This window comes from Protopterus annectens, chromosome 6.part0 (genome assembly GCF_019279795.1).
Source record: "Protopterus annectens isolate FY-2018-M chromosome 6.part0, PAN1.0, whole genome shotgun sequence".
NCBI lineage: Eukaryota > Metazoa > Chordata > Ceratodontiformes > Protopteridae > Protopterus > Protopterus annectens.
In genome coordinates this window covers 174,635,904-174,707,992 of record NC_056737.1, presented here as the reverse complement: position 1 = coordinate 174,707,992, position 72,089 = coordinate 174,635,904, and the positions used below count along the sequence as shown (strand labels likewise).

The window sequence follows — 72,089 nt, the reverse complement described above, 5'->3', positions numbered from 1 at the left end:
TACAGTATCTGTGAGAGTCTCACTTTCCCTGAACAGGGTTCAAACTTTGAGATTCCAAGTTGCAAAAATTATTCACAACACCAAAATTTCAGTTCGACTAATTCTTCAAGCCTCGGGGTCAATGTCAGCAGCCATAATTTTTCCCGTGGCAAGATATCATATGAGAATTTTTCAGTGGATGTTAGCATCCCTCTAGTCAAATCTATCATATCAGAATAAGTCCAACATGATAGCAGACAAATTGAGCAGATCCTACCCATGTACTGTTTAAGCATCTGGCATCAGGCATGAGATACTATAGCATCCGCTGCAGGACTACAAGATTCAGTAACAGTTTCTACCCTACAGTGATTAGACTTCTGAACTTAGGCACTAGTTCCAGGAGTCTGGACACATAATAAGTCAATTTTTATTTATTTTTGCAATATATACTTACATATATTCCAATTAAGTGCAATATGTATTTATTATATCCATAGTCAGTATTATTTAACCCACTCAAGTGCAATATTAGACAGATAGCTTAGGCATTTTTCAAACTGTAGTGTGTTTTATATTACTTTAAATGGGGTAGTTAATTTAGCTCATGGGGATGGCATTCGTTTTGTATATGAGTGCTGGTAAATGTCTCTGCTCTTTCTTGTGTGTATTGGGAGTGGTGTTGTATTTGCTAGTTATGTTTATTTCTCTACTTGTATGTGTTGTTTCACTTTCCTTTGTAACCTCAAGAATTGAGCTGTTGCAGGAAATTTAATTTAGGCTACATGAGTCTAGTTCTAAATGGCAATAAAGTTTACTTTGACTTTGACTTTCTACTTCATGAGTGGTCTCTCTACAAAAAAGTGACGGAGGCGATTTTCTGTCAATGGGGCCAGCCTTGCTGTGACCTTTTTGCATCTACCCTGAACAACAAGTGCATCAGCTTCTTTTCCCTAATCCCCTCAATGAGGGAGTCATCGAGGGATACTCTGCTCCATGACTGGCCCTCTGGTCTTCTCTGTGCTTATCCACCAACACCATTGATTCCCAAATTCCTATAGAAAGCTGCAAGTTTGCAGAGCAAAGTCATCCTCATTGCACCTTACTGGCTTCAACAGGTTTGGTTCCCCTTCCTTTGGCCTCATCTAATATACCCACCTTGGATTCTGGATCCAATTCCAGACCTCCAGTCTCACCCAACAGATATGGTTCATCTGGATATATCAAACCAAAGCTGACAGTGTGGTTTCTCCACTTCCATTAATAGCCCCACAAACTATGCTCTTGTCCCCTATCAGTCATATACTTTTGTCTTCCCATAAAGTTTCCACTAGGAAAATCTACAAGAGTAAGTTGGAAGAGGTTTGTTTGCTTTCATACAGGCACTGACAATTCTTCTCTAGCTTCTACTAAGATATACAAGGCCTTTCTAAGAGGTATCATTTTACTTTGGCCACCTTATAAAGATCCTAATCCTCCATGGGATTTGAACCTTGTTCTACAAGCCTTAATCCATTCCCCATTTGAACCAGCTAGGAAATGTGTTAATTTTTTGACCAGGAAGAACTTATTTCTAGTGGCTATTACCTCTGCCAGGAGAGTTTCAGAACTCCAAATGTTATCTTCTAAATCTCCTTACTTGGTTTTCCATAAGGATGCATGACATTAAGAACTTTTGTTGTATCTTTCGGCTTTTCCTGGTTAGGGGTCGCCACAGCGGAACTCTGGTACGCTAATGATTGGCAGTAGATTTTTACGTACTGAGTTGCCAGCCCTAACATACAAGCTTCAATGAAGGTACGCCCATTCATGCATGTCTCCACACAGAAGACGCTTTAGCTGAGAATCGAACAGGACAACATCTTACTGTGAGGCGCAGCACTACATTAAGAACAAATGTCACAATTCAGTATCAATCATTCTATTAACTTGCCTGTTTTCTTCTCCAAATTTGAAAATAAGGTGCATACATGTTGCATTTACTAGATGTTCATAGGCAGCTGCATTTCTACTTACACATAATGAAAGACATTAGAAAATCTGATTAATTATTCATATCTTTTGCAGATAACAAAGTGGGCAAGTCTGTTACAAAAGTGACAGTGGCAAGATGGATTATGAACTGCATAGCCTTTGTCTATAATAAATCAGGCATTCCATTACCAAAAACATTGAAAGCTCACTCTACAAGATATATGGCTACCTTGTCAGTATTTTTATCCAACCATTCCATGGATGACATATGTGCAGCTGCTACTTGGACTAATCCTCATACTTTTATTACTCATTACAAATTGCATCTGGTCTCCAGGGGAAGAGCAGCCTTTGGCTCAACTGTGTTCAGAAATATTCTTCTTTAGAGTCCACCGAGGATATAAGGTAGCTGGAGACTCTTTCCCAGTGGTTGAGGAATAAATGAAAATTGACAACATCAGACAAAGAAGTTATGTACTTACCATAATGTTTCATCTGTGTTGTACATTTTCATTCTTCCTCAACTTCCCACCCACCATCCCCGACCTTTGTCATCCTAGACTTCTGAAAGAATGAGATGCTATCAAAACACCACTGTGCCTTCTCTGGAGCTCCAGATGCTGGTTTTCTTTATTAGGAACATTATTCAGATAGTTACTTTTTTATGTCTCTTAGCAAACAAGATCTGAGGTATGTTAGGGATTGGTGCATTATGGGTAGAGAGGAGGTCAAGAGTTCAGTTGACCACAAGCTATAGTATCGGCCGAGTTGGATCTGATCCTCAGATTTGAGCCCAGTGGTTGAGGAAGAATGAAAATGGAGAACAATGATGGAATGTTATGTAAGTACATAACTTCTTTTTCCCTGTGTGGCCTCCTCATAGCCTATGGCTGTGCCTAGGTAAGTTGATAGCCATTATAATCATATGTGACAGATGTGTGTGGCTGTGCCCTGCAATCCTAATATTTAGGTGCCATTGGACTTTCTTCATACATGAGCATGTACCTTTGGTCTTTGTCCAGACACAAGGGGTCACCCATACCCTACACCAGTGCATCAACCAAGCAGTAGCTTTTCTGTAATGTCTAGTGGAGATACTCTCCAGTGATGGCAGAGTCCACAAATACATGCCCAATGATGGCACCATGGATACAGCCCATGAAGTACCTGCAGCCTTTGCTGAGCATATAGATATAGGCTTGTGGTCCAAGGATGTAGTTCAGTGTTTTCATCTAAATCTAAAAAAGGGTTTTAGAAGTTTGGGATAGGCTGGCTGATATCATGTGGTTTTAAGATGCTCCTATTTAAGTTGTATGGATTGTCTGTTAGTTTATAGCACCGAGGAAGGGTGTTTAACCGGAAAGCTTTGCAGCAATAAATTTGGATTCTTTTTTACATGGTTTTGTTGTTTGATGATACTTCAAACAAATGAACACATCTTTAAAAATATTGTCCCCTTGCAGTAGTACTCAATATTTTTATCTCTAAAACTATTAAGAATATTGTTTTTAGATTTGCACTTCTCTCTGTAAGCAAATTATGAACTTGTTGTTGTTTGAGGCATTAATTTACATAGTTGAAAAATAATCTAGCCTGTAAAAAGTTTAAATGGTTTTGAGTGATGCAAAGAAAAATGTACACTGTAGAATACAAAGTGTATGCCTGGCTACACCCTTGACTCCACTGGTATCAGATCTTTTAGAGATGTAACCACTCACCTGAATTTTCTGGGTTATATTTGTGAGTCAATTTACTATTTATCACATTACTTAGATTCATAGGTTATTACTAGGTCAGTGACCACTAGGGCCTTTAGAAGCCTAGCCACTCACCCCTAACCATTTGGGTCCTGAGTATCATGGGTGTCCATTTGGAGGGCATGTCAGTAGGGAGGTAAATAAGGATTGTTGGGAAGATGTTAGCATAATACTTTTCATATTCAAAATGTCTGTCCATAAGGGACATGGGGGCTAGACCGGTGGGTAATTTTATGCTTTCCCATCCAATTGTCAAATTTTCATTTAGAAAGGGTCAGTTTTACATGGATGGGGAGCCTATTCTATAGCATGAGTATCCCTTGGGGCACATATGTCTCTCCAACATGTTCTATTTATGCCCAAGTGAAGTTCAGATGCCTGGATCTAGTGTTTTGGTGCTGTTTGTTTTGCACATGTGCAGCAGATCCATCAGGGCTGGGTCTGAGGAAACCCTGTAAGCCAGGCAAAGATTCCCTTCTCAGCAGTCTGTAGGAGACTGAATATAGTGACAGAGCCTTTAAGGGGATGAGCGTAGGACAGGGTATTCATGCTCTGAATTCTCCTGGTGAGAAACTTTTTGTGGATATTCCAGCTGTTGCAAGTCTCTACTCAGATACATGCCAAAGGGAGCATTGTACTCAATGATAGGCACAATAGGGCCAAGTAGAGTGGAGCTATAACTTCCATGAACATGGATGGCATGACCTTGCCTATAAATTAGGTGGCATAGAATGATTTTTCTTATTATTTTATCTATGTGTTGTTGAAAGGCCAGATTGCTGTGTTTTACTGATGGAATAATTAACTTGGGCTGACAGATTCCAAAAGGGCATTATGATGCATTTTTTGGCATGAGTTCTAGGCCATGACTTTGTTACCAATCATCTGTCAGTGTTAAACCCACTTGACAGATGTTGGTGTTTTGGGGGAAATCAGTAATCGCTCCCAATTTGCAATCATCTGCAAAGTTGGTGAGGAAGAGGCTATAAATGTTAGCCTTATGAGTCAATTGTGCCATGTAAACCTGGATGGGTAGAAGAATCAGCATGGAGAACTGCACTGCAACTGAAGAAGTAAACAAACTTTTGGAAGTAATTAAAAGATGCATATTGAAGGGAATGGAATGGAGATAAAAGTCCAAAAGAATGTATAGATGTTCTTTAAGGATGGCAGGTAAAGGTAATAGGGAAGATGATGGATGTGCAAACTGGAGGAGTACTATGGCAAAGCGCAGAAAAAGGAGCTAAGGAAATTACACGGCCTAGTGCTGAGACAGAAAAATATGTGATCAAATGAATAAAAGAGAGGAAGAAGAATTGGAATGCAGATGTCCATTAAGTTATCAAAAGAAAGGAGTCCATGAAAAAGTAGGAAACAGAAAACATGGACTATGCTAAGAATGAATACTGTCTAGTTAACAGGCTAAGAAAGCAGTCACAGAAGCAAATAACAAGGCATCAGAGGCACTCTACCAGCTTTTGGAAAGTAACTCAGCAGATGGCACAAAGTAACTCTATCGGGATGCAAGGCAAAGATAGAAAGCTAAAGAAGATAGTTATCAGACACTCTTTATAAGGAATGCCAGCAACAATCTACTCACCACTCCACAGAACATCAAAGGCAGATGGAAGGAGTACTTTCAGCAGCATCTGAATGAAGAAAACCTTAGAGAAGCTGTACTGTCCCAGACACAGAGGAACCCACCCAAAAGGAAGTAAGAACAGCACTAAAGGAAAAGGAAATCAGGAAAAGCAGAGAGCTCAGATGAAGTCACGAGAGATCTGATCAGGATGTTGGGTTAGTTAGGTGAGAAATGGCTGGTGAGGGTACTCATAGAAGTATGGAGAAAAAGAGCGAGAGAGAGAGAGAGGCGTATCCCAGATGACTGGCTTACAAGGAATCCCTAAACCTCACACTTATGAATCTCCCAAATATTTGTAAATCAAAGAATATCAGAAAAACAAGGTCTAGAGACCTGAATTTTGTCTGTGACATAAACAGAACATGCTGAAGAGACAGATATGTGTCCCAGAGACTGCCCCTCCTATGGAATAGGCTTCCCATGCATGTGAAGCTGAGTTTGTCTATTACCCAGTTTAAGCGCAACCTAGACCAATGGTGGGGAATAGGAAATTTACACCAGACCTGGCTGGCACCCATGTCCCTTATGGACAGACATAGCTGATAAATGCCTGGTCCTCAATGTCCTATTTGGATTCAGGACGTTATTCTTTCAGGAAAACTTGGCTAAGCTTAGAAAGACCTCCTGAGTCATTAGCTTAGTAACAATTTATGAATCTATAAGCACTTTAATACCAATGTGCAAGAATAAAGGATATATTCACAACTCTGGGCAGTATAAAAGTATCAAATGTCTGTCACGTACATATAAGAGATGGACAGAGAGTGACTGATAAATATGCAGCATAGAAGAAAGTAAGAGGGAGAGGAGCAGTCTGGAGTCGCATCAGGATGCTGCACAACCAGTCCAATGTTTGCAGTGAAGCAGAGAGTCTAGAGATGAGAAATGAGTCCAACTGAACATTTTTACACTTGAAGAAAAGTTATAATAAGGTCCCAAGAAAAACTGATTTGGGCAGTCCTTCGATGGTTCGAAGTCCCAGAAACATTGGTGCGGTTAGTGCAGGCTATGTGCAAGAACCCAATGACACAAGTATGAACACTGTTCAGACTCACACTGGTGTTTTCAGTGGAAATGGGTGTGCATTAGTGTTCAGCTGTGAGCCTACTGCTGTTCATACTTATGACTGACTACATTAGCAAACAGGTCAAAGGAGACAAATCAACAAAGCTGCTGTATGCAGACAATGTGGCACCTCAGGCAAACTCTGAACATGAACTTCTGCAAATGGTAAGGGAATGGAATGCAAAACTGAAGGCACATGGGATGAAATGGTACAGGCAAGACAGTTTTCATAGCAGTGAGTGGTGGGCATCAGCAGAAGCTGAAAAGGGAGAGAGAAGGGAAATAGTGAAACAAGTTAACAGCTTCAGGTATGTGGGAGGAGTGGTTGAGGAGAAGGAATGCCTAAAAGAGGAGACCAAAGCTAGAATTAGAGAAGCTGCAGCCAACTGGCACAGAGTGTCAGGGACTGTGTCTGACAGAAGAATGCTAAAGAAGCTAAAAGTAAGATGTATGAAACAGTAGTATGACTAGTATTACTGCATGGTGCAAAAACCTGGGTAGTGAAGGCGGAACAGTTGTGATGTAGATGAAGTGCCTGAGACGTGTGGTAGGATACAAACTGTGGAACAGATAAAGAAGTGAGGAGATCAGAGCAGAAGCCAGTGTAGCTTCAAATGCAGAAAAGGTTAAAAAGAATAAATTATGGTGGTTCAGGCACATGTGCAGGAAAGCAAAATACCATCAGGTGAAGATGATGAGGGAGAGTCAAGAAGAAGAAAAGAGGAAATGAGGGTAGCCAGCAAAGAGATGAATGGATTGTATGAGAGAAGACCTGCAACAGTGAGGCATGACAGTCAATGAAGGTAGGACAGTAGCATTGAATTGAGAGAGATGGAGACAGTTGTCATGACACCCTACATCCATGTAGAAAATGGGAAAAATGGGGTTGCTGATGATGATGAGGGAAAGAGCAGTTTATTGATGTGATGGAAAGAAGGCGGAGACAGAAATAAATGTGATAGCTGAACCTGAGTCCTACCCTCTGTAATTATTGTGCAGAAGATCTTTTATAATGTTGATTGTAAATACTCTGAGATTTAACCTTGTATTAGATATGAACTTTAATCACTTTTATTGTGTATCTCAGCTTTTGTCAGTGTTCATGTTGTACTTTTCTCATTGTACATGTTCATACTTATTTTGAAGTTCAGCATTGTAAGATTTCAGTATAATGAGACTTAGTCAAATGAGTTTTCAGTATTTTGAAAATTAGGTATTGTGCTCTCAGACAAATGAAATTCAGCATTTTTGAGTTTTCAGTCACGTGAAATAGACCCAACTTGGCGTATGGCATACAGAACAGGATAACTATCTTCACAGACAGTGTCAAGATAAGGGTGAATACTGGGTGAGAACGGAGTCATCTTAATAAGTGATTGGCAAAATCTGACAGATGTGGCCCTATGGACTAAAAGGGAGCAGATGAAATTCAATGGTGAGAATGTAAGTTCTTGCAAAAACAGTCTGGCTTAGAGAAGTACTAATTTTCAAACATTCAGTGGACAGATGAAAAAGGAAGATTGAGACAGATGGGGCAGACTTCACAGATAGAGTGGTGGACACGTTGAACAAGCCTCTTTAATTCAGGATAAAATAACTCAGTGGAGTCATTGAATATGATACAGAATAGATGGGAAAACAGGCAAAGAGATAGGGAGGGTCAGTTATAGGGTACAGGCTACCAGCAGCAGGACAGTCTAGGTAGACCAATATTGTTTCTCTACCACTTTATGTGTATATGATATCTACAGTATCTTGAATTAGTGATCCTTAAGCACCACTAAGACATACATTGCAATGTTTGCTCATCAGCCCCCATTAAAAGTCGCTACTATAAAAAGACACATTAACCATCCCCACAGACACTAGTGTACAATGTAGCACTGACTGCCACTTGGCTGTAGACAGTAACAGTTGCCATACTATTGACTGGTATCACAGCTCCATTTCTAGAAACTTCAGTGGATGAAATTTTGTCAACAATCCCTATATTTGTTTTTTGCGTCACAAACATGTGCCATAATGGCAGTTATAGAGTGCCATTTAAAATCTGATGCTGCCATTTCCACATCTGTGTCCTATAATTGCAGCGGTATCACTCTGCCTAGATCCAGAACTGCATTACCTTTACAACCTCTAGGTATAGATCATTCCAAATTCTGGTTGAAGTACTTGACAGTTTCCTAACACCCAGATGGCATAATGATCTGACAAATGACATATACACTTATATGGTAGTAATGTCATCTCAGGATGCAGTGGTCTGACATCATGTACATATATGTTGTTTATTAATAGTATTATGGGGTGTAACAATCTACCATGATGTCCACGCTTATCAAAGGGTACTTCTGTCATATCAGGGTGTACTGTTTTGACATGGTATACATTTATGTGTTATTGCTGACATGTCAGAGTGTAACAATCTGACATGATGTAAACAAATCATGTTACTACTGTCATGCCAGTATGTAATGATGTGATATGATGTACACACATCACATGTTACTTCTATCATGTCAAGGTGTAATGATCTGATATGATTTGCACACATCATGTCAAGATGTAATGATATAACACATTCCTGCTGTTCCTGCTGTCATGTTACGTCTACATCCCATAAGCTATAAGTAACCCTGTAAATGTTCCTTAAATTTGTAAAAGTACACAGATGCAGAATCATTTCTGAAAAGCATCATTTTTATCCTAGTCATCCCATCTGTGTGATACGACTGAATCTTTGGGATGCTTGTTGGTCCAGCCTTGAGCTCTTTAATGTTTTTCCTCCCATAATGTATTTGTATATGAAGTTATCTCAGGTCTTATTTGCCACCAAGGAGTTCAGATGCTGGTATTGCTTTGGAAAGCTAAGTGCTCATCTTCTTACTGTTAGACCATATATTTGTTCTAATTTCCGTTTTGGTGTAGACTAGGCCTTTGGCCAGCTAAAGCATTTTTCTGACTTGCTCCTGTTTAAAAAAAAGCAGTATAGCTGTTCTGTCTAGCGGTATTTAGTAAAGTGTGGTTAGACTTTTTAGGTCTTGTTACTTTATATATAATTTGTATGTACTTTCTCAAAATCTAAAGGCAAAGAAAAGGAAAAAAGCTTTTGAAAGTGAGGGTATGCAAGTCCCACAAACATCCATAAGTTGTGTGTTGTGTGCTTGCTGGTGGCTCACCTGTCAGCTGACTCTTCAGTCTGCAAAGCCTTTGATCCTTGTGCCTTGTCAGACTAAAGGAACAAACTCAGGATCCAGAGGCAACAATCCTTGATAATAAGTCTGACAAACACAAAAAGATAAGGACAGGGAAAAAAAAAAATAGAAAAAAAATTATTTGAAGAAGAAAACGCCTGATGATGTGGCTGCCTCATCTGATCCCAAGGTTGCAAGAATTGAAGGGCACCAACTGTGCACCGATAAAATCTTCTTAGGCTCTCTCCACCTCCAAGTCATTAGTTATACTAGATAGGTCTCCATAAAGGTTAAGCTGAATTTTTTTCTGAATGGGAACAGTCTCATTTCCTATCACAACCTCCTTCAACATCTTCACTATACTCTTTCAGGTCCTTTAGGAGCTCTTCCTAGTTTGATTGGGATTGCATGATGAGGGCTTTCCTAAAGGCTCAGATTGAGATTGGTGTCCTTCCCTCCCCCTCAGTCTTGGGGGCATATTGGGCAGGCCCTTGATCTCTCATTTTTGCTCCTTCTCAGGTCCATGTCTCAGCACTAGTTGATTTGGAGCTGACACCTTCTCTGGAGTTTGTTCCTTCAGGGCTAACTGGACCTTTCGTTTTGGCTCCTGGGATTTAAAATCAGGCATACTCTCTTCTGAGATATTCACAGCTGAGTGGATCTTGGGATCAAAATCTCAGTGCTGGATCTGTGACACCATCCTCTGATCCATCTCATATGGCTCCCTTTATGCTGTTGGAAACTTCATCTTTTGAGGCTTCAACACTGATTCCTTCCTCAACATCCCCCATGCTGTCAGCTTTGGGGATGCCTTTGTCAGTGCCTACTACTGCTACTTCTTCTTTGGGGAGAATGGTGTAGGCAACCAATGGAGATTCATCAGATCCGGCTGATATAGGATCAGCCTTTAAGTTGATTGTAAGGATTATAGCTCATCCTCTTCTGAGAATTGAATTTCAGATTTCATCAATGCTGATTCCATCCCGGGATGCTCACCCTTCTCTGTCTCAGTTCATTCATGCTTTATGGAGTCAGAGCCAAGGGAATTGCCTTAAAAGAATCTGCCCAGGGGCAGTCAGAGTCCTCTGAGAAGTTAGATTCCCCCCTTCCTCTCACAGCATGCTAAGTAAGAGAACACAGAAGAGGAGGCACATTGACTGTCTTATGCAGTCTCACTTCAGGCATTGACTTGGATGATTGAGAGAACTCCTCTCATCCCCTCCAGAAAATGTCAACTTTAGTGCAATCCTTGAATTGGTGCAAGCCAACAAACCTGCCTTCTAAGGATGAGGATGTCCTTTTTGAAATCTATTGTCTGGCCTTTTTACTACTTGAGTGTTACCTCCTGTGGACTGCTTCAATGACTTGGCCACTAGGTTACATCTGAGTCTGTTACCAGAAAACCTTGAACTAAACCACCCACATTAATCATATCCAAAGAGAACTAACATAGGAAGCATTCGCTTCTTTGAAGAAGCCACCCACCCCAGGCTGTAGAAAGCAGGTGAAAAATACTTTGATCGCTACGTTCAACATAAGGAATTTTTTCATATGGCTAATGCATAATGCAGCTGATGAAGTTGCACAAACAGCAGGTATGGACATTATGATGATGTGTCATGCCTTGCTTTGCCTTTATGACTTTATGGATAACTTTAAGGTGTCCTTTATGACTTTCCAGAATGACGGATCATGCTTGTTCAGCTCTTATGTCAAAGAGACGATACAGAAGTACAAGCAGGATAGAAGAACATCAAGTTTGATACCCCACAATGATCCTACAATAGAAACCATAAGGGACCCAAATCCCTATGGTTTAACAAAACCCATTGTCAACCGTTTGACTCCACTTCTGAAAAGAGTGGCCTTGGAGAAGCGAACCCCTTCATTGGATGCAGACCTAGAGGTTGAAGGGGTCCAGAAAATCAGGGATATTGTAAACATTTCTCAGACAGACAACCCAACCATCCCTGAAGGACTGCCTAACTACTTCCGCCCTTCCCTGAGGCAGTTGTGAGTTGCCTATTCCTCCTGCAGCAAGCTAGCCACTTCCAGCTGTACCTCACCCCAAACAAAAATTAGCCAAAAAAAGATATTTCTCTTCTAAAAAAAGAGCCATTCAAGAAATCCTCCCAGATCAGACAGGGTTAGGATATTATTCAAGATTCATAGGTTCATAGGTAGGTACTAGGCTATTAGCCCTAGGGCCTATATAAGTCTAGCCAAAAAGGTACCCTGGCTTTCGCCACCCAAGAAAATTATTTTCCTGTGCCCCTGTCGAGAAGAGCCACAGAAGTGATCCCTGGGGTGAATTTCCTATTTCCCATCCTATCATCAAGATTTTTCTTGAAGAGTGCTAATGAGGAGCTCTGTTTGCCATAGATAAGTAGTCTGTTCCAGAGTATGGGAAGTCTCTGGGACAGGAATCTATCCCTCCAGCATGTTCTGTTTATTGTGGTGACAAGGTTTAGGTCCCTAGAGCATGTAGTTTGGAGGGATTGGGATTTCTTTAAGTGGAGCATGTCCAACAGCTCTGGGTTTGACATAGCTTTGTATGTTAGGCAGAGATCGCCTCGGAGTAAAGCTGGAGTTTTTTGAGACGGTCTGCGTAGGGCATCTGTTTGAGCCTTGTAATCCTCTTTGTGAGGTATTTCTGTGGCCTTTCCAGTTGTTGTATATTCTTGTTGTAGATAAGGAGCTGAACCAACACAAAAGAATCTTCTGAGAACTCAGCTCAGTAAGTAGAACTGTGTATTGGATGGGGAACCTTTTTAACTTTTATAAATTACAAGTTACTTTATCAGGGTATTTATAGAAATCTTGGAAAAATATTGCACTGACATCACAGTGAGCTATTTCAATTGTACTTTTGATATGGTAGTTATTAAATGCTTACTGCATTACTTATGTGAAATCAGGCTGATGCAGGAATAATTTATGATTTTTCTTTATACCTGTTTAATATAGGAATAATAATGTTCGTTATGGCAAGAATTACTCTCAAATGACAATGTCTGATCCTGTGAGTGAATTAACCACAGGGAGTTGAATACTTACAAAGAACCTGGCTCAAAAGTTCATGTGATAGCTGAAGCTAGGGGATTATACTTAGTGTGTGTAGCTGAGACACATGAATCCCATCATTTTGTTTGTATTGGTTCAGCTCCTTATCACTGCTCATCAAGTCACCTGACAGACTGCAACCATGGCAGCTGTCCCCTTCATCCCACTGTAGTTACGGTACTACTCCAAATACAGTATTAGATGTAGAAACATGATTATTTGTGTTCCATTACAGACCCATGCCTTATTGTACAACTGGATAGCCACCAGCAAAGTTACTCCTAAATAGACACATCAGAAAAAGACTTGACCTGATCAAACTGAATCTAGGTATTGCTATGAAACTGAAATGGCACCTGCAGAAATTTCAGCGTGAAAAGAGTGTAAAAGAAAAGTCATTCTAAGACACAGATTCATTGCACCTTTGACATGAAGTGAGCAGAGGTTGCATCTGGATCTTAGGTGTAATAGGTTCATTCTCATTTTATGTTGAAGGAGCAAAAACTAGAATCATTTACACAAGGTGTACTGATAAGTAGAGTTGCCAATAATCTGTTCTTTTAAAAACTTTCCGGAAAACAGGATGGTGATCCTGTAGTCCAAAAGTGACTTTATAAACTCAGTTTCTGTTTGTCGCAGCAAAGAGTGTACAAAACTTTGTAAATTCCTACCACATATGCCAGTTTCTCTAAAGAATTCCTTCAGTGAGATTTGTTAGGAAAATAGACATTCCATTTCCCAAAATGATGAGCTGACATGACCGCTGTCATAATAAAGTGGGTATAGTGAGTTGTGCAGCAAGGGCTGGAGTAAGTGGGAAAATGAGAGGTATAGCCTTGGGTCCCATTTTTTTGCTTCTTCCAAAGCCAGCAACTCTAGTGATAAGATGAGTCCCAATGGGAATGACAGTAGTTACCATCCAAATGAAGCGAGTCCAACCAAAGAAAGAAAAGACTGTGATGTTGAACCTTAGTAGAGTGATGGAAATGAATATGCTATTTCACACGAGTCCATGAATGCCAAGTTATAAGTCTGAAGTTCCAGAGACTATTAAGCCAATGGCACAGAGCCGAGATGTTTGCAGAATGTCAACAAAGCATAACAATGTCTAATTTGTTTTTTTTTTTTTTTAAGTGAAACTTTCAGCTTTTTGCCTCAAGGTTGTGCATAATGTCATTTATCTGCCTCAAATAAAGGGGCTCCGAAATGCAGTTTCACTCTCAATAATATGTAGATGTTCTTTGTGTTTCACTGTTGCAGTCATCACACTTGGGCCATCTGCCTACAAGTAGCCCTCCGTCAGCCCGAACACCAGAGCCCTGGGACCTCCCAGTCAGACACTGCCACCTCCCCCATGATGTCAGGTCGTTAGGGGTACAAAACATGCAGCTGACGCCATTACATCAGCCTTTCTTGGTGCATGGGATCCTGAAGCAGAAGCAGTTTGCAAGTATCGGTCGGCCACTACCTGAAATTTTCGTTTTTCGAGTTTCAAATCTGAAGTCTTCTAAAGCTAAGTACCCAGTTGGGGATTCTTTTTTCTTGCTCTAACCGATGTCAGAAAAAGTTAACAATTGTCTTGCCTGTGGAAAGCAAATACCTCACAGAGATTTTCATTTTTACTGCGTCATTTGTTTAGACCCAGACCACGGCGGCCCTCACTGTCAGTTTTGTGCCTTGTTTAATGCCCGAACTATTTGTCGTCAGGCTATCTTTGTTGCTAAAAAATTTCGTTCTCATTCTCTGTATTCTGAAATGGCTTCGGTAAGCCATCTGACTACCGATCTTCCAGAAAAAATGTAAGGATAAAGACAGAGACAGACTGCATATGTCCAAAACTGCCAGCAATGCTTCCGTTAAGCTAGTCACCAGTTCTGTCTTGTTCTGGAAAAAAAAAAGAATTTGGCATTTGGCTGTGATGTTAAACTGAAGTCCATTCTACTTGATTTTGTTGTTGGATATAAAAAATATCACACCACCTATTGAAAAGAATAAGGGAAGTTCCCTGATGCCTTGCCCACATTTCCTGTAGTAGTATAAATACTACATCAGGTTTCCCCTGAAAATGGGCTACAAGCCTAGTGGGACTAACCCATCGAACAAAAGATAAAAAAAAAAGAAAAAAGGGTACCAGGCCAATTCTGGACCTTAGCCATCTAAACTGCTACATAAGAAAGACTGTTCAGAACAGTCACAGTGCAAACAGTTTTGGCTTTTCTACTGGCAAACAATGTACTCTGTAGATCTCCAGGAGTCTTATCTTCATGTCAAAATAGCTAAAGTCTCCAGGAGATATTTATGCTTCCTTCTGGGAGCCACTCAGTTTTAGTTCAGATCCCAGCCCTTCGTTCTCATCATTCCCAAGAATGTTCACCAAGTGCACAGCAATGATTGCAGCTCATTTCCCTCTACAAGGGATTCACATGTTTCCATACCCAGACAACGGGCTCTTTGCTGCCACAACAATAAAGTCCTTGATTGACACCAGAGATTACTTGCTTCAACTTTGTCTGCCCTTGTGCATTTCAGTAAACTACAAAATAGTTTTTTTATTTTTTTCATTTTTTTTTCCCCTTGGAGCCATCTTTACTCTCTCTCTCCCCTCTCAACGAGCAGTCCTGAGGTGTATCTGAGCCTTCCACAGGTAAGCCTTACTGTTGTTTAATTCTGCTCCCTCCTGCGAAACTAAGGAAGGGTAACTAAACAGCCTGTGTGAGGAATAACAGAAACAATCACTATTTTTGTGATAAAAGGTTTGTGCTGGTCAGAACTAGGGCAGTGTAGCCTTTATACGTTGTTTTTTGTATTTGTTCTGTTATCCTATATTACTGCTGCCTCTAATAGATCTGACGAAGGGCAACTAAACAGCCTGTGAGCAGAATTGAAGTAAAATGCTATTACACGTTAAAAGGTATTCACTATACAATCTCAAAATACTGAAATGTCGAATTTCAGTATTTCGAGACTGAATAGTCTAAAAACCACATACACGAAAACCCACAATCATGAATACTACAATTGCGACCATTCACACAAACACACACACACACACACACACAAACCAGGATATAATCACACACACACATACACCTAGTTAACTAAACAAACATAACAACACACACAAACAAGCCCCCCTGAGCCCCCACCCCCCTCACCCCCCCACTTATATATTCTAACTCCAAGGTCGCACTAAACACACAAACATACAAAAAACAGCACCACATACACTCACACACACTAAAATCCCTACCCATTATCCTCAAACACACAACCCTTACCTGAAACCCCAGATAAATCCACAAACCACACCACACTTCACGAACGCGACACCACGATAGCAGCGGATTCGAAATTTACGGATGCAGCATAGTGTAGTTTTGAATAACTGCACTTTCCACTATTCATTCTCGACATACTGAATTTCAACATTTCAGTACGTCGAGATTGTTTAGTGTATCCGTTAAAAGAGGTTCTCGCTTATCTGAACTTGGACAGAGTAGCCTGTCTAGGTCGCTTTTGTGTCTGCTCTTTTCTGCAATCAACTGAAGGTCTTGCTACAAAATTAATAACTAGAGGGATCAACTGTTTACTATAATCTGGCCGTTTTATTTGTTTTAGCTCTGCTTTCATACTTATGTGCTTGGTTGTACTAGAACTATACAAGCTAAAAGGGCATGCTGTTTTACAGGTTTAGTTGTTGTGTGTGTTTGCTCTGATTTCTGTGCTTAATTACTGTTATCGCTGCATTTTAAACACTAGAAGTGTAGACTATTACACCATAGCTAGTCTATAACAGTAGAACAGTACAAGCTAAAGGGAAGGCTGATATACAGGTTCAGCCGTTTTCTGTGTCTGCCCTGATTCTGTGCTTAATTACTGATTTACTACACTTGTAAATGCTAGAAGGGTAAACTATTATACATTTGATGCTGGATACTAACACAATAAATTTGGCCTTTCACGTTAGTTCCCTTCTTTTTCTGCTACACTGACTGAAACATACCAAATGGGTTTCCCGCTTTCTTGCTCTCAGGTTTAGGTTGCAACTAGTGTTTAACAGCCATTTCTTTTCCTTGGATACTGCTCTTCTGTACGCATGTAGACTTGGGAGCCAGTTAGTCACTTGGTAATATTCTCTAAGCAGTACTGCTTTGAGTTGACGTAACCACAAATTGTGCTGAAGCTTATAAGTATTACCGACTGCCATACACAGTCTAGTAGCTATCAGATATTACTGTGCTATATTGATTGTTGCTCTGCTGAAACGACCTGTACTGACTGGTCATTTGAATCCTGTTGTAACAGCTAATGTCTGTAAGCCTGTTTTAGTATTTTTGCACTCTGTTTTAATTTGAATTGCTAATTCTGTTCATTGCATATGTAGCATCTCTGTTTTTATCATATCCTGTTTGCCAACACATTTATGAAATTGCATAACTCCACTGTATTGTGTAACTGTTTTTTTTCTACACTGCTGTATTTTTTATCACTACTCCTCTACCCCCACTCATATCTCATTCACCCTATTTATCCTGCACTCAATTCCTAATCACCCTATTTAACCTGCACTCAGTTTAAACCCTCACTCACCCCTCATTTCTTAATTAAGAGATCTCCTCACTTTTTCTACTGTATTATCCTAAACATCCACACATTTCACCCCCCACTTTTTACACACACTTTACTGACTCTAACCCTCTTTACATCTCCCCTCTACCACTTATAACTCTCTCTGTATTTGTTTTATTTTACAGACAAATAAAGCTACCTGACCAGCCCTGATGCCCTCTGGCCCACTCTAGCTGGATATTCACCTACAGTCAAGTACCTCCAGTGTGCATCCCTCTCCAGTGAAAACCATCCAAGTATGTTCACCTCATCTGTTAAGGATACCTGCTACCATTAGTCCTTGATTACTCCTTTGGTGGCTCTTACTCACCTGCAGGCTGCACCCTGTAACTATTTTATCTTTTACACTTGACTATTTATCCTTCTTCTTCTAGACTCCCTCCATTCTACCCTCCTCCTCTCTAACTTATACCTCCTACCTGAATTGCTTCTACTGCCTACCTAACCCTCTTTCCCTGTCTGCTGCTTTCTATCAAAGTTAATAGTGTTGTCAGTCCTGTGCACCCCTCCTAGTTTTTCTCTCCTGCTGTTCTTCAGTACTCTTGCCTCAACTTTTTAGAGTCCTACTGACCTGAACATAGCCCAGCCACCTCTGCTCTTTCATAGAACTCCCTGCCTTTCCTGCTCTCATTTCTGTCCTTTGTATCAGCTTCTCTGATTGTTTTCTTAGTCCTTCCTTGTGGGTGTAGCCCGCTCCATTCGCTCTCGCTATGCTCGGGCTCACTTTGCTCCCCTACCCTACCCCCATCACCACCCACCCCATTACAATTACCTTAATACCTAACTATCCCTCTCCTTCCTGTCCTACTATCCACTACAGTTCCACTTCCTGTCACTCACCACTCCCACCACATTCATCTGTCAATCTTAACACCATCACTTCCTAGACACCTCCTACTCTCCCAACCCAATCATACTCTACTCTAACATGCAATATCTACTTTTATCTTCTACACTACTTCTTTTTCTCTCTATCATCACCTTTTACCATTCCAATCTGTATAATCCATTCCAATGCTCTCCAACTTCTCACTCTTACAATATACCACCAACTACATCATGTTTTACTATCTCCCCAGAACTCTTCACCACCTCTACCACAAGCCTGTACAAACCACCCTTCTTACAGGTTATTAAACCTCCCCCTAAAGCTAAGTCAAAGCTACTCAAACTCTATCTATCATTTACTACCCTCACATCTCTCTCTAAACAACTACTATGCTCTGGCAATGTCCATCCCAACCCAGGCCCCTCATCACCCCCCCAACCCTCCCCAACACCTCCTCTACAATTAACTCTCCATTGCCCCCATCTCCCACCTCTAATAATCATCAGTCACAGCCACAACAATCATTCCCTGCCAAAGACTTAACCATTTACTCTCTGAATATTCAAAGCCTAACAAATAAGGTTACTGAGTTGCACTCATGAATTGCTCTCAATACCTCAAACATTCTTTCCCTATCTGAAACCTGGCTTAAGCCACATATCTCAGACAGTGAAATACTCCCACCTGGCTATAACATCTTCACAGCTGACAGACCTGTAAAAAAAGGAGGTGGCATAGCTCTAATTCTAACAACCTTAACATCTCTCCTTACACCTACTGTATTCCTAACTTCCTCCCTGATGAACTCATCATTCTCAACTGCCATCTGAACCCACATAAAAAAACTTGTTTTAGCTTCCATCTGTATTCCTCCTGGCAACAATCTGCCCATTCTTGAAAACATCCTATCCTAGTTCTCCCTCAATATACCACATGAGGCACTTATCCTCGGTGATGTCAACATAGACTGGTCCAAACTCTCAACTGAATTTCCCCAACTCAGCATCCACCTTCATGGGTTCCACCAACTTATTTCATCACCCACTCAATTCCATAAAAATTCAACTTTCAGCTCCATAATTGACTAGATCCTAACCAACACCCCCACCACTACCACAATCCCACTACTTTACCTGATTCTCTCAGTGCCCATCTCCCTACCTCCATCCTTAGACACAACCACCATACTCCCAAACCCCACCTCATCAAGGACTGTTGAAAACTATCTACTTTCAACTCTTCCCACTTCAACTCTATTCTCCACAACACAGATTGGTCCATCCTTAAACAGCTCCCCTAAATGATGCTGTCAGCACTTTCAATAACATCTTCTTAAGTACCCTAGACTCCCTAGCTCCATCTAGGAAGATCAGAGTAAAATCAAATCATGCTTCCTGGCTCTCCACAGAGACTAAGTCCCTTATGAAACAAAGAGACAACACTTGGAAAGCTTGGATTAAAACTAAACAACCACCTCTTCTCAAATATAGACAATTGAGGAACCTTGCTAAAAACTTAATACCAATGACAAAAAGTCATACTACAGTTCTGCCCAGCTCAACAATAAATCCAATCCTCACAGATTTTGGTCAACTCTCAACAACATTCTCTATCCTGGAAGTCCCGCTAATCCCTCACCATACCCTAACTCTTCCCCTCTAGAAACTGCCACCCTCTTAAACAAACACTTCATGTCTTCCATCTTAAATCTCATAACCACTAGTCCTAATTCAACTTCTATACCTAACCCTCCTAGTCTAACTAGCACAAATTCATTCTCCTTTCAGCCTGTTCCCACTACCTATATCAAATCTCTATTACTTAAACTAAAACCATGCCCTCCCTCCACTGACAAATTACCTCCTACATTCCTCAAACTTGCTGCTGACTCTGTTGCCTATCCTATATCTATACTAATATATTCATTCTTGCATCTACTGTCCCCACCCTCTGGAAATCCTTCTTTACTATCCCTCTTCATAAAGGTGGAGATTCCACTGAACCTTCTAATTACCGTCCTACTGCTATTCTGATCCCCCTCTCTAAGATGAAATGTGTCCACTCTCAGCTTCTTAAACACCTCCTTGACCATAACTTGCTTACCCCTACCCAACACGGACTTCGTCCACACCACAGCACCACCACTGTCCTCCTCTCCTTCTCACACACCACTGCAGAGGGCCTAGACAAGAATAAACTAATTTCTTGTCTCTTCCTAGTCTCTCCAAACCTTTTGATACTGTCTCTCATCCTTAATTATTATCCAAACTTGCTAGACTACACCTATCCCCCTCATCACTTGCTTGGCTCAATGATTACTTATCTGCCAGGGAACAATCTGTCAAATGGCTGTCAGCCTCTTCCCCTTTTCTTCCGATCTCTACAGGTGTTCCTCAAGGCTCCATCTTAGGACCCCTTTTAACATCTTCACCAATGATCTTTTCTCCTCTTGTAAAGATTCTTCTCTCATTCAATATGCAGACGACTCCACACTTATCTCTATCTCTAATAACATTTCCGAAATATATTCCCTAACCCCAACAAGCCCTACTATCCACAGAACAATGGCTTTCTCAAAACCTACTGATCCTTAATCCCAAAAAGACTAAACTCCTACTTTTCTTTCCTCATTCTCATTCTCACCATAAAACCTCCTTTGTTATTACATCTTCTAATAATACAACTATCCTACCTGACAATCATACCAAACTCCTAGGGGTCATCATTGATGATGAACTGAAGTTCAACCTACACATACACCAATGTATAAAAAGAACACACCAGTAATTAGGCCTGCCTTATCGGAACAAAAGATTTTTAACTCCTGATGCCAGACTTACTCTTGCACAGGCCATCCTCCTCCCTACCCTCCTATATGCCGCCCCAGTCCTTACCAATATTCAGGCTACCTCTCTTAACAAACTTCAATAAACTTACCATAAAATAGCCAGATTCATTACTAACTCCCCATACAAATCACACCACTGCACTGCCTTAAACTCTCTCCAGTGGCTTGAACTTCCCCAACTATTGCTACTTTATCAATTTCACATGCTTCACTCTATCCTTTATAAACCCTCCTCCTGTCAATCTCTCTCTGGCTTAGTCTCTATCTACACTCCATCCCAAACCCTCCATACTTCTAATCAACAACTACTTGACATTTACCACCCAACAAAGTCCGTAGGCAAACTACTTTATAAACACTCTGTCGCCCATGCCTGGAACAGACTTCCCCTTGACTTACATATAATTCCACACACCTCCCACTTTAAAACTACACTAAAAACATATTTCTCAATTCCAGGACCTGCCCTTGTAATGACCCCACTTAATCCTCCCCCCACACTCTCCCTTATTAAGGACCCCACCCAGTCCCCCTTTCACTTCTCATAAGGTATTTACACACCCTCCCTTATCAAGGACCCCACTTAGTCCCCCCCTTTCACTTCTCATAAGGTATTTACATAATTCCACACAAACTGCAGAATTATATATTTACTTTGTTTTACTGCTCTACCCAATGCATTATCTCACTGAAAAATAATTATTCTTAATGTCTTTTTTGGCTCTTTATCCATACTTGGAACTTTAACTTGTTTGTATGTGCCTAACAAGTGTTAAATCTTTTGCTCTGTATAATTGTTTCTCACCACATTATTTTTGTATTAATATGTTACTCTGTAATAGAAATGTATCGTTGGAGCTTTTCTCCTCGGGTCTCCACTGAAAATGGGCCACAAGCCCAGTTGGACTAACCCAGTTAACAAACGTCAATAAATAAATAAATAAATAAAATATCAGATCTGCATACAATTCAAGCACACCAGGACACAACAAAGTGCATACCTTTTCTGCTTATGGACAGAGTTCAAAACTTAAGAACTCAATCCAAACTCCCCTTCAGTACCATTCTCCACCAGTGATCCTTTTCCTCTGGGTCCTGTGGTTAATGGTGTCTTCCATACTAATGGTCAAACTCAAAGCTCAGTGGTCTCAAGTTTTGGACCATCCTTTGGCTGCAATAACAATAAAACTACAAAATTTCTGCATGGACGGCAAGTGCAATGGCTCAAAATATAAACTGTAAAACTTCAAAGAAAGCCAGCACTACATAGAGAGGAAAAAAGACTTTAATAAAGTCCAACCATAGTCCACGACTGGTTTTGGCCAAAAGGCATTTATCAATGTGTAACAAAAACTGCATTTTTGATAAACATATTTGTATGCAAATACAACAACATGATCAAAAAACAACCTATCAGCATTTTTTTTGAGTTTTGCAATAACAATAACCCATCTATGTAAAGTTAAGTTGTTGGCTAATATCTGTCTTCATTCTTTTAGGATGGCCATTTATTTTGCCACCTTCCACAGTGGTGGAAACCATGGACACCTCCTTCTTGGGTTGTGTAGACACTGTCAGGGGAAGGTGATCAAAGATATGTGGATTCAGCAGGAAACCAATCTTCACTTCAGCATCCTGGAGATGAGAGGAGTCCTCCTTGAACTGCAGGAACCACAGGATTTCTTATCTCTGGGAGTGATTTCTACGTAAACCAACACCATGACTGTGGTATAGTACATCAACAAGCACAGACGTACCAAGTCATACCTCTTATGCTGAGAAGCCATGCGAGTGTTACAGTGGATGATTGCATCACATTGCTTTTTGATAGCAAAGTAGATTCGCAGAAGAACCAACTTTTTCGCAGAAAGATTCAGCAGGCCATTTATGATGCCTCATGAGTGGTCTCTTAATCCAGCAGTAGCACTACAGATATTCAGCCACTGGGGCCATCCTTGCTTCAACCTGTTTGCCTCCCTGACCAAATGCAGCAACTTCTTTGTCTAGATCCCTCAGAATGGACAGTCTCTAGTCAAACAGTGTTCCTCTGGGCTGCTTTACACATTCTCTCCTCTGCCACTAATGCTCTGACATTTACAGAAAAAGACAAGATGCAAAGCCACAATAATTCTCATTGTACCTTAATCATCCAGGCAGATTAGACTTCCCTTGCTAAAGCCTCAAATCAGGAAGCATCCCTGGTACTTGGATCCCAGGAAGGATCTGCTGTCTCATCCATATGGGTCACTTCACACGCACCTCCATGACCTCAAGTTAACCTCCTGGTCTTTCTAATTCCTGTGATATCTGATGATCCTTCCTTTACCTATGATGTTATTTGTATCCTGTCCATATCCCAGAAGGAATATACAAGTAAGGTTAATCACAGTAAGTGGACACATTTCTCTCTTTCGGCAGTTGCATAAGTGATAGACACTGTAATGCTACTATCCCTGATATTTTATTCTTCCTCACTCATATTTGTTTCAGGCTTCAGTTATTCCACCATTAATATGTAATCTCTAAATTTCAGAGTGGATGTGACTCCTATTCTTTTGCTTCTCAGAAAATGTGTAGAGCCTTTTTCAAGGGAGCCTTTCTTTTCCGTCCTCCATTCAGGGAATCTGTACCCTCATGTAATCTTAACTTTGTCTGGGAAGTCACTGACAAAGTCCCCTTTTGAGCCAGCATCTTCTACCCCCTTGATGTTTCTTTCCTGAAAACTTAATTTCTTGTGGCATTAACTTCAGCCAAAAAGATGTCAGAGTTACAGGCCCTGTCTTCTTCTTCTTACTTAGTTTTCCATAAGGATGGAATTGTATTAAATACAAATTAGTCAGTTGTTCCCAAGGTGACATCTGACATAAACCTGAACCAATCTATTCATCTACCAGTATTTTTTCTAAACCACTCCAACAAAGGGAATATAGTCTTGAACACTTTGAATGTCTATAGACAGCTGAGATGTTATCTACACAGAGATAAGCAGTTTAGGAACGACTCTCAACTCTGTGTCTTTTACAGCAAACAAGTTAGGGTCTAAAGTTTCAAAAGTCATTTTGTTCAGGTAGCATCTAATTGTATTTCCTTCATCTCTTCTGCACACAGCTGTTCTTTACCATGCAAACCCAAAGCTCATTCTATTGCTATTTCTACAGCTTTATTTAGGAACTAATCAATTGGTGACATCTGTGCTTCAGCTACCTGGTCTGTGTTGCATACCTTTGTCAAGCATTACAAATTAGACATTAGTTTGAGGTTCGGAGCCATTATCCTGAAGGGTTTCCAGTCATACCACCCACTTTGTAGCTGGGGTTTCTGACCTATCTGTCAGATCAGACAGGCAGAATTAACAGTAAATTGCAGTTATGCACTTAGTATAATGGCAGATCCTTTCACCCATGTCCATCGAATAAGGCATCCCTCCCTCTACCACACTTCTATTTGTAATTCTAAATGACCTGAAGGACTATTTGAGCTCTTCTCTAGTAGTTTTATCATGGGGCCATTTTACTTTTTTTGGCAACAAACTCAGTCTGAGGTAACTTTACACACAACTGTATTATAGGAGGGAAAAATTAATGGAGCTCAAGGCTGATGCACTAGTTTTGCCATGTCGGATCTGACAAGCTGTCAGAAGACCCAAAAGTCATGTCGGACATATGTGGAAGAAAGGATCCAGCACTATGATAACTATATAACTAATGATTTTCACAGCACTGCAACAACATAATGTAGATGAGATTGCTGGTAAGGTTGTTATAATGCTGCGAAAAATGTTAGTTATGTACTTACCATAATGGTGTAGCCTTTCCTCACATCTGCCTGATGTGAATGTTGGATCTTCTGGCAGCTTGTCAGATCTGAGATGGCAAAACTAATTCATGTAAATGTAGCATTATTTGACATACAAAGATTAATATATATATATATATATTTTTTTTTTTTTATGGTTCAAATGTGAAGGCCAAAAAGCCCTAAGGTATGTACATCGCAGAGAATGTAAATAGTATATGAAAGATAATAGGAAGGTAACAGGAATCAAGAGAAGCTCAGATAGCTACGCAACACAAAGAAAGTTAATAAAATATTTATGGATTTATTTTAATATGAGTAAACTAACTGATAAAAATGAGGGGGCTGCAAAATGAACTAAGTAAACAAAATTGTGAATAATAAGTTTGCAGAAGTAAAACAAATTAAAGTAGATATATGGAGAAAAACATTTTTAGGAATTTGAAAGCAGAAGTAATCAAATGGGTAAGTATACGTAAAACAAGTGGGAAGGAATTAAGTGGGAGATGACTATGATGGAACCAATCAGTAAATGTGTCAGTATATGTAAAGGGGGGAAAGGCACACAATTCAATTAGCTTAGTATAATTATGAAAGAACCAGTTAGTAAATGTGTAAATTCACATACAGACAAAAGGGCACACAACCTGAGGAGTTAAACACAAGGAAAGTTGTATAAGGGGAAATATAAAGGGAGTGAAAGTGGGCATGCCAGAAAAAAAATAGGGAGATTAAAAAAATTCCTTCATAAAAAGAGTGTGGAGTGTTTAAGGGGAGAGGAGGTAGGAAAAGGGAAAAAAGAAGCAGAGGCAAAAAATACACTGTCATAGTTATGACAAGCAAAGGGGCTAAATGAAGGCTATACCAAACAGAACTAGATATACTCTATGAATGGTAATAGTGTATATATATATATATATATATATATATATATATATATATATATATATATATATATAGTTTATAAAGATTTTTTTTTAAAAAGGACAGACATTTAAAGAATACAAAAGTGCAGGTAGGGGATATAAAATAAATCAAGATAAAATTAGACAACAGAAAATGGGAGCGAGGAAGAAGAATTTGAAAAACAAGAGAAAGGGAGAAAGAGAGAGAGCTTCAAGAAAAAAAGATAAATGGATATTGAAACCTAAAAGGTTAACAGCCTGAGGAAATAAAACAAAAAATAGAGAGAATTTTAATAATATGAGAAGATCAAAGGCAGCAATGCTAATGATGCAAGAGACCCATCTAAATCAGGCGAAGCATAAAAATCTGCAGAAATTGGGGGTATAATGTAATGGCAAGTTCCTCATGGGAGAATGGAAGACAACGGGGTTAGCAATATTAGTGAAGAGGGACTACCCCATGCAAATAGGAAGTAAAATGGAAGACAGAAAAAAGGAGATATGCAGGTATTAAAGGAATAATAGAGGGGATTTAAACTGACAATAATTCAATATATAGTCCAAAAATACAGATCAGTGAACTCAAAGAAATACTAGGTGAATGAAACAGATTTCAAGAGGGGATGGTGGTATGTATAGGAGACTGGAATATTGTTAAAAGGGTTGAAGAAGAAAAAGGACTCAGATCAAGGAAAATAACAAGAGAGGGGAAAAATCTTAGGGGAACACATCAGATTGGTAGTATAGATAGATGCTGAAAAAAATGGCAGAAGTGAGGGTAACGACTGGAAAAACTACGTATTATTTACCCAGATATAAAATGTGGTCAAGGACAGACAGAAACTGTCACTAAAGAATTTGTGTACTGGGAAAAAGAAGTAAGGACGGACCTACTTGTGCTCTCTGATCACGTGATGATAGGTCTTGAAAAATGAGGGGGTGAAAGAAGAAAGATTAGAAGAGTACAAACATATTTGTTGGAAAGACAGAAGGAGAAAAGTAAGCACGCAAAGTTAGTTGTTGGTACTAATGAAGAATACAAACAAGGAACACCAGAAAAGTAGGATAAAATAGAGAGTGATTAAGAAAAGGATAGAAAAGCAGCAGATGGAAGAGGAGAAGCTGATTAGATAACACAGGGTGGGATTACAGAATGAGCTGGTGGGAATACAAAGTGAAAGGAGACCAGGAGATAATAGTAAAAGGAAAGAGAAAATGAAATTAAGAGAAGACTGCAAAAGTGGGAGGATGAAAGGCAATAGAATAAGAGGATAGTAGTAGAAATACTGTATTCAAAGCAAATCTAAAGGCAGCTAAGAGGCTTGCAATGAGATTATGTCAACAGGAAGCAGAAAGGGGGTTATATGATTTACTAGATGAAACAGAGCAGAGGAAGAGAGTACAACTAAATGAGATATTGAGAAATATTATCAGAAACTATATTAAAGTTAGGGAATGGTAGGGGAAGAATTACTACAGGAAGAGACAGGCTGGGAATGGCCAGATATGAAAAAAATGGATCAACAGGATATACAGAGATTAGTGGACAGGATAAGCAAAGAAGAGTTCCTAAGGGCTTGGGAAAGATATTGAAAGTCAAATCACTGCATAGTGATGGGATACCAACTGAATGCTGGAAACTAAAACAGAAGGAATTGCAGGTAGATGGGTGGACTGGTTAAATAAAATACAAGAAAAAGGAGAAATCCCAGAATCATGGAAAGAAGCAATAATTTCAGTAATACCCAAAGAGGAGAAGGGCCCAAGCCTTCTGGCCTAATGCAGACAATTTTTGGTGCTGAACCATGCATGGCAAGTGCATTATGTTAAAACAGGATGAATGGGTAGCATGGATTCTGCCTAATTTGATACATATGGATCAAACAGGATTTATGTGTGTGTGTGTGGGGGGGGGGGATAGAAGAAAGTAAAGTTGTAAGAACTTAACATAACAGTAGATATCTCGCTGATGACTGTTGCAGTATTCCAGTATTGATGGGTTATCTCACCAAGGTTACTCTAACATCTGGCTGGTGTACCAAATCCAAAACCTTCTATATGATCATATGTCTGGTGTACTACCTAAGCCTGTGGATGTTTGGGGAACATAAGCAGATGCAGGAGTACAAGATCCACTGGCTATGGAAGCCAAGATGCCCTGGAGAATCCTGAATAAATAGAGCAAAGGAAAAAGTAAGGTGAGCTGAAAGGAAGTGAAAGGTCCATAGAAAGCATACAGATTAGTACAAACAACATGGAGGAAGGGATTCAATACTGCAACAGTGATCAGTAGAACATCTACTTTTATATGTTATATGTTTTATGGGTGGCGCAATGGTGCAGTGGTTAATGCTGTCACCTGACAGCAAGAGGTTCTCTGGTTCAATTCTTGGCTGGGGTGCCTTCTGTGAGGAGTTTGCATGTTCTCCCTGCATCCGCATGGGTTTCCTCTGGGTACTCCTGTTTCCTCCCATGTTCTAAAGACAAGCTTCTGGAGCATTTCTCCACATGCCTCTGCTGAAAACAGGATCTGTGGAACCTAGTCGGACTTTCCCAGTCAACAAATGTTAAATAAATAAATAAATAAATAAATGTTAAGTTCTTACACAACTGTTCTATGTCCTTCCTTAGATCACTGTTACTGTATTCCGATACTTATGGGTGATTTCCCCTTAGACATTGGATATGGTGGATGGACCAGAGACATGGGAGTTGACTTCAATCCCAGGAGTATGGATCTGCCAAAAGAAGCTCTTGATCTAGAAAAAGAATCCACACTGTAGCATTATGTGAATGTGAGTAGAGTGGACCAGGTGGTTGTTTCAGAATAGCTCTGGAATCAATGCCTCTGAAGAAGGCACTAAAGCAAGATACTGCTCTGTCAGAGTGTGCTTTCAGGACAGGGACTTGCTATGGTAGGAATAACTAAAGCAGATGGACTTTGAAATCCAGTCAATGATTCTGTTAGAGACTGAGTTGTTCAACTTTCCTTCCTAGAAGAAAAGAAAAAGCTGGTCTGTTTTCCTAATGTCTTTAATCTTATCAAGGTAGAATCTGAATTGTCTGTGCACATCCAGAAAGTAGTAAAGCTTTTCACCCCTGTTCTTTGAGTCTGGAAAGATGGTAAGTAAATGTGTAGCCTGAATAAGAGGCAATTCATTTACCACTTTGGACATGAAAGTAGGGCTATCCCTAAGAGAGGCCCTATTCTTATGGAAAATAAGGAAGAAGGATTGACCATAAAGTCTTGAATCTCAGAAATCCTTTGGCAAAGTAGATTTTCCAAAATAAAGTTGAGATTTCAGGGAGGTGGGATAGCCTTCCTAAGTGGATACAGGTGAAGGACACCCTTTAGAAATTGTTTGATATCAATTCGTGAGAACAAGGGAGGATTAAGTGTCATGCAGGCAGAAATGGCAGATACCTGTGCCTTGATAGAGGAATATGCTAGTCCAGGTTTGAGTAGCCAGCACAAGTAGAACAAAACTGTAGTTCCCCCCATCTGGAAGGAGTTCTGGTTCTTCTTTAGACACCAGTAAGCAAATCTTTTCCATTTTAAGATGTGACACTTTCTAGTGGTATGTTTTCTCATCTCCTGGAGCACCTGAAGCACATCCTCAGAAAATTGGTATGTGAAAGGAATTACAATTCTATCATCCACAGAGTCAGGCTGAGAGCCCTTTTTCTGTGTAAGTCCACTTTATATGGTAACTTGTAGTGCTGGACCATGGCTAGATGAAGAAGAGGAAACCAGTGCTCCCTGAGCCAAAAAGGAGTCATCAACAAGATTTGTATTTTGTTCCACTGGATCTTCAGTAGAGCTTTGGGGTTAGTGAGAGGAGAAAAAGCATAGAGATACTTCTTCTCCCAGCAGAAAGACATGGCATCCATCTTCTAGGCCTAGAGGCAAGGCAGGCAAGGAATTCTGGTGTAAAACAGCTTGAGCTGCCTATTCTAAAGGGAGACAAACAAATATATTTGAGGAATACCCAATATGTGGACTATGTCCAGGAAGGCCTTTCATCAATTTGTGAGGGTCTTCTATGGACCTGTTTAGAGAATCTGTGAACACACTGTCTTTGCATGTAATACAGATCACCTGTAGGGACAGATTTGCTTATACCTTAATCCCTAGAAAGAAGAGCTAGCTTTCCCTGCTGGTAGGACTTGGTCACCCCTGTTTGTTGATATACCACATTACTGTGCTGTTCTATGTGAAAATCCTGTGAGGCCCTGGGTTCCACAGGTGAGATGACATCTGAAGGGCTTGAATAAGGATATTAATTTCTTTGATATTGATGTGCTTCCTCCTACTCTGTTTGAGGGAACCACTGGCCACAAAATTTTTGGGGAGCCCATTTAAATTCTTCTCTAAGCCAGATCTGATGCATCTGTGTGCAATTCTGTGTAGGGTGTGGGTGGGCAGAAGGTGAGGCACACACCTAATTGGATTTGAGAAATCCACCATTGTAATCCCGTCTTCAGGAAGGGTAAGTGGGAGATTTGGAAGTCCAGTGGGTGGCAGTGCTGAAACCAAAGACATTTCAGGTATCACTAGATATTTTTCATGTGTAGTTTGGTAAATGGTACCATAGGAATGGTTGCTGACAAGTATCTCAGGGTTCTTAGAATTTCCCTTTCAGGAAGGAGACCAAAGGGGGAGTAGGGACTTGAAGAAGGTGGAGACTGATTGAACTTTCTCATGGAAAAGAGAGGCTGTCATCAGATGAGTATCCAGTCTGTAACCCAAGATCACCAGTTCCTGGGAGGGTTTCAGAGAAGATTTGTGGATACTTAGGGTGAACACTAGTCATTCCAGAAGTGAGACTGTGAAACTGAGGTGGAGTTTTAGGGTGTTCTGCAAGTAGCCCTGGATAAGAAGATCATCCAAGTATGGGAAAATGTGTATTTCCCCAGGTTCTACAAAAGGCAATGGTTGGGGAAAGGCACTTCATGAAACCCATGTGAGAAGTAGATAAACCAAAGGGGTAAAGCAGAGAGCTGAGAGTAAGATGATAAAACAAAGAACCTGAGGACTTTTCTGCCATTGGAGTGAATGGGGATATGCAGTTATACATCCTTCAAGTCTAGGGAAAATAGAAAAGCTTCAAGAAAATAAAAGAAAGAAGAGTTTGTGGGAGGGCATCTTGATAGATGGCACCTCCAGAAATGTGTTGATGTGGGATAAGTCCAGAATGGGTCTCCAAGTACCCTCTTTTCTAAGGACCAGAAAGCATTTTCCTAGGTACTGGTGTAGCACTGGTTCTATGGTGCCCTGGTTCAGGAGGCCCTGTATGAGATGAAGGTGGAGGTGAGCAAGACAGGAAGGGGAAGGGAGATTTTCCTGAGCAATTGAAATTCTCTCCAAGACACATTGTAAGAGTACTGAATGCTGGATAATACCTGCTTGTCTGTAGTGATTAATTCCCAGATTGAAAAGGACAAAGTTAATCTTTTTACAGGGGAATTTCTTTGCCAAGGGGAGGGGGTGTGCAGAAGATACTCAAGTGGAGGCTGACTTGTCTGAAAAAGGTGGCTTTCCAGAATTGGAATCTCTGATAGGTTTGTCATGAAATCATTTCCTGGGCTATTTCCTGCCCTTCTAAGAGGCTTCTGATCCCTGTGGACAAAGGAAGTAGGCTCAGCAGGATAATTTCATTTCTACCTAGGTACTGATATGAGAAAAATCTTAAAAGACCTGCATAATTTTAGTCTTCTCTTGCAAAGTCTTGAAAATTTCTTCTGCAGAAAATCCAAATAAATGTTTGCTGTGAATAGGGAATCCAAAAGCTTGGCCTTAACTTCCTCAGTTAGGAACTGAAGGAGAAGCCAAACAAATCTTCCGGTAAGAGATCCAGTAGCAGCAGCCATAGAAAAAGCCTCTGCAGCATTACTGCAGCACTTAATGGAATCCATTGCAACTTGTGGAACTTGTCCAAGCATAGAAATTACTTGTTGCTTAGTGTCAAAAGCCTCAAGGTTACCCATATCCTTCTTAAATCCCCTAAAATGGACAAGCGGTATTTTGTCATTTACGTATGGTAATTTAATGCCCTAAAGGCAAGAGAGGCAGAGGTGTAAACCTTCTTACCATACCTATCCATGGCTCTACTGTCTCCGTCAGCTGGCAACACATTAGTCACCATAAGAAGCTTAGTAGGTTTATAGGTGGAAACAGAAAAAAAAAAAAACAAGAATTTGCTAGAGGGGGTATTTGTAGAGAAATTTTAAGTTTTCTAGTACCTTATAAAACTTATCAAGCTTCTTGGGTGCTGGAGGCTAGGAGTCAGGAGAAGTGAATGCAAAAGCATCCAGGAAGGCCTCCAAGACTGGAGGAACAGGAGAAAGCATAGGAATCCCTTCCTCCAACAAATTATAGTATCTTTTTTATACATCAGTCACCTGTTTGGATTCCCCCAATCAAAATGCTGCAGTGGGGGAGGGGTAAAGAGTCATCAGCAGAAGCAAGCTGTCCAGGAGAATGGATTTGCAATGAATACACAATATTTGTTTGAATTACTTTTCTCCTCCTCCTCCTCAGATGAAGATTCATGGCCTCTCTTCTGAGAGGGGTGGGGAAGTGAAGGGGAAGAAAAGAATGAAGAGGTTTCAAAGATAAAATGGCCTTTTATAGGCCATGTGAAAATTCAACTTATTCCTTTTCTTGAGATGTCTGAGCAGAAGAAATATGTTTATTTTTTTTTGTTGTTGTTTCTTTTTCTTAGGGATGATGTCAGCCATCACAAAGAGTGGTGGGTAGGAAACCCAATGACTTCAATAAAATTGCCAGGCACCTTTTCCCTAACAAGGATTTGAGGAATGACCTCTGGTCCCGCTTAAATGATTGCCATCAGTTTCTCCTTCTCATCTGTATCAGTATGAGCAGTCTCAAAGGATGTGCCAGAGTCAAACAGCATACCAGCCTCCTATGGGGTTATACCAGTGGGTCTCTGAGAAAGATTTGGCTGTACTGTGGATTCTTGCAGTATCTAATTGGGTGCATCTGAATCTGACTGGGTAATAGGTTCTGCCCTATTTTTCTAGAACTTCTTCTTAGGTTTGAGTGAGAAGCAAGAGGCGGATAGGTCTACCATTTTGGCTTGCATGAGGTGCTTCAGACTTTAGGTTTCTTGAGTATGTATATAAAGACGAAAGTCAAGTGTGGAAAGTTTTAGGGACAAAGGAATGGCAGAGCTGATGATTTGTGTAATAATGTTCAGCTCCGAGACAAAATAAACACAGCAAAAGGAGGTTCTTATAAGGTATCTGCCTATCACAGTCACACTTCCCTCTCTTAGCTGATATTAAGAAATATTTTGTGAAAAAATACAGGAAAAAGAATGTTTCCCCAATAGGGCATATATGAATAAGCTTAAGGAGTGGAGAGCCTGCGTTCAAACTGGCAGCAAGATAGTCTGAGGATCTTGCACTTCTATGTCTGCTTATGTTCTTCTACTCCCACTGGTTTAGGTAATAAGCCAGACATGTAAGCATATAGAATGTTTTGTATTTGGTATCTCTGGTGAAAAAAAACATCAATATTGCAATATTGCAACAGTGATCTAAGGAAGAACATTGACAAATAATCTGATCAAACTTATTTTGCTGTTGCAAGTGTAAATGAGTGATAGTGAGCTGGCCCTAATTTTGATAGATGCAGAAAAGGAGGGTGACAGGGCAGGATTCAGATAATTATTACAGGTAATCAGAAGGAGAGGGTTTCCAGAAAATGGCGAGAGGTGATGACAAAGATATGAATGGGCTAATGCAAAGATATTCAACGGCAAGATTATCAAGAGAAATAAGGACAGGAAGGGGAACTCCACATGGTTTCCCCCTCTCCTCATTATTATTATTATTTGTCTTGTATAGAGAACCGTGGGCAGAATCAATATAAAGATATAATGTTAGAGGATATGAATGGGGGAGCTGAGAAGAAAATTTTGTTGTATGTAGACAGTGTTTACTCCACATTAATAAATTATGGGTAGAATATGGCAAGAGTCTGGGAAATATTGTACAAATTTGGTAAGAAATCAGGTTACAAGATAAACTAGAAAAAAAAACCTAGGTTGCTTATTAGCATCAAGGATGAGGGGAGGAGAGAAGATGCGGGAGTTTGAAGGAATTATGAGGAAAATAAAGTACATAAGAATAAGAATGAAGGAGATTATGAAGGAATATATAGGAAGGTAAAGGATCAGTAGGTAAATTGAAGAAAATAAATGCAGACATAAATCAAAAAATGTAGGTACTCTGGATGTGTGTTATACCGCAATTTATATGTGCAGAGCAGGCATTTTGGAATTTGCCAGGAAATTATCTATGAACAGTTGAATTAGGAATATGTATGAGAAGGAAGGAAACCTAGAGTGGCCTGGGAAGTAATGACAGAGAAATTAGAAAAACTGAAAGCATGTCTAGTAATGAATGTAATAAGGATGATGGATATAAGCTACAATGCAGAGTGGAAACAGATGAAAATGCTAAGGGAAAAAGTCCTAAAATAAGGCAGAACTTCTATAAAGGTTATGTTACAGATCTGAATTGAGGAGCTGGAGTTAACTTATATGAGAGAAAAGCACCCAGAGTTTTCAAAGATATGGCAGAGAAGAGGACAGGATAAATGAAAATTAAGAATATCACTTATAGGTAGAATGCGGTGAAAGGTGGAAAGACTGACAATTACATGGAGATGGGGAAAAGGCAACAGCAAATGAAATAATGAGATCAAATGCAAACTGGAGGAAGGTACAAAAAATTGAGAGATGAGTTTTGCTTTGAAAGAGGGTTAGAATGGGAATAGATGGGAATACAAAAATCAGTGGAGTAAGACAGAAATGGAATGGAATGAGACAATATGGATTCCACGTTTGCTGGAAGCAAAAGAAACACACAGTCTGGAGAGTTTGCAATGAGAAGGTTATTGAAAGTAGGGAAAATCTGTACAAGGGTGAAGCAGAAGGAGGAGCAACAGTGAGTCTGGAGCTTTTCTCCCCGGGCATCCCCTGAAAATAGGCTCTGCCCTAGTCTGACTTTCCCAGTCAACAAATGATAAACAAAATAAATAAAAGAAGAGGATGGGATAGAAAATCGGGGGGAGCGAATCTCAGAGAAATAATGGTGAGAAATAGTACAGCTGCCAAGATGCATAACAAAAGCCCATAAATTCAGGATCTGCACATGGAAGTGCCTACATAAGTACTTTTATTATCCAATGAGACTGGCTAAAATGTTCCACACAGTAATAAGACTATGCTGGAGATGTGGAAGGGGAGACAAAGTATCACATTTTTGGGAATATAACAACTTGAGGGAGTATAAAGAAGAGTTGAGACAACTGTTAAAGGAAAAGGGATTAACAGAAAATATGTTGACAAAGAAAGTATTTCTCTTGGGCTAATGGGACAGAATATCAGATGATAGTAAGGAAAGGATAGTCCTAATTATGAGAATGCCAAAAAAACAAAAACAGTAATAACAAAATGGAAGAGATAGGAGCCAACAAGGAAAGGGAAAATAGAAGTATTAGTGATAAGCCTGCTAGAAAAAGAAAGAAGGGAATACATAGATTTAGAAAAAGATGGAATGGATAAATATTGGAAGGAGAGAATTAAAACAGAGAGAGAAACAAGACTGTGCCACTTAAAGAGGAAAAGGGAATTAGTCAAGGGAAAATTGTAAGTAGTTAAGACATACAGTGGGGGGAATCTCTAGAATCATGCATAAGAGCACCATAGCCTTGAGCAAAACCAAACAGAAAGTAACTGCTGAGATGGGGAAGGTGGCATACAGTAAGTTTAAATAATGGGCCCTTTCATTATAGGCAAGACCGAGATATGTACCTAGAAGTAGTACATATTTACTTATTTATTTTATATTTGTTGACTGTGGAAGTCCAACTGGGCACAAAAGCCCTTTTCAATGGAGACCTGGATAGAAAAGCTGCAGTACATGCAGTACAAACAAAATCTTTTACATTATGCAGTATCAATAATTACACACATTTCATGTACAAATAATTACTAGTTACTAATTCATTATTAATCAAGTAACAATATTGTGCAGTATCAAAAATGCACATATTACATGTGTAATTACATACCGTGTAATCCAAAATAAAAAGGTGACAGTTATAAAAGAGGAACTGGAAAGTACAAGACAAATTGCATGTAGGTTTGATTAAAGTTGATATAGTAATACTGCTTAAACAGTGATACAAATAAGACAGCTAAGGTGCAAGAGGGGGCATAATACTGAGCCTGTTCAAAGGCAGTATCAATAAAGGGAAACACATGGACTTCAGTCTGATGAAATATGGGGAGAAGATGCCCGTTTCAATAATGATTCCCCAAAAGCTAGGTTTTCTTTGGTCTGTAGCAGCTGCAAATATTTAATCATAAATGAAGTTAAGATAAGCTAGACATTGGTTGTAATCCTCAGAATAAGTTGAACCTGATTACGTAAAGCTGAAATGTAAATACATAATACGGAAAGAAAGCCAACCACTGGGGAAAAAAGAGGTTCACTATGCACGCAAACTTCACATGTATGTACTTGACCATGATGGAATAAAGTTGTGTCTGTTAAAATAAAAATCAGCACAGAATACTTCTAAAAATTCCAAAAGTATCAAGAAATAGAAGTTAGAGGAAGCATTATCTGTTTGTGAAATCTTGAGAAATATGCTCATATACCAAGCATCATTTGTTTGTCTACAAAATGCATTTAAAACCTTAAGTCCAGTAAGGACTCCTTTGGTGTGGGGATAATACCTGCCGGTGAATCCAACCTAGATGAAGTATGAATCCGGCTCATTAACTGAAAATGCAATGACAAGACAGGGATGGCTTGATGTGTTTATTTTTTCTGCTAAACCCTTTTTGATTATAAAAAATAACAGAGCTGTAGGAGTTTAGCCCTCCCACAGAAAACAAAAGTTTGATCAAGTATTTCTTGAATGGACACTTAAGAATTTTTGTCTTCATTGTCCATTCAGGAATCTTGGTTTTGACTATTTCCACACCCCAAATTTCCTTGATATGGCTCATAAAGGCTTTAATGACATTTGTATGAAATGCATTTATTTTTGCCAGATTTTCCATATAATCACACAATGTATTTTAACATTTCAAGATGTGCACTCTACAATGAGTTATTTACTTTGTGTGTGTGTGTGTGTGTGTGTGTGTGTGTGTGTGTGTGTGTGTGTGTGTGTGTGTGTGTGTGTGTGTAGACATATATATGTAATATACCATATTTTATATATATATATAATATGTGTGTGTGTGTGTGTGTGTGTGTGTGTGTGTGTGTGTGTGTGTGTGTGTGTGTACGTACGTATTATGTAGAAAGAAACACAGGTCACCAACTGTAGTGTGAAAACTTAAGGTATATTGGAAAAGAACAAGACAAAGCACTAAGCTCAGTGGTGGACAACAAACAAAGTGGTACAGATAAAACCATGACAAGAAACTTCATTTACAAAGGTGCAGTCTTTCAATACTGATCAGAATATCCTGTGTCACTCTATGTTACTATACCACACTTGAATGCATGGCACGTTCTAACATAGTTCCCAAACTGAAAAAGTGGCACAGACTTTTTGAACTGGTGATTTCATACAACAGCCAAAAGCAGTGGCTCGTTCACCTTTAACTTCAGTCACTGTAGCACAGACTAGTCACTCCCATGGTCACCCTATAAACAGACCACCTGTGGCATGATGTTTAGCCACCATGGTGCCACAGCAATATTATAAGCCCCAAAGGCTATGGTGTGTCTCATTTTATCTTTCTGTTTCTGGACTACCATTTATGTTAATTTATGTATGTATATAGTGCTTTCTGGGTCTTGCCTTAATAGTGCAATTCTTTTTCCAATGCACTTTGCAAATATTACATCAGGCACCTGGGCTGACTGAATTAATGTTCATTTATTGCATACTTCCTCAACAGGCAGTAGTGTGAAAAATACTTGCTAAAAGTCACTTTTAGCAAATAGTAACAAAGGCATTTTTTGCAGAGGGCAAGCCCCCCTGCACCCCCGTGTGTGTGTGTGTGTGTGTGTGTGTGTGTGTGTGTGTGTGTGTGTGTGTGTGGCAAGCCCCCCTGCACCCCCCTGTGTGTGTGTGTATGTGTGTTTGTGTGTGTGTGTGTGTGTGTGTGTGTGTGTGTGTGTGTGTGTGTGTGTGTGTGTGTGTGTGTGTGTGTGTGTGTGTGTGTGTGTGTGTGTGTGTGTGTGTGTGTGTGTGGGTGTGTGTGGGTGTGTGTGTGTGTGTGTGTGTGTGTGTGTGTGTGTGTGTGTGTGTGTGTGTGTGTGTCTCTGCCACCCCTCCCCTAACTTATATATACCATCGCCAAGGTCACACAGCATTAGAGAAACGGCAATAGTTACTCTTCACTGAAAGCAGCTTTTCAGTGAAATCTTCCTTGTGCTGCTGTCAGTCGGTGAACCAGTAGTTAAACTATCCTCACCTTCACATGAAGTAAGGTAAGGTAAAGCTTGCTCAGCTTGTTGCCTGCTTGCCTTGCATGACTTGATTCCAGAGGGGTGCAATGGCTGTGCTATGCATAACTGTTAGTTTGGGACACTCCCTTTTGTTTCCATAGATGTCAGCCACTCCATATGGAGACAATGTTTCCTTTAATTTGTCTGGCATACTGTCACCTTGCTTCCAATCATATATATCATTCTCCATCCCCTCCTTTCACTGACTGGTATCCAGCAATAAATCCCAGATTTGTGGCATTAGAACTACCACATAACTGTTTGCTCAGCATCTAAAATGGATGGAGGAATTTGTCTTTCACTATACCTAAGTCAAACATCAGCTGTATTTATTCCAAGATGGAGATGTGAATTTCAGTGAGAAAATCTATCCTAATGTAATTACTAGCTCCATGGCAGATGGGCATCCTAAGCTAGAACCTGCGGGGCTAATCCGCATTCAGAACTTCAACTGCATCAGCTTTGTTGCCACTAGAATGCAAAGTGTGAGCAATCACAGCCTGCAGATGGGGACTAGTTTTCAGCTGTTCTTACTGCTATGGCTGTTTAGCTTTGCTGTTGGCACAGGAAGAAAAATCCCCAGTATCCATCTTGTTCCAAACACTTCTGCTAGGTTCTCTCTCCAGTGGCGATATGGTGCAGGATGTCCTTTTTTCATTAGGTAGCGCGTTTGTCCCTGGGATGCAAGTAGCACTTGTTGACAACTGAAACCAGCACAGGCTAGCCCAATTCCAAACCAAACATAAGTCATGAGGATCAGGAACATCTCCAGGTTCGGAATGGCACCTACGAAAAACAAAAGATCAAACAGAAGCAATTTTAGGGATGAAATTGAGATTATTTGGTAAAACACAAGTTACTCTTATGCCTACTGTGATATTATTTTGATTTTACTCCTGCGGGGCTCAGAATGTCTTGAATGAACTGTTTTCTTCAGTATTTAGATAAGTTCTAGCTTTGTAAAAGTGTAGAGCAATGAAAACCATTTTGTACATGAAACATCAAAACAAGAAGCAATGTCTAGCAAAGAAATGACCAGCAGACTTGACAACATTTAAAATGTAAATGAAAAGACTTATTTAGCTTCCTAATTACAGAGCCACTCATTGTTCACGAAATTTGATTTTGGCTGGTAACAGTGATAGGTCATCAGGAATTACTAAGTTGATAATAGAATCAGGCACCTTAGATGGCTCCATGAAAATAAAACTAAAGCAGTCTATTGCAACAGCATTATTTGGGGAGTTATGTGGTCTTCATTTTGGATTCCTGTTACAAGAACAAAAGTTCACTACTTCGAACTTGTAATAGGAAGCCACACTTCTGCGAAAGTTCACTTTAACGAAAGTGAACTTTCGCTGAAGTGCACTTCACCGAAAGTACAGCAGCACAGTGGAGGACATAAAAAACAAGCTATGTCCCCCACAATGGTGCGATAGTCACAGACCTTAGGGTTAGGGCACGGGTTAGGGTAAGGGGATAGTTAGTAAAGCTATCCCCTTACCCTAACCCATGCCCTAACCCTAAGGTTCGTGACTATCGCACCATAGTGGAGGACATTGCTATGTCCTTCACTGCGCTGCAGTCGTCACGGACCTTAGGGTTAGGGCACAGGTCATGGTAAGGGGATAGCCCTATACACTTCAATGCCTGCACTTAGCCAATGTGAGCAACTGTGCTGTCCATAACCTTGATGTGTGTGTGTGTGTGTGTGTGTGTGTGTGTGTGTGTGTGTGTGTGTGTGTGTGTGTGTGTATATATATCTCTATATATATATATATATATATATATATATATATATATATATATATGTGTGTGTGTGTGTGTGTGTGTGTGTGTGTGTGTAAATTCCATCTTCACTGTACCTTGGAATAAGGGACATGCTTTGAGGCATTGCAACTTGAGATGCATTCTCCCCATTAGCACTTTCAATTCTGCTATTACAAGGATCAAAATTACCACCCTCAGTCTTAAAATTATCTAATGCAGCAAGTGTTTTTCACTATGTCTTATTTAAACTGCATCTCAGTTTTATCACAGGTGTTTATTCTGACAAAATCATCTGCCAAATTAGTGTGCATTTCGGTCAGGGAGATGAACATTTGGCAGTTGGCAGGAGTCCAGGAGATGGAGGGGAAAGAATGTGACCAGAGAATATAGAATCTGGATATTATATAATCAGAAACCAGAAAAGATGGGTGTTGGGATATGGATGTAGAAAATTATGAGAATGTAGAGAATTTTAAAGGTGTCATCCTGAACAGAAAGGATGTGGGAAGAAGGGGACAGTCACTGAGTTGTAGGGACCAACTGCTCCCATGAGCTGTGCATATTTATCTTCACAGATAAAGAGTTCTGGGCCCAGCGGACATGATTTAGAATGTTAAATGCACTTAAAGCACAGATTAAACTAGGTGTGTTAACTTCTGGCATCTAGTTCATATGTAATATTCCTGTATGGAGTACATAATTAAGGCATAAGTGAAACCATTTAAATTTATTTATTATTTCATTCCCTCAGAAATAAGCTTGAAGGCTTTGATTTCCATGTAAAGTTAACACACATGATTTTGATGAATGCCAAGATGTTCAACAAACATGCTGCCTTACTGGCATGTGGGTAGTAGTACCCTGACCACATCCCCCTGCCCCCAGATGTCTGTCAAAGCTCAAAACTTCTCTCACTGCCTGTCTGTGAAGGTAAAGAACCAATCACATCGCAGGATCGGATCAGCCCTTCATACTCACAGACAGGACCCTTTTAGTTTTCTTGTGCCATAGAAAGATCTCTTGGGATATTGCTTCTCTCAAACTGGGTGACATATGAGGGCCCGAATGAACAGATGGTGAAATCAGACAGAAAAGGAGAGTGGTATTGCTAAAACTGGATTTATCCTCAAGTCTTAATGAATACCTTCATGTGGTGGACCCTGTTTTCAGAAAAATTTCACCAAGATGACACTGATACATAGACTGCATCTTATACAGCATACATCATGGAGAGCAAGTTAAAAATAAAAAGATATCTGGATGCACAAGTCCCAGGATAAAAAAGTACCCAGCACTAGTTTGTGCACTGTTGCCAGTATTGGAAAAAAATGGCAGTGTGGAATACTCAAGACATTAGAACATTCCTACAGTGGGGTTAGGCCAGGCTCAGGAGAGAATGCCCCCCACTGTAGACGGAAGTAGTAGTCCACAAAAAACGCAAAAACTGGCATGTCAAAAAACAGCTATAAAGATTATAGCACTGCCAACTGAGGATAAAGAAGAAAGTATCTATAGTTAATATTATGTAAGAATCCCAGAGGTCCCAGATAGAAGATATTCAGAAGGACTAAGAGCAAAATTAGAAGAAATAAAAATACTTGCACAAGAAAAACTGTCAAAAGCTTCAAATGCAAATTTGCGGTCATTAATAGAACAAATCCATGAAAAACATTACATAAACAAAGAAATGTTGAGCTGCCTGAAAAAAAGTGACAGAGGAAGTGTGAAAATCTAAAGAAGAAAACCCAGAAATTTTTGAAAGATATAAAAAAACAAATGTGTACATTGGAAAGAAAAAGAAATTCGATACGGTTCAATATTTATGCAAAGGAGAAAGCCAAAATAATCAATACAAAAAAGCAGCTACAAAGAGAAACTGTTAGAACAGGATGCATCTGATGACTTGCCATATGATGATGCTCTGGAGCCCTCAATAAGAAGCCAGAACAAAAGTTCAGCTGGAATTGCACAGCAAGGGAAGGAGCAGGAAATGGTGGCAACTCTAACACAGCCAATGTTGTGGAGTGATGTGCAAATGAGTTCCATTATGAAGGAGCAACAGATGATGCAGGAAGCAGCTAAAGGGGACAGACTACACGAAGACATTCTGGAACTTTCTGTAGAATGTCTGCAGGAAACACAGAGCAAAGAATGTGTTCTTAGTTTAGAAGACAGTTATCTAAGGGGAGAGTTGCTTGATATAGCAGAGATGGATAGACATATTAAGACTGAAGAAAGAAATAGATTACAGAAAGTAATTAAGATCCAAAATGTTAGGAGTCTGATAAAAGAAGATGGGCACTGTAATCAAGACTATTAACATACATTTATGCGATATAACAGCAGTAAACAGTATATATTACTGTGCAGCTAAATTAATAATAGATAAAATCTTACTACAAAAACACAGAACAATAATGGAAAAGATGGAAAGTAATAAAATGCTGTCACGGAAGCATCAAATAAAGAAAACTATAAAGCAATTAAGAGAAGTGTCACTGTTAGAAGAATATATAATAGGGAACAAATCAACAAAAACATTTAGAAAAACAGTTCTGGTAAAAGAAGCCCATAGTATCAGAACAGACGAGGATCTGTTATTCACTATTGCAAATAACAAACTAAAGATATTAACACAGGTAGAACAACTTAAAATATAAGCAGATGAATATAAAGGAAAAGTACAAAATAAGCAAGTCACTGATGACCCAAAAAAGTTTTATAGAGAAATGGGAACAAAGCAAAAAGAACAGAAAAACCAACAGGAAAAGAAGCAATGGGCACATTTTGGAGACATATTTATGAAGACCCTGTGGAATATAAAAAAGATGCTGACTGATAGAAAAATTAAAAGAAACAGTAAGGGGTTCATATGCACAGAATATGAAATGGAATGAAGTAACATCCAGAGGAATTGAAACATAATTAAGAAAAGCACCTAAATGGAAAACCCTATGCCCAGATGGATTACATAACTTCTGGCTAAAAGTTTTAACATTGTTACACAAAGATTTAGCTCTGAGTAAGAATTACTTATATGCTGATCCTGATTAGACAACAACCTGGTTAGCAACAGGAAAAAGTATACTTCCCCTTAAGAGTGAACTTGTAAGCCATCCTTAAAACTGCAGGCCAATAATATTGTACAAACTATATACTGGAATTGATGCAGGCATAGGTTATAGTCATTCAGAAGAAAACATAATCAAGGCAATAAAACAAAATGGTAACAAAAGAAAGACATATGGAACAAATGGTCATTTGTTGCTAAATAAAGCCATAATAGACAATTATAAAAAGGGGAGGAATCCAAGTACGGCATGGATAAATTACAAAAAGCATATGACAACATACCACATTCATGGATGAAAGAGTGCTTACAGATGTATAAGATACATCCTACATTGAGCAGTTATATTACAGTGACCATGAAACAGTGGTAAACCACTTCGCAATTAAGCCACAACAAAGGGCAAATTATTAACCAAGGGATAAAAATTCAAAGGGAGATATTCCAGAGTAATTCTTTGTCATCACAGTTGTTTTGACTTGCCCTTAACTCATTAAGCTGTTTACTTAACACATTAGAATTGAATCCACTCAGTTACTTAAAATTACTAGAGCGTTCTGCTATTACATTGTTTAAATAACTCCAGTTCTGATGAAGGCCAGCTGTTTTGGCTGAAAGCGCTTAACATTGTATCGTTTTTTGCTGTGGTTCAAGTATGTTTAGTGTTTTAATGTGCATATAGTATCGTTTGTTCGTTTCATTCGTTTTGTGACAATAAATTGTGGAACTATCATCTTGGCAGTTGTGGGCACTTATTGGTGGAACCGAAGAATTTTTTACTTAACACATTAGGTCATAGTTACAATTTGGCTCCCAGAAAGCAACCTTCTCATGTATTTGTGGATGACTTAAAACTGTATAGCTCATCAGATGAGGAGTTGAAAGCACAACTGCAAGTGGTTAAAACATTCTCAGATGATATAAGAATGACACTTGGTATTGATAAATGTGCAAAAGCAACATTTAAAACAGGAAAGTTGTAGTACTAAGAAAATAGCAATCTGGGACAGGAATGTGATATAAAGAAAACTGAGCAGGAAGACTGCACAAATATTTAGTAATTGATGAAGGATTGGCAGTAATACATAAACAAACGCAAATGAAACTCAGTAAGGAATATTACAGAAGACTAAATCTAATATTGAAAATAGCCTTGACATCTAGGATTAAAGTCCAAGCTTAAAACCAATTTGCTCTTCCTGTTCTAACTTGCAGTTTTTCTGTGATTTACTGGCCCCAAAAGGTATTGGATCAGTTGGACAGAAAAACAAGACAGATGATTCATGCTTATCAAATGATATATAAAAATCAGGGGGCCCTTCACATTGTCAAAACTGCAAAATGTCGACATTCATATGGCCGAGACCATATGATCGACATTTGCAATTTCGACAATGTGGAACCGGCATCTCACTATAGTGCAGAATGGAAAGATTTCTGTAGTGCGATCTCAGAGTTAGTATATTTAAGTTATGGGCCCCCCATGGGGGGTACAGGGGGACTTGCCCCCCCTGCTAACAATGTGTTTTTATTTTGTAACGTGTGTATTTATTTTTTTTGAATGTTCAAAATTCCAAATGTCGATGATATGATCTCAGCCATATGATTATCGACCTCATACCTGCTGACCTCATCAGAGCCAAACAAAATGGAAGTTTTAAAACATGAGGAGAGGAAGTCTACAACCTCTCTGCTTAGTTTAGCAGAAGCTTTCCAGTGTCAAGTGGGAAAGGAAATAAAATCATAAGTGGACAAAAATCAGACAGCAACTGAATGTGCCCCCCCAAAAAAGAAAAAGTATAAAGAATATAAGTAGAAGGATCAGGCAAAAGCCATAAATATGGTGGCAAGTATAGAGATCTCCTGAAACAACCTCATGCTGATCAGAATTTGATGCAGGTGTGGTTGAAGAGAGGTTTGTTGAAAACAGAGGATGAAAGGTTAATCATGGCAGCCCAGGAGAGTGGTTTTAGTTTACAAAGTCCACTGGACATGTGCAGAAACAGACACACGTAGGGTCTGTAAAAAAAAGTTATAAACAGTCGCACACCTTGTTGCTGGGTGTGATATATTCATGGCAGATGGCCTGTACACTGAAAGGCACAGTAATGTGACAAGACTGTTGTACTGGGGATTGTGCAAACACAGCAATATAGAAGTAGCTGAGAAGCACTTGAAATATGAACCACAAAGTATTATAGAGAATGATGACGTGTACATCACATGGGATCACCCATTACCAACAGTTCAAAAAAATAGATGCGAGAAAACCTGATATAGCTGTCTATGAAAAAGAAGACAAGAGTAGCACTGATCATTGAAATTACTACACCTAGTGATTAGTGTCTCACATACATACAGACACAAAGTTATAAAATAGCAGGATTTGCAGGCAGAAATGACAGCAATACAGAAGAAAGATACCCAGACAGTTCCAATAGTGTTGGGAGCAATGAGTCTAATAAAAAAGAATCTACAGTCATATTTAGATATGCTACTAATACATGTAACTTCATTTGAATCTCAGGAGGAGTAATTTCTGGGCACATTGTGATTGTTGCGAGAAACACTTTTGGCTAACATCAAAAATTGAAAAAATTGAAACAATACTAATTTTATTAACTTTAATTATACCTTGATGTAGGAATGGGTTCATTTCCCTTCATGGTATTAGAAACCCAAAAGATTTGGAGAAATTAAACTGAATGATATCAGCTAAAGAGCTCAGATAAGAAACTCCTTTTAGGTTTTATTTCCTCCCTTTTACTTCTCTGTCTGTTCTTGACTAGTGTATTCTGCTGCTTTTTTTTTTATTAGGAATTTTGTATCTGCACCTGTTTTTACTTTGACTAGCACAATAAGGCCTGTTGATTAAAAGTTTCATTTGGAAGTTTTGACAGGAAAACATGCTGCTAGTGCATTTTTTCTTTGGAGTTGTGATTATTTGAGGTGACTGAGTAGGATTACATAATTTTAAGTGATTTTTTTTCATAAATTGCAATTTTGGTGTCATTTTGCATGTTAAACATCACTGACAGGAATTTTTCATCGGTGCATGATTTATTTCTTGTGTAATACTGTTTTAGGCTGCATCCATTCATTCTGACTGCAACTAGCCGATTTTTCTACAAGATTAGGGGACTTTTGTGCATGCATGTTGTGATTGCAACTGTGTTACTGAAACTGTCATTTTATTCAGTGCGTTGTTTAAAATAGTAATTTGCAGAAATAAACTTCAGTTTTCTTTTGGTGCCATTTTGTAAGGTAACCATTTCTGACAGGAATGTTTTGATCAGATTATGATTTGTTTCTTGTCTCATACTACTTTAGACTGTATCCATTCATCTGGACTGAAAGTAGCCTTTTTTTTTTTTACAAAATCAGGGGACATATATGCATGTATTTTGTGTTTTGAATTGTATTACTGAAAATACAGATATTTTGTTAATGCAGTGTTAAGAACAGTATCCCTGCAGAAATAGTCTAGATTGCTATTTAGATGGTACAATAGTGGGATTTGTCCATCTCTTTAGTGGGATGACTATGAAGCCAATATTTGAGACTGAGCTTGTTAGTTTCATGTCCTTCCACTTGATGGACTCAGACACCCCAAACCATCTTCCCCATCTGCACCTAAAATACAAATGAATAAATCAAAAAATATGCCTCAGCCTATGGCTTGTGATTCCGCAGTAGCCTTAATTTCAGGCAGGCTATTGGACCACTCACCTTTTGTTCTGTCCAGGTCCCCTTGTGTAGTCATAGTACCACAACTGTGCATGACATGAGCGTCAGACATATCCTCTGGGGCTGTACCATTGCCTGCTGCATGCATGGGAGAACAAAACTCTTTAGGTGTAGGGGAAGTCAGGGTTGCAGAATCTGTTGTCAGTATTGATACTTTTACCCTGGGGACTCTCCCACTAGTGTAGTGCATGACAAAAACACACAGAAGACCATCCATGTGGTTGGGCAGCAGTCTCTGATTAGTTTCCAACCTGAGATGGTATCTTTGGATAGAGCCATAGTGCAGGCCAAGTGTTATAGAGTGCGTACCTGGGTTTTAATAATGCTGGCACTTTCAACGCCCCCCCCCCATCAGTCCGCTACTTTTGAATAGGATCTTGCATCTGAGGACCCTGACCAGTTTATATTGGATCAGTTGGTTCCTCTGATGACAAACAGATAGATGGAGCCAAACAAATGTTTTCTTATCCCTCCTTTTCACCACTGGGAAAGGTCTTCTAGAAAGCTTTTAGTTTTCCTCTGTTCATTGAGGCTTTGCCTAAGAAATGGTTTAAGAAATTTTTGGTATGCTCTACTTTGCCTGGCCTCCAAGCCCTTTTGTCTACAGAGCCTGCTTTGGTGTCCCCAAATACCTTTGCTAATAAGAAAACCACAGCTTATCTAGGTTTCTCACATTAACTAAGCAAGTGGGTAGAATCTTATGAAAGTTGCTGCCACAGTCCAGACCAATAGCTTTTAAAGTGTTTAACTACTAGTATTTTAAGTGGAAGTTTGTGTTGAGATAAATGTAAAAGTTTAGACAAGTTTGCTACATCATTGCCTATAGTGCAAAAGCTCTATGTTACAAATATTGTTTCCTTTGTAATCTCTGATGTCAACACATGCTCTAAAAAGTGCCATGGATGGGTCTGATACTATTTCTAGAAATTCAGTGTTATCACTGGTGATTAGGAAGTATGCTTAGTTGCATTCCTCACAAGGCAGCTTGAACATACAGTGGTCTCCAACAGATGGGTTCCAAACATTATTAGCAGAGGTTTCAGATGGAAGGAAAAATACTTCTGCCTCTATTCAGGGGAGGTTCACCATCATCTTTTGGAACAGATTTTGTTGTTCCCTCAGGGGTCATAGAACTGGTTTCTTCTTCTGAAAGAATGAGAGATTTCTTCTTTAGTAGTTCCCAAAACCAGCAGTCATACAGACCAATGTGGGACCTTTTGTTTTTAAAACATTTCACAAGGTCCCCAAGTTCAAGATGCTTAACCTGCAGACAGTGCTTCCTTTGTTTCCAGACCACTGCTTCACAGTCAACTTAGTCTTTATGGATGCTTTTCTTCATATCCCCAGGGCTCATTACTTCAGGGTATATCTGAGATTTGTTATGTCTGGTTCATACTATCGGTTTTCTGTTTTGCCCTTTGGGAATATGAAACATTTCGGGGAAACATATGTTTTCCAAATGTCTTGTTCCAATAGTGGCCCACTAATGGACTCTGGTCATTCACTTTTTTTTTCCATACTTGGGCAACTTGCTGATCTGTGCAGAGTCTTCATCTAGATGTATGAAATCGGTAGCGAACATCTTGTTCTGAATCTGCCATCTAGGGTTCAAGTTGAACTTCCTACAGTCATGTTTGACACTCTCACAGACTCATCTTTCTGGGGTGCTTAATTAACTTCAACAAGAGTCTGCCTTTTCTGCCCTAAGACAAGGTCCTGTTATACCAAATGGTGTTTCTGCAGTTATCCCAGGGGACGGTCAACTTGGTGAGACAATTTCTAGAAATTTTAGGACTATTGGCTTTAATGGTTCTCATTTTACCACTGGCAAGTCTTCACATGACAAAGATTCAGTGATATGTCTGAAATTGTTGGATGCAGCACCTTCTTTCCTTGGAATCCCAGTTGCCAGTGTGGCCCTTCATCAGATGAGAATTATAGTGGTATACAGATTAGTTGTGTGTCAGTCCAAAGCTCTGCCCCACCCAATGCCAGTACAATCTGTCTAGATAGATTTGTCTGACTTCACCTGGGGAGCTTTATCAATGGAGATGCAAGTGCTAGCTACCTGGGGACCCAAGGACACATGGAATTACATCAATATATAGGAGATGTTAGTGTGTGTTTCATCCCTTGAAAGTCCCTCACCACCTTTGAACTCTGGGTCTCCTTCTGATAGTTACGGACCTTGGTACTACTCTCTGTACTAATTGGCAATGATAGCCTGTGAGTGGGTTTCTTAGTATTTTCTGTCTCTTCAGGCATCAGGCATCCCATCAGAGTAGAACATTGTGGCAGCCAGACCGAGCAGATCCTGGGTAGACCTGCATGAGTGGAAGCTCAAGGGTGTGGTCTAAGATCTAGTCCAGATGTGGGAAAGTCTTTAATATTTATTTATTTATATTTGTTGACCGGTAGTGTCTGACTGGACGTAGGTCCATTTTCAGTGGAGGCCCGGGGAGAAAAGCTCCACAGTTAAAATAAACAGACAGTAGTTACACTGGATTACATAGCAATTACTTACAACATATTTACAGATGAAGAACATAGTACATCAGTAGACAACTAGAATCTTTATCTGAGAAGTACATAACAGACATTAACAAATGTTACAATAAGAAGTTCCTTCTGTATAATAAGTACTAGGCTTATGAGCATCTGAGCTTGCTATAATCAAGGTAGTTAGTGGATTGGAAAGAAAGGTAGTGGTTGGATGGGGTGGGTGATATTAGAGTGGGAGTTGCAAGGGCATAGCCAGCATGTTTTAGGTGCGCTTTTAGTAAAGTTTTGAAGTGGATGCATGATGGTATGGAGGTAATTGTGGGTGGGAAGGAGTTCCATAATTTGGCTATGGTGCAAGAGAATAGTGCTTCACCAGCAGAGTTATTGGCTTTAGTGATCTGCAAGTGATTTTTGTTGCTGGATCTTAGTGGTCTGGTGGTGCGATAGGGTTGGAGTAGATTCTGGAGGGATGGGACATTTAGTGGATGGTTTACTAGTTTGTGGGCGAGTGAGAGTTGATACCATTGAAGGAGGTGAAGGAGTTCAAGGCAGCCCAGTTCAGCAAGTGACAGACAGTGGTGACTACGGTAGGATGCCTCTGTGGCAAATTTGGCGATTTTGTTGTAGCAGGTCTCTAGCCTGTTTAGATCACATTGCCTTAGGTTGGTATATATTAGAGAGGCATAAAGTAGGGTGGAGATAAGGTGGGAAATTGCTACTGAAATCTTTGCTGCTTTGGTGAGAAGTTGCTTATTTCTGTATAATGCTCCTAGTTTTTTGTGGACTTTTTTTATGGTCATGGATATGTGAATGTCAAATTTTAGTTTATTGTCTATTTCCACTCCTAGCAATTTGGTGTGTTCAGCTGGGTATATAGTGGTGTTGTCTTTTGCTGTGATGTTAAAGTGAGAGTTGTTTTGAGTATGTTTGGTGGGTTGGAAGATGAGTAGTTTAGTTTTGTTTGGGTTGAGTATTAATTGGGCATCGGATAACCAAGTTTCAACAGAGGAAAAGGCTTCCTGTGTGACTTTTTGCAGTTTGGGTAGGGACTGGGCTGAGCAGATGATGGTTGAGTCATCTGAGTATTGTATGAGTGTGCCATGTTTGGTGGCAGAGGCTAGATTATTGGTGAAAACAGAAAAGAGTAGGGGTCCAAGGATGGATCCTTGGGGAACCCCTATGGAGACAGGTAGTTGAATAGATTATTTAATAGATTTGTTTTTAATAGATTTGTATTTAATAGATTTGTATTTAATAGATCTGTTTGCCTTCTCTTGATACAGACAGCTGCAAAAATTCTGTTTCAGAAATCCTTGCAGCCATGCTTGGAGGGCAGATGCATTCTCATTCTCTGGGATGGAAATATTCCTGTATGCATTTCCACCTTTTCCACTGATTCACAAGGTACTTCTGAAAGTTTAAAGAGAAATGACAAAGATCATTGTGGTGCCACCTATTGATTCAGGCAATTTTGTTCTTCCTGTTTATGGTATTGGCCATAGACAATTACTCCAGACTTCCTCACGTGCTGGACTGGTGCGCACAGTCTCAGGGACAACTGTTGCATCCAGCTTGGATGATTCTGTCTTGACTCAGTTTAGGCACTTGTTCTTGAGGCTGTGCAGCAGGTGTTAAAGAATGCCAGAAAACCTGCTGTTAGAAAATCTTGTGTTTGCAAAGGTATAAGATTTTCTAAGTGGTGACTAAATGAAAGCAGACAGTCCATTCTGGTTAATATTCCTCTAGTATTACAATATTGGTGTGAGCTACTTCAGGATGGCTTATTGTATGCATCCATTAAGGTGCATTTAGTGGCTATCTCTGCTTGTCTGCCAATGGATAACCCTCTTTCTTTCTTCTCTTTTGGTAAAACAGATGATGAAGGGAATATTGTATATGAGACTCCCTCAACATCAAATTCCTCCTTAGTAGGATCTTGGCTGTGTTCTTGAAAAAGTGACCTTACCATCTTTTGAACCAACAGCTAACACTGATCTTAAGTTCTTAACGGAGAAAACTGTTTTGCTTATTTGTCTAACATGTGCAAAGTGAGTTTTTGAGCTGCAAGCTCTCATAGTGGGACAGTCTTACCCGATTTTCCACAGTGATAGAAAGGACTGTGAAAGTCACTTATTCTTTTTTCAGGTCAAAAGGGTTTCAGTCTTCACTTTCTATCAGTCTTTTAATTTCCTTGGGTTCTTTCTGGAACCCAGGTATAACAGCTAGATGTTACTTTATGCCTTGGATGTGCATAAACAGCTCAGATACTACCTAGACAGAATAAACCCTTTAAGAAGGCCAAAAGGCTTTTTATTTCCTTTTCTGGAGCAAACAAAGGTCAGCCTGTCTCTATGCAGTTCACTGCACAATCGTTCCCCTCTGATATTATTTTTTGTAAATTGTTCCCCTCTGGTATTATTTTTTGTAACACCCATTATGGAGTGGTGAATCCAGACAAGGCAAAGGTATTTTTCACCAGCACCTTTTCCTTATCAGTGACATTTTGGAAAGGCATGGAATCTAGAAGTATTCTAGAGGCAGTAATGTGGTCCTCTATCTTTACCTGCATGAAGCTGTACAGACAGGATGCTTTTCTAGATTGAGTATCCTTATCCTTTCTCCTCCAGGCTGGGTAGGCCTTGTGAATCTACCCATGTGCCAGTAAGGTAGTGTGATTCTTGAACATAGTACTGTTGCACAAGTTCCACTTACCTGTAACATGATGTTCGTAGAACAAATTGCCTTATTTGCAGTATCCTCCCACCCAGCCCTTTTTTTGTCGGATGCATATAGTTGCTTGTAGGAGGTGCTGTTGAATCTGATTCAGCAACCTTTTGTGTCTGTGTGTGTGTGTGTGTGTGTGTGTGTGTGTGTGTGTGTGTGTGTGTGTGTGTGTGTGTGTGTGTGTGTGTGTGTGTGTATGTGTGTTTGTGTGCATGCTCATGTGTCTGTCTGCATATGTGTGTGTGTGTGTGTGTGTGTGTGTGTGTGTGTGTGTGTGTGTGTGTGTGTGTGTGTGTGTGTGTGTGTGTGTGTGTGTGTGCATGTTGCATTTGGTATAAAACAGTAGGTGTTCACAATGCTTGAATTTCATCTGCTCTTCCTATTGTACCCTAGAAAACTGAAAAGGTCCTGTCTGTGACTTTAAAAGGCTGTCCTGGACCTCCCAGGTGATTGGTTCTTCATGCTCACAGATAGGCAGTGGGAGGAGTTCAGAGCTCTTACAGACTGCCAGTGGGGAGGGTAGCAGGGCATTACTACCCACATGCTAGTAAGTCAGTGGGTTCTATGAACAACTACTGTTACAGCTGAGTTGAACTTGGCAGCTGTACTTTCTGCTGCTCAAGAACTGCAATGTTGAGATACTACAAACCTATTAATGATAAGAAATACCTGTGATCTTCAGAATGGTGATGGGAGAACATCAAATTGACAAAGTTCCAATCTGGAAAAACAGTTCCTACAGATAAAAGATTTGACAAACTTTGCAGTCTGTAACATATGTCCATTAACTATAACCTTCTTCAAGATGATACAGTCTGAAAGAAAGCTATATTTAGAGTGGAGTAGGACCCACACCCACTCACATGCAAATACACACACATGCTTAGGAGTTAGTTCAGAATACTTACAGTTTAGGTAGATATATTCATGCAGTAATACATTTGCCAAGCTGTCTTTCAGGAACATTTAGTGGACTCATTTCTAACTCTTTTATAAAAAAAAATTTTAAGTGATGTTCAACATTATAGATCACTGCTGCAGTAGCCTAAGCTACTGTGTGGGTCCTACTCCATGTGACTGGCCAGCTTTACAAAACTGGAGAGCTTTCCATATGCTCCTAATGTTAGGAGTTTGAGAGCTGACATATGAAATGCGTCAGAGATTTTTTTTTGTCAAAGAACAGTCTTTCTGTGAGACCAATGGAACTGTTTCAGCCAGAGATTCTTCAAGGCTGGGCAGGTAAATACCATGTTTGGGAAAACCTTCCATTACATACATATTTTTGTTAGGAAAATATGTGCTTTTCTGACTGAAATATGGTGTCTTGCTAGAAAATGTTTTATTTTTGGACTGTAATTACACTTTTAAGGGAGTGTTGTGTGTAAATGTGTTTTGTGTGGAAAAGTTTAATTGTCGACTAAAATTTTATCAGGTTTTGTGTTTTGGGGCAGGATACTATGCTTCAGGACTGTCAGTGGTTTACTTACCACAGTGCCACATTTTCTATACTTTACCAGCTGCCGACTTATCCAGCTTCCACTGTCCTACGTTGAGGTCTCATTCTGGGCTTACTTACTTAATTACACTGGTGTCTTTGGTTTTACCTTCCCTGTCTGCAAGAAGAAAGTTATAAGGAGATCTTTGGGTGTCAGGCCAGCTTCTGTTGTGCCTCAGCCACTGGTGAGTGACTCTGCTGTGGCCACTTGTATTTCAGACCAATCATCTTTTGCCCCAGTCCTCCACAACTGCAAGAATGCCCTTGGAGGACAAGGAAGAACCACTCTTGTCGTTCCCAGGGATAAGTGAAGGTTCTTCAGTTGTCTGAGATAAGGAACGTACATCAGGGACTAGTATACCATCTGAGAGCCAGTCTTTTTTCCTGGGAGATTCAGGAAAAGTGAATATAGTGAGAAAATCTTTTCATCTGCTGTTGCTCTAACTATGAACAAGGAAGATATACTGGGATTTGCTAAGGAGCTCATTAGTGTGTTTTCTTTCCTTGCTTTCTGTTTTTTAGGCAACAAAATAAAATAGTTCTCTCTCTTTGAGTTGAACTGGCTGTACCTTAGGAATTTATTTGCAGTCTAAACATTCCTGATTCTGAGGAGAGTGTAGTTTCAGATTTCCCTCCTGAAGAGTTATTCTTTTCTGAAATTTTAACTAAAATGTAAGAGGTTTTTCAGTGGGAGCAGAATGAATAAAATACTTTGATTTGTTACGAGTTATATATGCCTAAATATGCAACTGTTCCCCCTTATGTTGCTTGCTTTAGAGAATGTTTTCCCACTGCTTCTACCTTACCTGATAGTCAAACTCCTGCTTCAAGGATGTCTGCTAGTCCCACTCCCCCTGACAAGGATGAGAAAACACTGGATAAGTTAGGGAAGAAAATATGTCAAGTGCATATGCTTTGAGGATCATGCAGAAGTTAATGGTTAAATTTCCTTCTCCTGAAGTAAATAAAATTTTCATGAATGCTTACATTACATCTGCTTCTCAAGTTACTAAGCATATTTAATAATGAATTTATGATGCTGCTGCTTTAGGATCAGTATATAGAAGATTGGTGTGGTTTCATTTTCCAAATCTTCCTGAATATGTTAAAACTGACATTTTAAATTATCCCTTAGATAATGCCATTCAGCAGCTGAGGAGCTAAAGAAGTATGATCAACTCTCCTTTTTCAAATCAAATAAAAATCTCCTCTTCTCCTCAGCTCCCATTTTTCAAGAAGCCATTTAACCAGCAAGGTGCCATCAAATGGGTTTAAAAAAACAGTTTCAAGGAGGCTCCAAAAAGAAAAGAAAGAAAATGACGCAAAAAAGTCAAGGACAGTCCTGTCAGTCAGCATGACTATTTACCTGTTCACCCCCACTTCCCATCCTGACAACCTTTCCATCTCTCTAAGGCTTCAACTTCCTTTGAAGCACCAAACTGGTTAAGGCAGATGGGTTCTGAATGTAATTCAGAAGGGGTATACTTGGCTAGGGGAATACTTTCCAGGGGTTCGTTCTTTCCCAGTGAACCAAGTTGGTTTCTTTCCTCATATTCTACACCAATGCTGGCCCAGGCAGTTATACAACTTCCCTCCCACTTTGGCAAAGGCTTTTTTCCTGGCACCAAAAATGGAAGGCTGTTGGGGAGGCCACTGCTGAACCTTTCCTTTCTAAACATTTTTGTCAAGATTATGAAGTTCAAAATGTTTTTCCATTCAGTGCTTTGTAACTCTGATCCCTCTCTAGCTTTTATGTCAAAGTTAGATTTAAAGGATGCCTATCCTTACATTCCCATCAGGGAGCATTTTAAATGTTTTATATGATTTGCTGTGTCTGGCTTACATTACCAGTTCTGTCTTACTCATTAGACTTTGCGCAGCACCAGGGATATTAACAAAGTATTCTGCTCTAGTGATTTCTTTTTTTGCAGACTTCAAGGCATTTATTTCTTTCCATATTTGGACAGTTGCCTTATCTTTGTAGACTCTTTTAACAGATATCACGAGTCTTTAAAAACTGTTCAGAATCTTCTACTCAGTCTGGGCTTATATATCAACTTTCAGAAATCTCTTCTCTCTTCCCACAGAATTACATTCCTGGGATGTCTGATAGAATTTACCCAGGAAGAGCCTTTCTTCCTCCAGAAAAGGTGAGCTGTTCCACAGTTCTGGCTATGTTTTCCCAGTCAAAGTCATGCATCTGCAGTAGAATTTCTCAGGATTCTGGGATATAATCTATGATTCTTATGCTTCCCCTGGTCAGACTCCTTATGAGGAAAATACAGTAGTACCTCATATCAGTCTGGATTCAGCATCTACACCCTTTGTCTTTTCAGATCCCAGTTCTAGAAGTTGTAAAAAGGGAAATTCGGTGGTTAGTAGACCAGATCTCTTACAACCCATGTCTTCCATTCTTCATTCTGACCTTTCTTCAGTGTGTCAGTATAGGTGCATCAGACCTGGCATGGGCAGCAGTTTCCAAAGGAGTAAAAGAGTAAACTCTGTAGAACCCCATAAACAAAGAAGCAGAGACATGTCAGGAAGATGCTGGCAGTGAAGAACACTTTGAAAGCCTTAAATCATCCCTGGACCACAGGACCTCTGCAGGTTCACACATACAACACCACAGTGATGCATTATATAAACAAAGAGGTACTAAATCTTACTCTCTCTGCAGCCTGGAAGGTAGCAGCTTAGCTCGGTTTAACCCTGAAAACTCCATATTCAAATAGACCACTATTAGAATAGCATCCCCTCCCTCTGTCCCCCTTAATTTGCCTATTTTCATTTTGTGTTCCAGGGTGTGGAAGTTTACACCCTGGTATATATAGTTTACTTGTTGGGCTTGTTTGCTAGCATTGATCTTAAAGGGCTGCTTCCTCCCTTCTAGACACAAAAAGAAAACTGAATCTTTTTGTGCTCAAACTCTCTTTATACACAGCTCCTGACATATTCACTGTATTTTTTGCAGTTCGGCCTGCCTTACATTAGTTGACCTTGTTTTGTTCCTCAATCTTCTAGTCATGCCTTCAGTATTATATTGCTTCATTGCAATTTTTGCTGTAGCAGAGCCTCTTCCCTCTTAATAATCCCACTGTTTTGTACCACTACCTTAAATACTGATCACCAAATCTGATATTACTTGTTATCCTTAAACTCCTTACTAATCTACATTTCATTCCAAGCTAGCACTGAAGTTGCAATTGGTAACCAGTACTGTGTGTCGTAATATGGAAAAGGAATTATTCACAGCAGTCATTTTTTTGTAGACCTAAAGAGGTCTTATAAATCAATTGACTGTATTTTTATTAACAAGACTGAAAAGGTATGGTTTAGGTGAAGGACTTCACAAATGGTTTTACAGTTTCCTTGAAGAATGAATCTTCAAGTCTCTGATGAGGTGAACAAGTTTGGATCACTGTGCACTTTAAGATGGCATCTCTTAAGCAGTCTATATTAGTCTCTTTTCTCAATTTATTGTTAATAAATGATGTAATATGAGCTTGACTTGCTTTGTCCTCAGAAACATTTAGGTTGTTGTCCTCATTATGTTAAGAAGTGTTAAGAAGTCCTAGACTACAGAGCAAGTAGTACACTGGACTCAGGCTGACTTTCTCAAATTGCATGTATGGCTCAAGGAAAATTCTGTTTCTGGATGTAACCAAATCAAAAGCTATACTATATGGTAATAAAACAAAAAACGCTAACCAGAAAAGTCACAGCACACACAGAGTTTAATAGTTTAAGCGCTTTCATTCCGGTAAGGTAGGAACTTCCTCAGAAACAATGTAGCAACCGCCTGCACTCCTTAAAAGGCAACCCCATGAACGCATTTCTGAGGATTATGGGGATGTTGCACAGGGTTATGAAGGCCCACAGCAATCCAAAAGACTACAGGAGAAATGGGGTAAGCAAGGTGGTGATTTTTCAAACTTCCATGACAGTTAAATGGAACAGGGTTTTCATAGGGAAATCACCAGAATTGACAATTCCAGAGACAATGCAAATGATTTCCACTGATCCAAGGACTGACGAGTTAGTACGTGTTTTTGGGGTATGCAAGATTTATAATTTTTCCTCTGTATCTGTTGCCCGTTTTCAGAAAGTTTTTAAGTTTGTTCTGTCAAGCCAACAAAGGTGGTTGACCAATTATCTGAACTGAAATTGTTCACAAGAAAGATTAACTTCCAGTCTACTATGAATTCTGGAGGTGTTGACCCGGTATACAATGGGCTGTGTAGAAGCAGTACTTTGAACCCACCCCTTATGCCACCAGTTTTACTTTTTGAACACCTTTGTGAAGCTAGTATCAGAGAGTGGTGTTCTAGTAAGAGGAGATTATACTATAACCTCAAGTTAAATGAAAGAGACCTGTGGTCTTCCCTCTGTAGCAACAAAAGTATATGTATAATGAAGCCCAACAGGGGGGAGGGGTTGTGTTGATGGATAAATTCTTGTATTCGCCCAAAATGCTGAAATTTCTAAACAATGGTGAATTCTTCATAGAAGTCTCACGCAATGAAATCAATACGGTACTGATCTGAATGTGGAAGACATGTTTATCACCTATGACTTGGATATTAAAACTTGAGAATATTTCACAGTGAGACATCCAAGGATCCCAGAAATTTTTTGGATCCCAATGATACACAAATCCCCCTGTGAATCCCCCTCTTATACTAACCATGGCTTCTGCAGGATCCAAGACTGATCCACTAGCCAAATTTGTGAAATTTAAACTGAAGCATTTTTACAACCATGAGGGGCATTTACTCAAGGACTTTTGGCACTTTCTTGAGACCATGGCTGGGTTACTGTCACTCGTTCTTTGTTATCATACAAAACAAACAGGCAGGTTAGTTCGTTTATATGCTTTATTACATAGAAACACATCAGGATGGATAGCAGCAACATAAAATATAAACAAACTGATTAACTGACAGACTAACACACACATGCATGCTCACATCTCAACAACTCTCTACAAAATGGCAGTCTAGCTTGCTCATGCTATGTATTTATACACATGTGTAACCCGATGGAAAGCTTCTTAAAGTTACATACACACTGATCTATATCATCCGTCTTTAGTGAATTGTCTTACAGTAATAATAACATTTGAATAAGCATCCAATTATACACACACTAAGAAATATAAACACAACATTCATGTCCAAATTGCCATGTATCTAGAACATTGTCTGGAAATGTGACCAGATCTAGTAATGTAGTAGTTAGGACTGGGTTTGGCAACAGGGACAGTCATTGGTGAACAATTTGTTGGAGGACTCTTGGGAATCTTCTCAGGAACAGGGATATTTCCTGGAATGCCCTCTGGAACTGGAACACTGGATGACTCACTCTGAGACCTAGAGTCTTTATCACAGGCAATATGCTGCAATACTTGCTTGGACACCAGTACTAAATGTTTCCAATTCCACCTATATTCAACTCCTTGTGATTCCACACTGTATGATCTCAGCTCTGGATATACACTTTTTACGACTCCAGTCTGATCAAAACCTTTTGCTGTCTGCATCCTCACTATTTCCCCTTCTTGTAATGGTTTGACGGGTTTGCTGGTCTTATCTTAATAGGACTTCTGGGACAAACACCTTTTCATAAGTTGAGCTTTCATTGCTTTGTTGCTCTTAGCACAGGGAACCAACAGATTGCTATTGACTGGTACTGTGCTTCTGGTTTGTCTCGACAAAAGTCTCTGAGCAGGTGAGCCAAGATGTTTATCATGAGGAACATTTCTGAGATTCAGGAGATTTAGAAAAACATCGTTATTTTCTCGCTTCGACTTCTCTAATAACTGTTTCACACTTTGAACTGCATGTTCTGCCAAACCATTTGACTGTGGGTACTCAGGGCTACTTGTATCATGTATAAAGTCCCACTCTTCAGCAAATCTCTTGAAATGCTGGCTTGTAAACTGTGTACCATTGTCAGAAATAACTTTGTGCGGACTACCATGGACTGCAAAATGACGCTTCAACTTAGTAATGACAATACTGGATGCTAGATTAGGAAGTGGGTCAATCTCAAACCAATATGAATAAGAGTCTGCTAACACCAACTACTGTTGACCATTCCATTCGAAAATGTCTGTTACTGGTGTCGATCAAGGTAGCTCAGGAATCTTGGTAAGTTGAAGTGGTTCTTTCTGTTGATGTGGCTTAGTACTATTACATACAAAACAAGATGAAAGTGCTCTGTCAATATTCTTTGACATAGAAGGCCAAAATACTAGTCCTCTCACCCTTCTTTTGATAGAATCAGTTCCGGGGTGGCCATGATGCAAGATGGTAATATACTCTTGTTGCAAGGATTTTGGAACAATCACTTTTGGACCTTTCATGATGATACCACTGTTAAACAAAATCTCATCTCTGTAAGGAAAATAGGGATGCAGGTCATGAGGTAAACAAGATTACTTTAAAGGCTATCCTTGACTGATAAATTGATTGAGCTTCTGAAGAATTGGATCTGAAGCTGTGTGACTTCTAAGCTCATCAAGACGTGTGGAAGAAAAATGTCTCATTTCCATGACTTTAAAATCAAGTTCCTCATTTTCATGCTGTTCAGTGGTATTTCTGGGCGATCTGGATAAAGTGTCAGCAAGATAAAGAAGTTTGCCTTTTATGTTGACAAGATTGAAATTATACTTTTGCAATTTTAACATTGTACATTGCAATCTAGCAGGAGCTGTATGCATAGGTTTTCTCAAAATAGTGAAGAACAGCAGACTAAGAACCAAACAGATGTAATCCACAACTTGAAAACACCAACACCTGTAGCAGTGCACAGCAGAAAAACAATCCAACAACCAGTAAAACTAAAATAAACAATTATTTGTTAAACCAAAATAAAAGAGTTAAGCACTTTTGTTCTTCCCAGAACTTCTTCAGAACTAATTAAACTTCCATTAACAACTTAAAATAGCACCACAATAAAGGTCACATGTTTTAATCTAACAACCAAATATGCATTCTTACAAACCCAAAAATAAAGACAAATTGGAATAAACAAAGATGAACCAGAAAGAACGAGGAGAAGACTTTATTCGTAAAATAAGCGCTTTCATCTCTAGTAACAGAAACTTCAGTAGATAAACCAACACACTAAATGCCCACATTTATATAACTCACAAATCACATGATAGCAATTAAGGCAAAAAATCAGAAATAACTCAAAAAAATCCATGTCTAACATAACTAAAGGCTGTGTCTCTTATAATATAAATATATAAAAATTAGTTACAAAAAATGTTAAAAAATATTAAAAAAACAAACACTTTTAATATTAAAAAAATGTTTATAACAAAGGCAAACATACACTGGCCAATACAGAGGATGGTTTCCAATTCTAAACCAATTGGAGAAATGATATGTAAACCAATCAAATAGCCTATATGAAATAATTGGCCAATGAACAATGATTCATTATGTCCATGCCAAAATATTGCTGTTAATTTCCTTACAAGAAATACACTCTCATCTTATGATGAAACATCTCAGATTTTCTCCAACATTAAAAATCTAATTAGATCTAAAATAAATTGGAAAAAAATGTTAAAAATATCAGAAAATGAGCACTTTTAATACTGGTAAAATGCTTATTGCATGGCAGACATACACTGGTCAATCAAAAAAAAAAAGATTTCTGGTTCTAAATCAGTTAGATGGTCAATATTTAAACCAATCAAATAGCCTATCTGAAACAATTGGCCAATGAACGGTAATCTATTATGTCCATGCCAAAATGTTGCTGCAGTTTCACAAAAAAAAAAGTTCTCCTCTTATAGTGAACTGTCTCAGACTTTCTCCAATATTAAAGTTCTATAACTCATCAACAAGAAAAATCTTAGTACCGAAAAAAGTGAGTAAATTCCATCTCTGAGGCTCGGTTTCTTAAAACCAGTCAAATCACCCCTTTCAAAAATTATCCCAATCAGGAAAATCCTCATAATTCACATTCATAGAATCTTCATCATCTCTCAGCAAAAATAAGTATATGTAACACGATCACAAACCCAATAACGGGACATGATATCCCACAAGGAATACAAATACTTAAATATAATTATAAAAACAAAACAGATATCTATGAGAAGGTATAAAAAAGACTAAAAAACCGAGACATCAAGACTGCCAATGAGCATGATCCTGGTTAAAATAGGACCAATCATGGCCAAAAAAGATGAAAAAAAAATATCTCGGACTAAAGCCTACTGGTAACAGACAACCATACAGTGTCCAGGCTAAACATTGTATACCCTGTTTCAAAAAATAAGAATAATAACAGCTTACAATGACAACATTAAAAAGCAAACATCCAAGCTACCAAAGTCATTGAACAACCAATAAAAGCAATCTTCTCCACACCTTAACTCGAACCATAACTATCTGAATAAGACTAATGACAAACAATATGGACTCAGCAATAAGACAATCCCATTAAAAAAATACACTAATAACGCCCAACAACAGCAAAAAGCACAAAATGAATAATACTAAAAGGAAAAATAAATAAAATTAACCTAAACAAAAATGAAAACATGATTGTGTATAATACAGGCCGAGAACTGTCGGAAACACTAAACAAAATGGTCCTCATCCATAAAGCCAAAAAGGAGCCAAAAAGGCTCCAAGAACTACAAAGACATGGAAACATAATGATCATATTAACAAACCAAAACTAAGATCATGCAATTCAAAACCAGATTAACAGGTCCATACAAAATTTAGTTAATATATAAATACAGAACCATCTCAAACCATGGTAATAGACAAGCTACACAAGAAAAAACAAAAGAACCACAAAAATCAACCATAATCAGAACCTAATAACAATCTACAACATCAACAAATAAAATAAATTAATGAAAAAGACAAAAACCCAAAATACAGTATAATAATGAAATTAACCCAAATGAATGCCACAAAAAATAAATAAGAAATAGAAGAAATAAAGAATAACAAATAAGAATAGATAAAGATACAAAACCAATCACAGCCACAAATATATGAACACAAATGACAGTGGACAGAAAATGTTTACTTCTACCAATAGCTTAGACAGTCATAATATTTTAGATTGTTTTTACAATAACTGGAGGGTTATTACATTAGACCCCAGTTAAAAGAAAAACTGGGTGATAGACCCTGCCATGTGTTTAGAAAGAATAAGACTCTTAAAAGCTACATAAAGTCAAATAAGGAAGAAGAAAGAGATGGGAGAAATAACAGATCAAACACTAGGAACTTTAAAATGTGGGCATTGTGCCACTGTTCATATATTTGTACAGATAGTAATTTTAATATAAGGGGTACCAATTATAAAATCAAGGGGTGGTATTTGTGTAACACAAAACGTGTTATATCTTGCTCAGTGGCAGGAGTGTGCTGCTTACTATGTTGGGAAAACCTCCAGGTGTCTTAAAGAAAGAATATATGAGCATTTACAAGATATTACAAAACAAAAAAGTACACACGCATTGTATAAGTACATTACCACTTTTTCAACCCACAAGTTTAAGTTTTTAATTATTGAGCAAGTAAAACCTGAACCTCAGGGTCAGATTATTTCCAAACACCTTAATTCCTGTGAACTTAAATGGCAATTAAGGCTGGGTGCTACCCAGTATCCAGGGTTGAATGAAATATGATTGTGGCAATTAAGAATAGCTACCATGGAAGATACCCAGTCAGTAGGGGAACCCAGTCACTGGAAGGTATCATCTGAAGAAACCACATGTCAGGGAGGATAGAAGAACCTACTGGATAAACTACACCTTGCTGCACCATTTTGTCTTGCTGGTTTTGTTTTTTTATTCTGCATAGTGACTGACTTTCTGGGGTGACTGGAACTTTCCTGGCTGGTCTGACAACTAAGGGGAGTACACAGCATAGAGTTTGCAGAGTTTGCCATTGCTGTCATTGCAAAATCATTAAAAAGAAAAAGAAATAGAAAGAAAAAGTGTTGTCATATATTAGAAACACAAAAATGCTTCTAAGTGAATATGGAAACAGCAACACATATTTATCGAATTGTATTTAAGCGATTCGATGAATATGTCATAGGGCAAGGAGGTAGTTGACCAACTTCACTGAGTTGCCCTTTCCTTCCCTATAGTGCAATCTCGGAGTTGGTATATTTATTTAGGGGGGGTGTGTGGGGCAGAAACCCCCCATGTTGGGGATAGTGGGGGGGTGAAGTCCCCCCCCACCTGTTTATGATGTTAAATTATTTTTTTTAGCGAACAGCCGCATAAGTCTTTTAAGCTTACGTAGTGGACTTCCTTATTAAATGAAAGTAGTCCCATTTTCAAACCATCTCTGAGGCTTAATAATGAGTGTACATGCCTTTTGACTATGTAAAATTGCAAGTCATAGCGGTTCCCAGCAGAGTAACACGAAAACACTATGGAACCTTCAGTCTAAATTTCTACACCACCATAAGCAACAAACTTTGCACACTTTGCCAAACCAAGCTTCTCACCAGCACATACTCTAGCAAATGTTTCTGCTGACATAACATTACAATTTGATCTTATATTAGCTTTGAGCTCTGTGGGTCTCCCATTAATCCAAACAGCACAAAATACTTCATTCTTTACCCACAAATCTACTGCATTGACTGTTTCTTTAACAACAGACACCCCATGAACATAAAAAGTAGGGTCACAGCTTTCTAATTGATCAACTTGTCTCTTTGAATGTTCTCTTTTAATAAAAGAATGTGTCCTGTTTGATTTACAAAACCTTTTGAAATGATTCCACTTATTGCATTTGTGGCACTGCTGACTAAAAGCTAAGCACGTTTCTCTTTTGGGCTCATGACTTCCACCATGGTTACAACAATTGACAATGAAGCTAGAAAAAGGCGCATTCTTTGATTTTGCTGAATCACTCTTATGCTTTACTGATACTGTGCATGCTCTGGAATTTGCTAGAAAGCTAAGGGGTTTTCCAGGAAGTGTTACAGGACCTGCATCAGCTCCATGTGCTTGGGCCTGTTTCTTTTAACCACATGCTGCATACTATCAGCATTTGCTTTAGAAGATAGTGGAAGCATGCATTTCTCATTTGTGAGCATATATGTGTGCTTTCCTGTGAACTCATGTATTTGACAAATCTCTATGGCCTTATTCAAAATTAAATCACTGTCTCAAATCAAAATCTTTCTCACAGCATTATCTTTAATACCACATGCAAGTCTGCCTTTTATCAACTCATCCCTTAAATCACCAAATCTACACGTTTTAGCTCTGTTTCTCAAGTCAGTTATATATGCTGCAAAAGTTTCACTAGGCTTTTGATCCCTTGTGCAAAATAAGTGCCTTTCCATTGTAACATTCATTTGGGGGATACACATTTCTCTAAATTTACATTTTAAGCACTCGGGGCCTTCCCTTGTTTCATCTGGTACCACTATATGGCAGTCTTCCCCCTCCCCTGCATACACAGCAGATGCATACACAAATTAACACTCTCTTTTTATGGCTTCTGAACCAGCTAAATTAAGTAGAATACATGCCTTTGTATGTGCATATTTGTCAGCAAATGCAGCTTGTATGAAAATATTGTACTCTTTCTCAAACACTCTCCAATTCTCTGCAATATTATTATCAATACAAGTGGAGTTGGTTTGAAAAAGCCTTCTGCCATGCCAACAAATTATGCTTAAACACACTGCAAAATGGCCCTTGTAATTACATATGACTATGCACACACACCAGGTACTTGAAATAACATTCTAATGCAGAATGAACTCTTCAAAATACTGTACTTTGTGAAATATGATTTGAAATGGCTATAGTTTGCAAAATAACTGTACTGTAATGCTGCACAAACTTGCGAACACTTGGTACACTTCGGATATTTCAAATTGCTTTAATTAATTCAAAAAGGTAGCACATAGTGAAAAATGTATTAGTTTTCCTTGTTTTATACATTTTATGCGATTTGGACATTGTTTCAAACATTTTCGTAACTAATTTGAATATTTTTATCAATATGTCACAGTTTCAGATATTTTGTTTAACTAGAAATTCATTTTGAGCATTCTGAATGCTTTGTTTTATTTTCTTTGAGTAAGAAATCATTTAAGCAAGTTTTAGTACCTGGAATTCATTTCTGACCTGTTTTGTAAGTCATACGTGCAGTGGGGATGATCCATTCCTCTCTATTCTCCAACATTAACTGAGTGCCTTTGGTCTTGATTCTGGATCCCATTCTGACACCATGTCACTTGTCCTCTGTTATCATGCAAGACAAACACGCAGGGTAGTTTGTTTATATGCTTTGCTACATAGAAACACATCAGAATGGATAGCAGCACATAAAATATAAATGAACTGATTAACTGACAGACTAACACATACATACATGCTCATATCTCAAAAGCTCTCTACAAAATGGCAGTCTAGCTTGCACGTGCTCAGTAGTTATACACATGTGCAAGCCCATGGAAAGCTTCTTAAAGGTACGTACACACTCTGATCTGCAGTTACCATATTTATCTGAGGGATTATTTGTGACCATTGACGTTAAGGACCTTTTCTCTCTTATCCCTCACAACCAGGGACTCAAATGTTTTTTGGAATCCAAAATGAAGGGCTCAGACCTGAGTAGAAATGATATAAGCCTGGTCTACCAGTGTATGGAAACAGTCTTGACCAACAATTTCTTCTACTTTTAAGGTGGGTATTATAAACAGCACAATGGTTTTGCAATGAGGGCAGTTTCAGCCCCCATTTTCACCATTATGGTATTATAGAACTGGGAAACCAATGTGTTTAATTCCCCACTGTTCATTTATGTGGAAAGGTATCTTAGAATGTGGATGATATACTCATTCTGTGGAAAGGAAATGTTGAGGAACTTTTGTTTTTTGTTATATTTTTAAACCAGTCAACCAACTTCCTTCAGTTCAACCATCTATGTCATAATGACTTAATTAATTTCTTGGACATCACTATCTACAAGAAAGAGGATGAATGTAATTACAAGTCTAACATTTATAGAAAACCAACATATTCCAATGCCTATTTACATTTTGACAGCCACCACCCCCTTTGGCAGAAAAAGAACTTGGTCAGTGGGCAACTAATAAGGCTGAGTAGGGTAGTGACTGATGACCAGATTTTCCAGGAGGAGGTGGCTTTTATGATTAACCTTTTCACTGAATGTGGTTATCCATCTGTGTTGATGGACAATATCTACCAATGGGTCTGTAGACACAGAAACACAAAATATGGAGTACTTTTAAAGTTGTTCACAGGTATCAGAGAACAAAGAGCATTCAGTCAAGCATGAGAAAGTTTCTGTAGTGGAACTTTGTAGAAACTTCTCCAGTTTAAAACAAATTATTAACAACCAATACAATCTTTAGAACTTCTGGGATGCTTGATCAGGTTGGGATGCAACCCAGATTTATTTACAAAAATAGTAAGAACCAAGACTCCTTTTAGAAAATAACAGTGATGCTGAAAATGTTGTGGTTAGGGATGCTGGCATGAAACACTGTGGAACTTTCAAACAATGTAGATTTATTTTACAGGGCACACAATACATGGTGGCAGGTCACCCCAAACTGCTAACAGTCAGAGGGAACTGTGAAATGAAAGGGGTTGTATACATAGCTTTTTGCTCCTCATTCTCCATGCGTTCTATATTGGCATAACCATCAGCCCATTGAGAAAAAGGATTTACCAGCATAATCATGCCATCAAAAAGGCACACAACTTCAGTGGCTTGTATAAGCATTCCATTAAATGTATGGACTTTCTCAGTTAGAGCGTCCGCTGTGTGACAACATGCATGAATGGGCGTTCCTTCGTTGAAGGTTGTGCGTTAGGCCTGGCAAGCCAGCACGTAAAACTCTACTGCCAATCATTAGCAGACCGGAGTTCCGCTGTGGTGACCCCTAACCGGGAAAAGCCGAAAGACACACACACACTTTAAAAAGTTTTAAATTTTCTATGCTTGAGAAGGTTCCAGTGCCTACTAGAGGTGGGGATTAGGAATTGCATCTAGAACAATGTGAACTATTTTGGAAGCTGCTTATGAATGCAGGGACATCCTCTGGATTTAATGACTTTGTTTCTGTAAAATCCCATTTTAAGAATTAAGGCAGCTAGTATTTAACAAGATTCCTGGCATTTTATTAAATTTAAATAAGGTTTCACAAAGTATTAAGCTTTACATGAATCAGTGTTGATGCATATTTCGACCTTACCTCTGAAGTGTACTCCTTGAAGTTCCACATTGAAAGGTTCTGTTACACATTTAGTGTTAGGGAATTTTTAACTGATGTTCATGGTAAATAGAAATAAATCATTATTAATTCATTAGAAGATCTTTTTAATAAGTAAAACCAGTATATTTTAACCATCCTATGACCTTCCTGGTTGAAGTTGTTAGTAAGTCATTAGTACGTGTTCTACATTTTACCCATTTGTTTCATATTATGAAGGCATTTAGCATTTTAAATTTTACACTTTATACATGAGTATGTTATATATAATAATTGTAATATTTTCCATTTATTGGGCTTTGTTTTTAAATGTTTTCTTAGCATTATTTCTTTATTTTACAATAACAAATTATGTGTGTTTAGTTTTTGTAATGTTTGGCACCTTTAAGGCTTTTTAAGGAAAACAGGAAGTTGCTACATTGTTTCTCAGGAAGTTCCTGCTTTACTGGAATGAAACTGCTCAAACTATTAAACTCTCTGTGTGCTGTGAATTTTCTGGTCAGCGTTTTTTTGTTTTGTTTAAGTGTTGGAGTATGCTGGGTTGTGGTGTTTTTGGTAAGAAGCAAACTAGAAGCAGACTAATGCTGGCTAGAGAGGAGAAATACACACATCCATCAAGCATGTTTTTGGTATAAATATCTTGCTGTGTGGTTTGACACTAGTCTAATCTTCAAGCATCATATAGGAGGACTTGTTGATGAGGTGCTAAAATCAACAGCCATGTTATTTAGCAATAAGCAAACCCTTAAAATAAACAGGTTAATGGCCTGGATAGAGAAGACCAATACAATATATCGAGCAGGTTTCTTGTTGTAAATATCTTGGTGTATGTTTTGACACTAGTCTAATCTTCAACCATCATTTAGGAACACTAGTTGAAAAGGTGCTAAACAGTTGAAGGTCTGCTGCAAGTTTATAAAGTTCCTAGTATCTGAGGCTAGACATGCAGTCACAGCTAATGTGTTAATTTTTATTTGGCGTATTCACTATCTTTGCCAATAAAATCATCCTACAATATTCAACTTCTCCTAAGTTTACTAAATGGAATATGTCATTTAATTTCCACATGACATCTACCAACTGTAATGTACCTCACTTCGGAACACATTCACATTTAAATTGTTGCATTTACAAAATTGTTTCTTCCCAACTGTCATATAGCCTGAAAAAACTACTTGTCATGTACAGCTTATACTACAGTTATTGTTGTATTATTTATGCCTGCATTGTTATATTCTTTGTGCATTTATTTGTTTATTGCAACCTGGAGTGAGTCTGCAATAATTTTTGCTAAATCAGTGCTCTACTCTAGTAAATAAATGCATGAACAGCACTATCCAATGAGATCTGCAGATCAGAGAGACATAAAATCAAGATAACCTTCTAATAATCTAGCAACTGCAGAAAAAGTCTTTAGGAAGGCTGCACCAGCTGGTTGGAATAATTTGGCAGTATATAGCCACTTCTCAAAAAGCAAAAAGAACCATCTCAGAATCTACAGAAGGCAGTTTATTATAAAATTATACAAAGGCTATAAACAAACAACAAGCGTTCACACAAAGTGCTTTTTCATGTTGTTCTGAGCAGGCTCTTTTTGCTTTTCAGGTTGTAACCTGCCAAAGATACCTAAGTACTTTCTTTATATCCACTTTTCTAGAGCTTATTAACAGTAGTCAGGAAAATTACTTTTTTCAGAAATTACACATTTTAGTTTTGAAGCATCGGGACTTGCATCTCTGAGTGTCACACTTCATGTAGGGAGCCATATGACTATAGCTCTCCAGTCCAGATTCCAGCAAGGCACACTCTTCCAGAATGAGGTAGAATATGTCCTTGACACAGAATTTGTCATTGTGTCAGAAGACACCCCCACCCATTCAGTAGACTGCTCATTTTCTTCAGTGCAATCCCTCAACCAAGTACTGTATTCCTTAATTCTTTTCATCTTGGCATGAACAAGTGTGGAATAGTAACAGAAGCCTAGAAATTAATTTATAAATGGACATGATGATGCACCAGAAACAGACATACAGACAGACAGGAACAAAGCAAATTATAAACACATAATCAGAAGAAGAAAATGTTGGTTGTAGTGAAAAAGAGAATGACAATTGCAACATAATTCTTGCACTGAAGAAATTACAAAGTTAATTCTGTATTAATGCCTGTGTTACTTGCTGTGCTATCAAGTGGAATAGCTAACCTCAAAAATAAAATATGTGATAGGAAGAAAGGAAACTGATATTAAAAATACTGTACTTTTGATACAATGCTGACACTGTCTGCAAGTTTTTATAAATTGCTAGAAATTATATTATACTTTCCTACTGTTGGGGTATATTCTAGAACTTCTTTTAAAATACTGTCATTTTTTTATTTAATTGGAATTACAATATTTCCAGAATTTTGCACCAAATCTCAAATGTTACCTTTATTGTTATATATTTTAGATGACTTCTCAAAATACTGCATTTTATTATACTTTTTAGAGCTAACTTATGTAATTCAGAATCTGTTTAGTCAAATTAAAAAGCTAGTAGCTAATTAAAATATGATTTAAAGAGATAATATTTGTGAATTAGGGGTATATATTCCATACCTAAGAAGAAATAAGCAACAGCGAGAGGCAGCAGTGTAAGAAAAGTTAGTGGGCTCCCAAAGGAAAGTGCATATTCCAGAGTGAGATAAGCAACACCCAACACGAGGGAGTACAGGCAGGTGAGAGAGGTATAGAGACAGAACATGATGAAATACCGCAGATTCCTCTTTCCGATGCAGTTGCCAGTAAATAAGCAATGATGGTCACGTTTCCAGATTACCTTACTGCACAGCTTGCAAAAGTGGGTCGCTTTTATTAGCTGGTTATCCACTCCATCTGCTTGATCTGTAGCCTTCTTGTCAAAAGTACTGTCTTGCACACATTCTGAGGGGTTCAGAATGGTTAGGATATAGTTCCCCATTGTATTGGTGGCCAGGAAGAGAAACAGCACACCGTGGAAGAGTGTAAAAGGAGGGATGCTTGTAGAGGGATACCCAAAGATTGCAGGGATGAAGAGGAAAAGCTGGAGTGCAAATGTCACAGCAGCACCACAAAGAAAGTAAGCTGGGGCAACAATATTAAGGAGCTTCAGCATCCTTCAGCAGAGTCCTGCAAAACAGCAGAATAAAGCAAGAAAAAACAAGTTAGTATCTAGTGGAAGTAGAAACTAAAGTATGACTTTTTAATAGACCAGTTACAAGCTTGTGGTAGCTCTTCTGTCACTCTTATGGTAAATATTCTCACTTATGCAAAGCAATTAGCTAACTTTACATACAAAAGACATTCTTTTTCCTGTTGGTTTGTTGGCATATATTTCACACTTTGTTGTACTGTCTTAAATACTTTTAACTGCAAAACAAAGTAGCTGTCTCATTTACCTTAGAGTCCTGAAATATGTTTACTTATAGAGACATGGCTTTCTACTCCACTCTGTGACTGTCATCAGGTTGATTCAAGGAGCAGTCATTTTCAGATACAGAGCCAGACTTCATAGTTTTTCCTATCCTAAGGTATAACATTTCTGTGCTAATCCATACTATGAAAAGTATAAAATGTTCATGGTCTCCACCTTCTCAGGTTCTCCTGATAAATGGTACATTTGCAGATGGAACAACCTGAGAAAAAATGGTGGCCTTCTGGACACTCGGTTCCAGACCTCACTTGTCTTGTGAATTATTAAAAACTATAAAGGTGGCACCTATTCTGACAGACCAATATTTCGTCACATTTCTCCCTTCTCAGATATCTCCTTTTCTAACACTTTGTAAAACACACATCTGTTTCTCTGGAAGAAAGCAGTGGTTGTCTGTGAAACAAAAGACATTCCTCTAGGCAGATGAGGATGCAACACTGCTCTTCCACTTGGTTCAGTCCCCCTCCTTCCCTTCCAGTGTTTCTTGTACTACTGTTATAGATGTTCAACACTAGATCACTGTGGCAGCAGCCTAAGCTGTATGGGTCCTACCCCCACTGATACCAGACAGCTGTTCAAAGCTAAAGGGCACCTTTTACACATTCTGTCAGGAGCTTTATATAAAACAACAGTTAGAGGTGAAAAGCTCAGAGCTTTCTTGCTATTGAACTGTGCTCCTTCAGCAGGTGCAGTGGAACATTTGGTCAGCTAGTGATTCTTCAGGTCTGAGCAAATAAGTCTCTCTTTGCAGAAAACCTTGCACTAAATTTCTTTTTCTGTGGAAAATATGTGAACTTTTGTCTTGTAAAAGTATGCATTCTTTTGCTGAGAAACTTATTTTCCTTTAGGACTGTCACTTGTCAGGGGAAGTGTG

The 72,089-nt window shown here is 38.9% G+C and overlaps 1 protein-coding gene across 1 annotated transcript; it reads right to left on the bottom strand.

Annotated features, from left to right (window-relative positions):
- Positions 1-37,959: 37,959 nt before the first annotated feature.
- On the bottom strand, positions 37,960-70,906 carry LOC122804197 (palmitoyltransferase ZDHHC22-like). The gene is made up of 2 exons (XM_044073893.1): positions 70,363-70,906; positions 37,960-38,976 (listed from the first exon to the last, which is right to left on the bottom strand). Exons 1-2 carry the CDS (start codon positions 70,895-70,897, stop codon positions 38,711-38,713), a joined length of 801 nt encoding a protein of 266 aa, XP_043929828.1. The 5' UTR covers positions 70,898-70,906; the 3' UTR covers positions 37,960-38,710.
- Positions 70,907-72,089: the final 1,183 nt, after the last annotated feature.

What these genes read in the sequence shown, in the direction of transcription:
- LOC122804197 (XM_044073893.1), bottom strand. Translation starts at nt 70,897, where the DNA reads ATGCTGAAGCTCCTTAATATTGTTGCCCCAGCTTACTTTCTTTGTGGT. An exon ending in TGTTGCTTATTTCTTCTTAG is followed by an intron (nt 38,977 to 70,362) that starts GTATGGAATATA and finishes TGTTTTTCGTAG; the next exon opens with GTGCCATTCCGAACCTGGAG.